The sequence below is a fragment of the Trifolium pratense genome, linkage group LG6, assembly GCF_020283565.1.
Source record: "Trifolium pratense cultivar HEN17-A07 linkage group LG6, ARS_RC_1.1, whole genome shotgun sequence".
Lineage (NCBI taxonomy): Eukaryota > Viridiplantae > Streptophyta > Magnoliopsida > Fabales > Fabaceae > Trifolium > Trifolium pratense.
In genome coordinates, this window is record NC_060064.1 from 43,866,949 (window position 1) to 43,931,702 (window position 64,754).

General features: G+C 32.5%; 4 protein-coding genes across 18 annotated transcripts; 1 reads left to right on the forward strand and 3 right to left on the reverse strand.

Moving 5' to 3' along the window:
* Nucleotides 1–1,373: 1,373 nt before the first annotated feature.
* LOC123888017 (pentatricopeptide repeat-containing protein At5g16420, mitochondrial) lies at nt 1,374–9,433 on the reverse strand. Of its 14 annotated transcripts, none has more exons than XM_045936954.1 (6): nt 7,669–9,375; nt 7,389–7,485; nt 6,426–6,499; nt 6,170–6,262; nt 3,370–3,533; nt 1,374–1,634 (listed from the first exon to the last, which is right to left on the reverse strand). In XM_045936954.1, the coding sequence occupies exon 1, from the start codon at nt 9,351–9,353 to the stop codon at nt 7,722–7,724; it is 1,632 nt and encodes a 543-aa protein (XP_045792910.1). In that variant the 5' UTR covers nt 9,354–9,375; the 3' UTR covers nt 1,374–1,634; nt 3,370–3,533; nt 6,170–6,262; nt 6,426–6,499; nt 7,389–7,485; nt 7,669–7,721. The 14 variants fall into 14 exon arrangements, with proteins under 14 accessions (XP_045792910.1, XP_045792915.1, XP_045792908.1 ...); XM_045936960.1 differs by lacking the exon at nt 1,374–1,634 and adding an exon at nt 2,556–3,322 and having other exon boundaries at nt 3,430–3,533; nt 6,426–6,479; nt 7,669–9,433; XM_045936948.1 differs by lacking the exon at nt 1,374–1,634 and adding an exon at nt 2,556–3,322 and having other exon boundaries at nt 3,430–3,533.
* Nucleotides 9,434–17,345: 7,912 nt separating this feature from the next.
* On the reverse strand, nt 17,346–18,739 carry LOC123888019 (WUSCHEL-related homeobox 3). Its single transcript, XM_045936962.1, has 2 exons — nt 18,236–18,739; nt 17,346–17,712 (listed from the first exon to the last, which is right to left on the reverse strand). Exons 1-2 carry the CDS (start codon nt 18,641–18,643, stop codon nt 17,479–17,481), a joined length of 642 nt encoding a protein of 213 aa, XP_045792918.1. The 5' UTR covers nt 18,644–18,739; the 3' UTR covers nt 17,346–17,478.
* A 6,197-nt stretch (nt 18,740–24,936) lies between these two features.
* On the forward strand, nt 24,937–30,433 carry LOC123888020 (dol-P-Glc:Glc(2)Man(9)GlcNAc(2)-PP-Dol alpha-1,2-glucosyltransferase). Of its 2 annotated transcripts, XM_045936963.1 has the most exons (10): nt 24,960–25,082; nt 25,555–25,696; nt 25,973–26,169; nt 26,279–26,367; nt 27,451–27,784; nt 28,561–28,825; nt 28,979–29,116; nt 29,205–29,409; nt 29,881–30,023; nt 30,110–30,433. In XM_045936963.1, the coding sequence occupies exons 3-10, from the start codon at nt 26,080–26,082 to the stop codon at nt 30,367–30,369; spliced, it is 1,524 nt and encodes a 507-aa protein (XP_045792919.1). In that variant the 5' UTR covers nt 24,960–25,082; nt 25,555–25,696; nt 25,973–26,079; the 3' UTR covers nt 30,370–30,433. The 2 variants fall into 2 exon arrangements, with proteins under 2 accessions (XP_045792920.1, XP_045792919.1); XM_045936964.1 differs by lacking the exon at nt 25,555–25,696 and having other exon boundaries at nt 24,937–25,082.
* Nucleotides 30,434–30,609: 176 nt separating this feature from the next.
* LOC123888022 (putative respiratory burst oxidase homolog protein H) lies at nt 30,610–36,963 on the reverse strand. Its single transcript, XM_045936965.1, has 14 exons — nt 36,377–36,963; nt 35,963–36,128; nt 35,470–35,518; nt 35,086–35,199; nt 34,031–34,840; nt 33,627–33,722; nt 33,433–33,548; nt 33,247–33,349; nt 32,796–32,896; nt 32,558–32,723; nt 32,027–32,179; nt 31,807–31,935; nt 31,629–31,707; nt 30,610–31,250 (listed from the first exon to the last, which is right to left on the reverse strand). The coding sequence occupies exons 1-14, from the start codon at nt 36,762–36,764 to the stop codon at nt 31,141–31,143; spliced, it is 2,580 nt and encodes an 859-aa protein (XP_045792921.1). The 5' UTR covers nt 36,765–36,963; the 3' UTR covers nt 30,610–31,140.
* Nucleotides 36,964–64,754: the final 27,791 nt, after the last annotated feature.

Sequence of the window (64,754 nt, forward strand, 5' to 3'; positions counted from 1 at the left end):
GAAAAGTTATAGAAGACATATAGCAGGTTAATTATATGGAACTATTGACTATGATGAATTTGGCTTCAAAATTATCATCATAGTGAAGATGTAATCAAATCCGTGTTTTGTTTTTCTAGTTTCTAGAGGCGATGGTTCGAATCTTATTTTTTATTTCTAAAAGAAGAAGGCAATACTGGATGAATATCGTTGCGGAGACAACACATACACTGAACTGAAGTATCTTCATGCTTCTAACATCATCCACAGCGACATTAAATCCAACACGGTAAGAAAGAACAAGATTGTGAAATAATCGTAAAAATTAAACTAGTGAACAAAAGTCATGCAGCTAGCAAAGAAGTATGAAGCCAATGTCCTTCTCTTCAGAGCAACACACGCATGCATGAACGCACGCACATACAATATATTTTCGATTATTTTAAGGTTTTTAAAAGTAAAAATATCACCTGGAAGGAAGACTATAAGGTCATGCTCATGCCCACTTCATCTAAGTACATTTTGCACGTTTTAGAATCCAGCAACAACATCAACCATGCATGTGGCATGGGACTCACTTGCTCTTTGAACATCGATTGTTAGTTATGTTAAGGTTTTAAATTAAAAGTACACAAATGGCATCTAGCTAGAGTATAAAGTCCACTTTTGCATTTTTAGAATGATTTGGCTGGCATTTGCATGAACCGCTGACATACATTACAAAGACTTAATTTGTCGCTCTCATTTGATTTCTGGACATGTCATCATCCAATATGACCCTGTTTGGATTAACTTATTTTTGAGCTTATAAACAAAACATCACCACTAAAGAAATCATGCAAAGTAAAGTACAAGATAGGCTGATTTTACCAAATACTTCCCAGCTACTTCCTACATACGAATCCAAAAAGTCCTCATTATGTCAGAGGCACACCAAAAGTGACAGACTGCTCACTTGTGTCACCGTATTTGCAGAATCAACATTCCTTAAGATGCAAATATGGTGACTAAATTTTGTAATAAGGAAACTTGGTGATGATGGGGCAACTACAATGGCCAGACATTAAAATTGGACCAAATATGACAAAAACTATGGTGCACAAGTCTCTCAAGTTGTGCACCATGCACAAGTAACCGAAAACACTAACGAATACTAATTTTATAAAATTCACCGTTGGATTGAAAGTTTATATAGTATAGGTCATCCATAAATTAACGGTTTGTGGATTTTTATGAATGATCTAAACGATATGAATTTTTCATCCAACGGTGAATTTTGTAAAATTCGTATCCGTTATAGTGATATGGCTAACTTGTGCACCATGCACCACTTAATTTGGCTGTGCATGTTAGACAAAGCCATCTAAAAGTCTAATATTTTTCACCACTTCTTGTATGTCATACAAAAAAATATAAACAATGTATTGATAAATTTTATTCTACTAAAAGGGTATCTATTTGTGTCGTCAAATTCCTGCCATAATTCAGAGGTACATCACCGCCACCACAAAATGCCGTTACCATCTTTAGTAATCAAAACCTTGCAGAGAAGAAATGGAGTGAAAAAATCAGGTTGGCCGAGGACGGTATATCGAAAATAAAGACATCTTTGCGTAGGTGTTGCACAATTCTAAGCTTTCCAAAAATCACTGAAACTAAAAATGCACCAAACAGAATCGTTATTTTATGCTAGTATAAAAGCTTGCAAAGGTAGAAACCAATATAACCATGGCCAACAACACTCCAAACAAAAAAAGATCTCCACTCCAAAGCTTCTTAATAGAACTTTGGTGGCAGAATTGAATTATCTACTTTGAAATAGAAAGCTACATCTCATAAAATTTGTCAAAAAAAAAATAACCTCATAAAACCTCTAATTCTATAGAGGTTAGTAACAGTGTAAGAACATATATCATACTATAGAGATCAGAAAATCTCTAATTATCTAAATGGCACATATGACATACAATGTCAGATTAGAACAGTTACTTCCAAGTTACTTCTCAGTTCTCACTAACAAGTTATATACCTATAGCAGTAACAAATAATGATGCTATGCATAGTCAAAGTTGTTTCATTCTATGATGTTAATAGTGGCGCTATAGCACGGCGTCAGACCACCTCTTCGCTATGCTATAAGGCCGCTTTCCGCTATTTAGAGAAGCGGAAATAGCGGCCGCTATTTGCAGGATAATAGCGTTGTGATAGCGGTGGCGTAGCGGATCGGTAGCGCTATTTGGCTGCTTGTTTTTGCGTTTCGAAATAAATCATAAAGTGAGGGGTATTTTGGACTTTTCTGCACATCATAAAGTAACCCTCACATCACATCAGCTTATTACTTTTATGCTTTATTTTAATGAGATGTCATTTTGAGTACTTCTAGTTCTAGAACTTCATGGAATGTTAAGTCTTTATTTAGAACCTATTTTGATGGTAAATGACAATATTTAGTATAATTATTAAGTAAGAAAGTCCTTTTAATTTTGTGTACTTTTCTATTTTTAGCATTTATGTATGTTGTTGGAATTTATGTTGAATTTGTACATGACCGCTATACCGCTATAGCATTTTTGAGGGTCGCCGCTATCTGATATTAACAACATATGTTTCATTTCACCGCAATATTCCATCAATTCCAAATCTCAAACTCCCAAAGCCAAAAATCTCTCTACTGATTTCCCTATTTTAATTCTCACCACAATCCTCTAAAACAGATTAAATCAACTGAAATTCTACAACACTTAAGCAATTAAACAAAGCAAGTATCCTAGCAAATTCAACTTCCCCTAAAATACTGTGAACAAATTCCATATTTATTTTATTTTATCCTTCATAATACTTCCCTTCATCTACGTCATCTAAATAACCCTTCACACAGTGAAAAGTAAATGATAATTCTGAAAGCAGATTTAGGACATATAGTTCTATAAATTGTAGATAGCTTTGCAATGTCAATTTTGTAGTAAGAATCAAAAACACCTTGTGAATTTTGAACTACCAGTAACATGATCTGTTAAACAGAACTCAATTCAACAGAACAAAATATTATCAGTTTGGCATCTTAATATAGATTATAAACACCTTAATACCCCTTATACAGACTTAAGCAAACAAACACAACTTATACAGACTTATGCACACAAACACAACTTATATAGACACGCAATCATTAAATCCCCCATCTTGTACTTATGATTCATATTTGGCATCTAATTTTATAACTTGGTTAACACCCAAAATAAGAAACCACATATTACTCTAATGCAATAAGCACAAGTAGTGCCCCTACTAGGAACCAGAACACAATTTCAAATAGTATACCAATACCTACATCATACCGTAGCTGCAAATACAAATTAGAAAAAATGAGAAAGACGAAAAATAGTATACCGGCAGCATACTGTAGCTTAATATCTTAATAAGGCTAGATATCAGGGGCAGTTTGCTTACACCTCAGAAATTTTAAATTTTCTATTTAAAAGCCTTGTAGCAATCATCTTGAAAGATTAGAAAACAAGCTTAAACTCCATTAGCTCCTTCAAGACCATCCAAACCTGCTATTGATCAAATAAAGTAATAAGTACAACAAGTAAAGGGTTTATAGATTCAAATGAACAAATATTCTTCTTTTCTTTCTATCTGCTTTCATGTAATACTACTTTTTTTTTTTTATCTTTCATGTAATACTACTAATAGCCAAATAAGGTACACTTGAATTTATATCTGCACAATAACAACCACATTAAAATTAAAAAAGATAAGACACATGTAACTATAATAAACCATGAATCATAAAACATACCCATCGTTGTCCAGTTCTACAACAACCATCTTGGATTGAGTTTCATTTCTCTCATAGGTTTTCTCCACACCAACAACAGTCAACATTCTCATAAGATCTAAAAAAATTAAGTCAACCAATAGTACGTCATTAATCAAAGATATCATGTAAACTATTATTGAATAACATAAGTTTAAACCCAAATAAGATAGTAAAACTCAACAACCAAATAGTCGGTGTCATATTGACCAGAAAAAATCTCAGTTTGATTACTAATCAAGTATAAGTTTGGTGGGACAAAACGATTTTCAGACATTTTAATTCTTGTTGCAAATTGGAAATTCAGCTTGTAAGGATGTCTGGTGGTTCTATATGAACCGATGTTCACCGCAACACCAGAATTAGAAATGACAAATACGCTGTCCTTCTTATCCTTTTGGCTAAAGTTAAAATCTTTCAAGGTGACTCACAGATCAACATTATGTCCTATTTTATTTTTAGTTTTTTTCTTTTCCGATTTACCTAATGTATCAATTTTAATTACGGTAAAGTAACATATACATATATCATATTGCTTTATACGTGTTATAGGTAGGGCAACTGTTCACAATACAATATACTCTACAATGGCAACAAAAAACACCGGATTGAAAAGTATTTTTGTAGAGTATATTGTATTGTGAAGAGTTGCCCTACCCATAACACATATAAAGCAATATGATATATGTTACTTTACCGTAATTAAAATTGATACATTAGGTAAATCAGAAAAGAAAAAAACTAAAAATAAAATAGGACATAATGTTGATCTGTGAGTCACTTTGAAAGATTTTAACTTTAGCCAAAAGCATAAGAAGGACAGCGTATTTGCCATTTCTAATTTTGGTGTTGCGGCGAACATCGGTTCATATAGAACCACGAGACATCCTTACAAGCTGAATTTCCAATTTGCAACAAGAATTAAAATGTCTGAAAATCGTTTTGTCCCACCGAACTTATACTTGATTAGTAATCCAAGTGAGATTTTTTCTGGTCAATATGACACTGACTATTTGGTTGTTGTGTTTTACTATCTTATTTGGGTTTAAACTTATGTTATTCAATAATAGTTTACATGATATCTTTGTTTAATGACGTACTATTGGTTGACTTAAATTTTTTAGATCTTATGAGAATGTTGACTGCTGTTGGTGTGGAGAAAACCTATGAGAGAAATGGAACTCAATCCAAGATGGTTGTTGTAGAACTGGACAACGATGAGTATGTTTTATGATTCATGGTTTATTATAGTTACATGTGTCTTATCTTTTTAAATTTTAATGTGATTGTTATTGTGCATATATAAATTCAAGTGTACCTTATTCGGTTCGTATGTCAAACTATTTCTATAATGTTGTAAATGTGAGGTGCTTTCTGACTTCTTCAAAAATCTAGTTGAGGCAAGGTTCCATTTGAAAGACGAGATGAAAAGGTAACACTAACAACTTCAACTAATAGATATGTTACTATAAAAAGAAAATAAATCAAAAGTAGACACAATCCTAAGTAAATTTAGCAATCAAATCCATTTCTTGATATCAATCAAATCAGCTGCACAATCTATGATATTCCTTAGCAATCAAAAGCAACAAAATGGACATCAACAACACACCAATGAACATATCAGCAACAGGTAAATGGTTATCTGATTCGGTACGAAAATTAAAGACATATTCACAATTCCTTTCTTCCAAATTCACAAATACTAGTAGTTGATGAATGCAGTTTATTTCCTGAGAAAAGCAACCTTAATTTCCTTGATGCTGATGAGAAGATTTTCTTTCACATGAGTTCAGAGTCCATTTCCACAACTCTCAGCAACTCATTGACTAATGAAACCCATTTTGAGTAGTCAATGCACTAGATTCAACGATTTTCAAATCCCCAATAAAACTCATGGTGTCCAAGGATTACCCATGATATAACAAGATACACGTAGTTTTGGCAACTTTCAGTTTAAAGTTTGCAAGAAATTATCATAGTAGGAAAATGGGATATGTTAGGATAGCCCTATTCATCTAGGGCTTCAAAAAAACTTACACATCAAGGAAGAAGCGTGCATCTGTGAGACACTTGATAGTTAGTGAACTTGAAAGTGTCCATCAAAAAAAGATTAATGACGTGATATGTCTTATTAATATGCATTACCTAAGTGTTTCAAAAAAATATGCATATCTAAGATTAACATGTGCAGAACAAATGGAATGCACACCAAATTGGATTATTGTTTTAATCTTCAATTTTCACAATGCAAGCGATAAAATTTAAGCAGCTACATGTTATTTTATCGATTTTAAGAAGCATTGTTATTAGTAGTAGTACACAAATATCTGCAAAAAATGATATGATGGATTGCGGTAAAAGTATAACCTGTTTCGCTTTCAACATGCCAATTGATAATAGTTCATTCATAATAGCTTCCCATATGATCTGGCCTCTGAAGAACAACCCACTTCCTTGTTGCTGTATAAAAATTTGTTTTGGGAAAAAAAAAACTCCGATCAAAATAAAACCAAATGTAACAAGTCCTTATTTGAATCTTGATATGAAACACACAGAACCACCAATGCCAAATAATAAATAAACTCCTGAAGTTTAGAAATTGCAAAGGTAAACCAATTCGAACCTCACTTTCTGGGTGACCAGCAAAGGATGAACCATCACAATAGCATCACTTCACCTTGTTCCAGTTAAAGAAATCTGAATAAGTTTGGCAGATCAAGCTAAGTAACATCACTTGTTCAACACACACAGAGTTTCCAACAGTACAAATCATTCATATATAAGGTTGAGCTTGAAGTTGAAAGCCAAAGCATACTTTGGCCAGTTTAAAGAAAATATCTCACCAGACTAATCAAAATTACAATATCAACAATCTACTATTTAGGGAATTTTGGATATACAGCTTAATCAAACACTTATCTTATAAGAGCATATATATAAGCTAAAAACAACTAATGAGAATAAGCTACCTGGAAAAGCTAATAAAAATCAGCAGAAAACAACTCAAATACTTAACATAAGTTATTTTCATATAATCATCGAAGCACTTAAGAAAAATCCAAATAAGTTCATCCAAAATGCCCCTAAACTTGTACAAAATAATGATATAGTATCACTCGGTCCCTATGTGAAAACACAATGATGTGGACATAACTAGATAGTAAATTGCTACAACATCAGATACACACTTGTTTAGATAAATAGCTTAATTAAGCCCCTATAGACAACGCACAAATCATAAAAATACTTATGTATAAGCTATTTCTATAACAAAAGAAAAAATAAAACTGTTTTCATAAGCTATCCTTGAGAGATTATTGTGGACATGTCATAATCTATTTTCATAAGCTCTCTCAAACAATCTCAAAAGTACTTATGCAAACAGTCCCAATTTTTCTTTTTTGACGAATATGCAAATAGTCCCAAATTTTTATCAGAGAACAATTAAGTATTGAGCTGTCTTCTTTTTTATGTGAAAGGAAGTACTGAAGTGCGACTAACAAGTAGATTATAAAGGCATGTATGTTATATTATTATATGTAATTTTACCAACCAGGATTTTGAGAAGGAACAGAGCTTAGTATACCTGAAAAAGGAACCAATGTATCCATATACTTGGATGATCCCAAAGCAGTCATTTTTGTATAAGAACATGACGATATTGAATTGCACAACCCTCCTCCCTACACCCAAAATCCAAACCAAATCAACAATATTATTATTATTATTGTTATCTAAACAAAACCCAATTCCACTATATATAAACAACAACAACAACAACAACAACAACAAACCCAATTGCTGAAGAATTTTGAAATTCAATAACAGCTAAAAGAATGCCTCAAAATGGATAGACATCCAATCACCTTTTGCCATCACCTTCCAAAGATCATATTCAACAGCATACCTCAGCGGATTATCACACTGCATTTTCTAATAATATCCTATCCAGTTCAGCTGCACATCCATCTACATTCCCCACAACAGGTTTTACAAAATGATTCCACAAGTCAGCATCAACTCCAGTGGACATGGCTGATGAAACTAACTTGTTGATTTCCCGTTTCATTCCACCTGAAAGCAAAAGCCCATCAATCAACATTAAGTAGGTTGATTTGTTGGGCAAACACCCATTTTCCAACATCTCCTCCAGAATTCTTATACCCTCTTTGGCATTTCCAACCTTACAAAACCCTTTAATCAACATGTTATAGGTAAATTCATTAGGAGCAACACCCTTTTCCACCATTTCATCCCACAACCTCGCAGCCTCACAAAGCTCCCCTCCCTCGCACAATCCAGCAATCAATGTGTTATATGTCAAGAGACTGGCAACCGATCCCTTCCCAAACTCATCAAACAAGTTCCTTGCCTCCAATACATTCCCCTTTTTGCAAAGCCAATGTATAAGTGTACTCACAACGACAGCACCATTGAGGGTAGAATTCTTCCTGGAAACCTTACTCCACACCTCGCAAGCTCTCTCAACATTCCCTTCCTCACACAACAAATCAACAACCATACAACACAGCACCGAACCCGGATCACAATCCTTCTCAAGCATATCCTCAAGCAAATTAACGGCTTCCCCGGATTTCTTCTCCTTGCAGTAAGCCTGAATCATAACACCATAAGTAACCTCATTGGGTTCAACCCCATTCTCCTCCATAATATCCATTACCCTAATTGCATCCACCAATTTCCCTAACCTACAAAATCCATCCACCAAAACAGTATAACTAGTCACATCAGGATTCCACCCTCTATCCAAAACCTCGCGAAAAACCCTCATAGCACCATCCATATCACCCCTCCAAACATACCCACCCAAAACAGTAGTATAACTAACAACATTAGGAACCAAACCCATCCCAGGCATCTCATCCAAAACCCTAACAGCAACTTCAACCTCATTCCCTTTACAAAGGGCCTTAAGCAAGATATTACAACTAACAACATTAGGCAAAACCCTAAACCTATCACTAGAATTCTTAAACACCAAAAACGCCAAACGATAACGCTTACTCTGAACCAAAGAGTTCAACAATGCATTCAGTGACCTAACCGAGGGTCGAATCCCATAAGATTCGATCCTCAGAAAGGTTTTGAGAGCCCGTAAAGGCTTTCCAGCAAGTCCGTAACCGCGAATCACGGTTACAAGAGGTTCTTCACCGCAGCAAATATCGAATTGCTGCGGTGAACGTCGTAGGTCGGAGAGGAGGGATTCGATTTCGGTGAATCGGCGGAATCGAGAGAGTTTGAGGAAGATTGCTTGGTAGGTTTGGGGATTGTGGGAGAAGCGAGGACGGTGGTGGTGTTGGGCGTGGTGGAAGATTTGAAGGGAGAGGATTGGGTCATGTTGGTGGGAAATGAGGGATGAGAGTAGTTTAGGGTTTAGGCGGTTGGGCCAGGGTTTGATTGGAGGTTGTATTTTGTAGGATTCTGGGAGGGAAGGTGTGGTGGTTGTGTTGGCGGCGATGGCGGCGGAGATTGCGGTGGAGAATGGGTAGTGGTGGTGTTCGGCGGGAATTATGCGTCTGGGAGAGAACATTGTTGACAAAGGGAAATCAGGATTTCACGGTTAAACTTAAATGTTTAGAGCAATGATTTAGAAAACTAATAAAATGTTAAAGGAAGGAAAAGTAGAAATAATATATTGGAATTTGTGAATTTAATTTTTTAAATATTAAATTAGTTTTTTAATATTAAATGCAAATTTTTATATTTAAAATCTTGTGTCTTTGGTGCACATATTAACCTGACTCATTCTTTAATAGAGACGACCATAAATATGATTTGTTGGACACACTCAAGAAATATAATAAAAAATAAAGAGTAATCAGTCAATTTAGTTCATAAACTATCATTCTCTCATCAATTCAGTCTCTAAACTATTAAAACTAACTAAAGGGCCCATAAACTAATTTTCATCCATCAATTTTAGAGTCCTCTGTTATCTTTTCCGTTAACTGTTCTTTAAAACCCAAAAGCTACCTTTACGTTTATCTCTCTCTCTTCTCGATCAACTCTCTCAAATCATCTCAATCTTGAACATAATTTTTTTTTAACAATAATTGAAATACATAATACATATAATTAATGTGTCAACAAAAATACATATAATTAAGAAAAACGTGGACCATAAAAAAATAAAAATAAACAACATTACATAATTGATATAATTTAAATTTCGTTACGCTAATGTCCAAAGCGTTCTCATATATTCTCCATTAAATTCATTTGAAGTTGTCGATAAACTCGTTTTTCACGGATATTTGCTCTCCTTTGTAGTCTTGTTGCAAGATTCGGATGAGGACCGTTAAATGTTTCAGTTGTTGCAATGTTATTATCCACATTATCATACGAGTAATCAAAATCACCTCCATATGTGTGTCGTTCGTCTTCAACGATCATGTTATGTAAGATGATGCATGCATATATTGTATACTTAAGGGTTTCCATATGCCAAGCACGCGCTGGGCCGCGTATAATTGTAAATCAAGACTGAAGAACTCTTAATGCTTGCTCCACATCCTTTCTTGCCGATTCTTGATGTTGGGCAAGTAGTTTTCTTTTTTCTTCTTACGGCATTTAAATTGTCTTGACAAATGTAGCTCACTCGAGATATATACCACCAGCTAGATAGTACCCCATGTTATATGGAGTACTATTAACTATATATTGCACCGTGGGAGCTTGTCCTTCCAAAATATCGTTAAATACGTTGGATTGATTTAACACGTTAATGACATTGTTTGAACCCACATAAATTTTATGAACATACATATCATTAAACTGAAATAGTTCCTATTTCAACTTAACAGCTCATCATACATGTTTTTTTTTACCGATACAAAATATTTATAGTCGTTATAAAACAACAAATAAAAAATTTGGTGAGGAATAAATGATTTCTACTGAATTTCTCTTCTCTTCATGTTTTTATCTTCGAGTTCATTTTCATAAAGCCAAGAATATGCACCATATAAGTCTCCATCATAGAATGCATCCAACTACATAATTTATTTATACTTGGGCAAGAACATTATAAAAGCTTCAATTTATAGATGGAAATTGTATTTCTTCCAAAGATGGACTTAGTACCTACTGATTCTGGGCTTCCTTTCAAGATTTCTCGCCGTCAATTTCCTATATGCTTATGTTTTGTAATGACAATTAATAAAAGCCAAGGATAATCAATGTCCAAGGGTGGATTGTACTTACTTCTGCCAGTTTTTACACATGGTCAATTGTATGTAGCCATTCAAGAGTGACAACACAAGTTAATTTTTTCTTTACCTAGGCTTACATAAGGGATATTTTCTTCTGCTTCTCTACATTCAACACAATATGGGTAATGCTCTTTTCTGCTTTGCATCAACTTGGATGGTTTCGAATCCTGGAAATACAAATGCTCGCAATTTTCCGTGCCATGAATGTTCCAAAACCTTCAATATTAAGAAGATGATCAAAGATCACGCAAAATCTCATAAAGGAAAATTCAATTGTCACAAGTGCTCTCGAACCTATGCACTGAATGATGACAGAAATTCACACATGGACAACGAAGAATTAATATGTAGCAAAAAATGATCCAGTGTTGTTTTTTTGTTTGTTTTAAATACATGTTATTGTTGTTGTTGGTTTGTCAAAAAAAATGATGTTGTTTTGGTTTTTATTTTTTTATATTAAATGTAATGTTTAAGTTTAGTTGTCTCAAAACTCTTAATATTAATGATGTTTTTTGCAGTAAAAAAAAATAGTAATGATGTTTTAATGGCGTTTCCTATCATTATTTATTTCAAAAAAAAAAAAAGTGAAGACTTTTAGAGATAATAAAATAGTTAAAAAAATTAGTAAACAAAAAATCGTTAAAGAATAATTTTAGAAGTAAATGAGAAAGAAAATTCACTTTTAATTTTAGAACAAAAAATTATTTTAGAAGTAAAAAAAATAAAATATAAAATATACCTTTAGTGTAAGAAAAAAAAAAAGCTCTTTCATAATATTATACTCCATAACAACAACAAAAAGATCAATAAAAAATTAATGTAAAAACATACATGTAAATTACAATATATGTTATAGTAAAACATTGTTTAAATATGGTTAAATTCGTAAAAATAACACATTTCTTACACATTTATCACTCTAAAAACTCTTTTTAATTTCATGTTTCTTTATCAAGAGTTCCTATTCATATATAAAGGGAAGGAGGGAGTAAGATATATCCACACGTGAAAACAAGCTTGTACGGGTAACAAGATTTAGATTTTCTTCAACAAAATCTACTCCACAGTTCATCCCATGTTTTTGGTTCACTGTCACTAGTATCTTCCATATTATCAAGTAAGTAAGTTTTTCCTCCTCATGCTTATCTCTTAGATTTTTGTTGAAAAACAGTTGTTTTTTTTTTTAAATAATGTTGAAATACAGATTTATTAAGAATAAATAATTTTCTCATGATTTTTGTAAAAAAAAAAATTACTCATAGAATTTGGTTTATGATTAGTCCGAAAAAAATTTAGTCCTAAAAATTTGGCTTTTTAAAATAATTTGGGTTTTGATTTAGTCTTAAAAATAAATAAATAAAATCCATCAAAAGAATTTGGCTAAAGTCAATTCTAATGTCTACTCTATGTAACACAAGTTAATATTTTCTTTACGTAAGCTCACATAAGGGGTATTCTGCTTCTCTACATTCAACACAATATGGGTAATGTTTTTTTCCTACTTTGCATCAACTTGTATGGTTTTGGATTATGGCAATACAAATGCCCGCAGTTTTTCGTGCCATGAATATTCCAAAACCTTCACTAAGAAGAAACTCAAAGATCATGCAAAATCTCATAAAGGACAATTCAAATGCCATAAGTGCTCTTGAACCTATGTAGTGAATGATGACATGAATGCACACATGTACAACGAAGAATGTAGCAAAAAATGATTCAATGTTGTTTTATATTTGTTTTAAATAAATATTTTCGTTGTTGTTGTTATGTCAAAAAAATAATATTGTTTTTGTTTTGTTGGTTTGTTGATTGATCCTCCATCTTTGTCCATCTTGAACAAAATTTATTTCCTTAGAGCTCACCTAGCAGGTTAAGGTGTTGGTTCTGAATTCTGATACCAATTGTAATTCTGTTCTTGGCAGGACATATGTCTTACACGATGTCTGGAGCTACTGTGTATATTGCCATATGTCTCAGACTACTGGTAGGCAGGATCAATTTAAAAGTATTGAAGTAAAATACTAAAACAATAAACGACACGAGTAATTGTTTACCCAGTTCGGTGAAAATAACACCTACTCTAGAGTGTCAATCCAGGAAAGTAAACTCACTACTTCAAATTAGTACTTAGTCTTACAACCAAGGTTGTCAGAACCGGACCGGTCATCGAACCGGCGAGCTCACCGGTTCAAGGTTCAATTGGTCGGACCGGGTTCAATCGGGGTCGAACCGTTTTTAATTAAATATATATTTTAATTAATATATAAATAAATATATATGAATAATTGCTCAATATTTCATAATTTCACACAATAAAAAGATAAAATATCACAAGTCAAAATAAAATAAAATTTATAATTCAAACCAAATGAAAAATAGATGAAAAACAAAAACTTTTCCTATTCCTACGACGTCGTTGTTTTGTTTCAGATTTTTTTTTAAAAAAAAAAATTAAAACGACGTCGTTTTGCCCTATTTTTTTAAAAAAAAAAACTGCAAAACCGCTTGAACCGCCCGGCCGGTTCGCCGGTTCGACCCGGTCCGACCCCGGTTCACGTGTTTTTTTGCCGGTCGGTTTCCTATCCGTTTTTTGCTCAAAACCGAACCGTTTTCATGACCGGTTCACGGTCCGACCGGTCCGACCGGCCGGTCCGGTCCGGTTTTGATAACCTTGCTTACAACACACACCAAAACTCATTGGTGTGTATGCCTTTTCTTAATCCTAGTGTTTTTCTACCTAAGAGCTCACTGCCCCTAGATATGAGTTATTGCCCACCTTCCTCTAATCACTATCGCAAGTGATCGAACTTCTTCTTTGTCGTTTACAAATAAAGTTGAATAATCATTCAACAACAATATACCAACCTAGCAACTAAATACTTCACTCCTTAATCTTCAGCTGCTGGTTATAATCTTTGCACAGTGGGCACAAGGTCTTTGACTCACAATCTTCAGTTATTGCTCATGCTTAAAAACGTATGCTTGAGTATCTATTTATAGGAACACTCCTCCTCTTGATTGTAGATTATTTGAGTTGCACGCTAATAGAGATTTCAGTTTAAAAACAAACTTTGTTTTAAAACTTACTTCATCAGATAAAAGATTCAAGTTAATCTTTCTGCAGCTCTTCTTGATTGTAGAGATTTTGAGATGCAAGCTCTAGGATTCAGTTTTAAAACAAACTTTGTTTTAAAACTTACCCCATAAGATAAAAGATTTAATCTTATCCTTTACCAAAGTTAGTTGTGATCCCTAATCATATCTAACACATAGGCTTGATAACAAACTTTGTTATCTTACCATTAAACAGCTGTCCATCGTGAATTCGCGCCTTGTAACAACTTTTGAGAGATTTGCGCGCTTTAGTATAAGTAACGATGTCACGCCTTCAATTCTACGGCAATATGTCCTACACAATGTTTGGGACATCTTATTTTAACATGTTGCATGTTCATATACTTTGCCCAATAATCAGATGTCCGATACATTTGTTCAACATGTTGCAGCTGCACATCCTGTTCTTGCACAAGTTGTTTTAGCTTTATAATGCAGTCAATCTTATAAGAACTACAATGAGGATCATGAACTAAATTCTATTGAAAATTATAGTCAACACAATGATTTTCTAAATGAAATGATGCAATTGCTACGTAATTAAAGTTGCTTTGCAAAGTGAAATATTATAGAACCAACAGTCCATACACCTGAATATGTAAAAATGATGAGATACGAATCAATTTTCGTGTGAATAGAAAATGTTGAAATACAAATATTAAAAGTTTTTCATTGATTGTGAAGAGAAAAATTAACCTGAAGTGAAATCAAAATATTTTTCCTACTTGATTAAGTTTATTAGCACATGAAAGATTCAACTTATTTGAAAAATGTGTTACGATATATTTATATATGGCTCACTTGTTAGTGTGGATTATATAAAACTCTTTGAATTGTTTAATTTCCACGAGACATAAAACTATTGAAGAGATGACTTAATAAAATGAATAAATCTCTTTGTGTATACATCCAAGGTGTGTATTGTATAACAATTTTAGTGAATATTTCTAAATGAGAAATATGGAAGACGTCATTTGTCAGTTTGGAAATGAATTTGTCATAATTCATTTTTATGATGATAATATAAAATTGATGAGAACTCCTGAAGAGCTCTTGAAATCTATTTATTAAAGAAAAGTTTGAAATAAAATATGTTTGATGATAAAAATTTGTTTGAAATTGCAAACTTTGTATTTTAATTAGCAAAACAATTTGATAATAACAAGAATAATTTGTTGTCACTTGATGTGAACAAAGATCATCTCATGCCTCAAGAAAATGACCAGTTACTTGAATTGATCTTGAAGTACCATATTTTAGTTCGGTTGAACACTATTGCATTTTGCTAATTATGAATGTGATGATATCAATAAACTCAAAGATATTTGAACAAAGTCAAGTATATAATTTGTATCTTAGAGATATCATCATCCAATTATGTGGAAGTTTTAGTACTACATCCAGAAAGTTGAAAATGTGGTTTTATTGAGGTTTGTGATTCTACACATACAAAAAACTTGAAGAAGATAATATCGCATCAACGACTAATTCAAAGAAGAGTATATTAAAGGAGAAGAATCTGATTTTTCTACAAAGTTATTGCCAAGTAAAGCTTTTGATCAACTATATAGAAGATTAATTGGTCTTATTCGTCTCAGATATAATTGTCTTCATAAGGGGGAGATATAATTTTGTTCAGCACTCTTTTTTCCTAAATCATGATTTTGTCCCATTAGGTTTTTAACGAGACAGTTCAAAAACAAAGGATGTTGTACTCTTTTTCCTTCACTGGAATTTTTTATCATTGAGTTTTTTCTAGTAAAAGTTTTAATGAGGCATATCCTCAATGAACATCCAAGGGGGTGTTATGAATATTATTAGTGGATGTCCATATATGTCATTTGCTAATGTAATTGGCCCATTATATTTACCTATATATATAAACATTATGTATCATTATATTGCAACCCTAATCCTAGTAGTGAATAACACACCCTATTCATTCTCTCTTCTTCATCTATATTATTGTTCTATTTAGACCGGTTTATAACAAAACATTAATTATTAATTAATGGAATAAAGACTTTGATCCTTTTGGTTATCTAATGTGTGGAGTGATTAATCAAGATAGGTCATTAATTAAAATATCACCAAGAATTAACGATCCAAGAATCATGAAAGACATTAAACAAATAAGAGTTCAAATCAAATAGTTCACAACGTTCACATCAGAAATTTAGAATCTTTGTACAAAAATTTAGAAGTTTCAATTAAAGGACTTCGATGAGAAATATGAACATCAGAATGTTCGTATATAGTTCAGAAAGTTCATCCTATAACTCATGAGAAGTATGAACATTATGTGTGTTAGGTGGATACTTATCCAAGAGATAGGTCACCTAAACATTGTAAATTAACATTCCCATCTATCTAGTGTGCAAATGCGGGGTTGAGTGAAGTGCATATTTCTATAGTGTCAAATGTGACTTATAGGAGCTTGTGAACCTGCTGAGACTTAGACAATATACAGGTTGTAAAAAGTTTCACAGTGACACATGTATTAGGTGCAGGAGTTGAGAAGTTTCTCAAACATCATAGTGAAAAATCTCACCAAGGGTGAGACTATAGCCGACATTTAAATTCTTAATAAATCTAAAAAGATGAACCATCTCTTATAAAAAATCCGAAGGAGTATATACTAATATAAAATTCTATAAAATCCATTTTTGCAAAATACACTGCCTTTTGAAACCATGCATGTACTATATGTGTATTGGCAGTATGTGAAGGTGTGATCATCCTCAAAATACACTTACCTATTCTTTCATTCACACAAAAATTTTATTTATTTTTTAAACAAAAAAGTTGATTTAATTACCACATGTCCATTTTGCATGAGAGAAAAGAAAACTCGAAATTGATGAATAAAGGACAACCAGTACACAATAAATAGACTTTAAAGATATAACAGGATGGGACCATATAGTATCAATACACACAACTTTCCTGTTTTACATATTTCCATACAAATTCAGCATTAACCTTAGTTATATCATCACTAAAACTTATGTAAATTATAACAACTTTCAATGTAAAATGAAAAGCACTTAAACTAAATAAGTGACATTTCATTATATATATGTGATCTTCTAGGACACACATTAAGTACACTTAGGAATTTTACCAAAAAATATTGCATTAATTTCTATATATGATTCTTTCGCATGGTGCAATGCAACCAAAAGTCCTACGTACAACACTAGGTACTCTTGGTATATTAGATGATAAATTTCCCTAAGAAGCACCATATAATATATATAGAGATTAATGTCCTAAAGTATTAATTAGGTTAATAATGTCATATCACATAGAGTTTTGAATTTTGAGTTACTAGTCTTCTTTGATTCTTGTTGTTGAGAGTGGGAAGAGATCAAGAGTCTTGAGAGGTTTAGTGCAACATGAAGTTTTTGGTTCATGATTAACATTATCCATAAGTGTCCAAGTACCATAGTTGCTTAATGCAATATCTTTCTTCTCCACCAAACTTTGATGATTATTATAACCATTTATCCATTTGCAATTCATTGCTCCTTGTGATGTGTTTGCAGTTGCAGCTACTGGTCCCTAAAAACATATGAAATGAAGCATAATTTAACTTTTCTATGATCACTTACATAATTAAAAAAAAACTTCAATCATGGCTTAAGGATTAATTGAATGAATATTCCAATACTTTTGTAATGGCCAAGTGGCATATTGTTTTCATAAATTGCATTCATAACAATAATATGTAGACCACAATGCAAGATGATAATTTAAGTCATGGTTTTAAATTACCTTGGACGATCGCAGTTGTGGTTAAGCTGCGAACTTTTATATTGCAAAAAAATATTATTCAAAATTGCAGTTGTGATGTCGTTACAGATACCTCAAAATTCTTTATAATGCAGCTGCAATTGCGGTTGCGTAAGGAAACTTAAAACCATGATTTTTTTTTTGTGGTGACCATATATTTTTTTAGTGATCCTTAAAACCATGATTTAATTAAATCAACAAATGCCATGCATCAAATAATTAATAATATAAAGGACAAAAAAAGTAACCATCACAAAGCCTTTCTACATGCAAGTTTGAAAAGGAAAATTACCTGAAAAAGAAAGCTAGGTGAGTTAAAAAATGAAAAGTCTTGTGCATTAGATCCAAAAGGGTAACCAAAAGTACTACCAACACAATGATTACTAATCATATTATCATGATTGAGTTGATGATAATGATGAACTTGTAGTTGTTGCTGCTGTTGTTGTTGTTGTTGCTGCTGCTGTAGCTGCAGTTGTTTGTTAAGTTTCCTTCTAAGTTTCTGCCTATCCCTAGCCTTATGATTCTGAAACCAATAGAAAACATTTTTTCCTTCTATTCTACCATAGAAAGAAAGGTGAGTAGTTATTTGCTGAATTTGAGAAGCACTAGGAGTTCTAATTCCACTTCTATACAGTTCTTCTAAAATCATAAGCTGTTCAGTTGTAGGGCTCCATCTTGATGAACCTGGTGGAGACATAATTGCTTTTTTTTTACTTCTCAGTTTTGGAATTAGATTTTTGTGATGATAAGATGAGAGAGTGAAAGGGATGTATAAATAGAGAGACAGAGAGAAAGAAACAGTAAAGTAATGTAAAGAATGAGACAAAATGGAAAGAGAGATTATACATAAGGGTAGTGTGGTGAATTAGATAGGTAAAAAAAGTACTATGTCTCATATGCTGATGTTCCTTTTAGAGGAGCATTCAAGTGAGGTTTAACAGTTTATGCACAGAGAGAGAAAGAGAAAGAGAGAGATAAATCAAGATAACTGATTGTGGTTCTATGAGTTATCATCACCTTATTATTACTATTAATTTTTGTTTTTTTGTTTTCTAAACAGAATTAATACTACACTTTTTTTATGAGCTCTCTTGTTCAGGGAATCTGATAATTCAGAGTTTCACTGCAAGGTAACTAAGTCTGATCCAGGAATATTTCTATCAAAAATCAAACTCGAATTTTTCTGAACAATTTATTTTAAGAGGAACTTATTAATTATTTGAGTTCAATATATATCTAATAGGAAACTTTACACTCTTTTCACTTTAGTTATAAGCAGCACTATCTCTTTCCACTTATCCACAATGTACATTGCAATAGTTACTTTTAAGAGCTATATATGAAAACACTCTTCAAACAAAATTTTATATATATAGTTTGTCTCCATATAAATTTTATATGATTGTGTGTGCCAAAGTTTTATATCCATATTGATGTTGTCTTATAGTACTAAATTATTTTGAATTAAAGAATGATATATAGTGTGCAGGCACATTCCTTGTCACATTGAATTTACTTGTCTCCCTAATCGGTCCACCTCTTCACTTTTCTCAAACAAAATATTTATACAGAAAGAAGTTCAATATAAAATTTGTGTCTATAAATGTGTAATGTGTTGGCTGTATATAATTTATGAAAGTATCAAATTATAGAAGATCTTTGATGTTGTCTTCTATTAATAATATATTAGGGATTATACTTAAAATGAATGTTTTGATAATTTTGATGATTATATACTTAAAAAATGTCTCACAAATTCAATGATAAAATTGAATGTTTACTCTTAGGATGCGTTTAATCTGTTAACAAATAAGGGATTGAACATGACAACTTCAGTTGTACTGCATTCGATTTTAAAACTTTTCATGATATTGGACAAACTGTGGGCCAAAAGACAGGACAAAAATTGAAATTCTTGTCTCTCACTGAACCACGGGACAACTTTTTGTCCTTGCACAAATTGTCTAAAATAACAAAATAACATTTTGTCCAACAAACATCGTACAACATAAAATTTATTCAATATCTTAAACATTTTTCCTGTGTTGTTCTGCCTTGTATTGTTCTGTCCAGAACTTATATTTTGCAAATCAAACGAACCCTTATGCAACTAAAATTAATATCTTTAATTTTCTATAGACGCCTTATATCCTCACATATCATCCACAACTAACTAGAAAATCCACCATGGACATTAGAACTTGTTATGAAATCTCAGTTGCAAGATGGTCTGAACAATTGTTTATAAAGTAGAGGTAATATATTCACTTTATAAGCCAGTTTTATAGAGTTGAGTTAAGTCCAATACTCAATTTTAAGAGACTAATCTCTGAGTCAGATTCGAGCTGCCAGTAGTAATAATATGACTTTATATATAACTTCTAAAAACCAAATCATAATCTTATACAAAGACATTTATAAATGCATATAAAATGTTATACTTTTATACCTTTATTAATAATAATTTATCTTTCTCCGATCAAAAGGCAAGCTAGCAGCCCCACTTCTGATTTTTTTTCTCATGCAAATTTGAGCTAATTCTTAGATAGACAACTCAAAAAATCAATATTCACAATTCTTTTCCTAATAAAGTAATAATGTTATCAACTCTCTTATTACTTTTTTTCATTGTAATTGCACCATCATTAATAATGAATTAATCTTTATCAAAGAATCTATAAAATATATAAAATAAGTTCTTTCATTTTAACTGAATTCTTTTCATATGCAGCAACTAACACTTAATAGCCTAAAACTCATGTTTAAATAGCCTAAAACTCATTTTCAAATAATTGATTGTTAGTAATTCTCTCAATACTAAATTGGTAGTACTATTTTGTATTATATGATATTTATTCTTTGGATAAAAGTTAAAAGAACATTAAATATGAAGAAATTTGTGATGAGTAGTAGCATTATTTGGAGTTACTAGTAGCATATAATTATATATAAAGTACGTACTGAAATATATACATATTTTGTAAGAGAACAGTGTTAGAGACAATGGTACTAAAGGGTGAGACTTGGCAAAATGGCAAGTCATTGACAGTCACAAGTGTGGGGTCTCTGGTTATATACATGCATGCTATAGCTTAGTCCTTTTTATAATGCTGACATTTTTGAAAACGCAAGCATCGAACAGTTAGTATCCATAAATGCATGTAACAGACTGTCCAATGCCTTGTCTTTTTTTAGTGGACTTGTCATACTCTGTCAACATTCTCTCATTTTCATCTCAACCGTTCATTTTCTTTAGTGCATGTGTGTGATCAATGATCAAGTGAAGTCAACCACATACATGTTTAACCCATTTGAGTCGGCGTAGTGATGTTAGCTTGAAATCTTGAAGTATGCTTATCTCAAAGTTTCAAGTTTCAATTTTTCTAGTGTCAATTTTGATGAGCTAGTGTCAATTTCGGTGAGCTAGTCTATATAGAATAAAAAACTCTAGCTTTAAATGAGATTCCCGCAAGTGAATGATCAGATTAGTGCTCTCGGACTAGTCGATCCTTAGACTGGATATGAGTTTTTAACCTATTTGGGTCGGTATAGTGATATTAGCTTGAACCTTGGAGTATGTTTCTCTTAAAGTTTCAGATTCGATTTCTCCTTGTGTCAATTTTGGTGAACTGGTCTATACAGAATAAAAAACTCTAGATTTAAATGAAATCCTCACAAGTGAGCCGTGAAATTAGTACTCTGATATTAGTCGGTCATTAGGCTGGACATCGAGTTATAAAAAAAAAAACACATATATATTTTCTCTTTCTTGAATATGTCATCTCTTATCTCATCATGTTCTTGTTTACGTATTTCGTTACTTGCTACAGTTTTTCTTGTTTTATGATGCTATGTAATGTCAATGTTTTTGTTAAAAAAAGTCATAATAAATCTTTGTGGGGCAATTTACTATAGAGATTCACTGGAGTGTTACAGTTTTATAAATATAAATAGTCTATAAAGGGGAAAAATGTACATGTTTTAGTTTTGGGGTGAATATGGACAAATCATGGTGGCTGAAGGTAACTTTAACAATAAATTGGTTGGCTGAGGGAATTATAAATTAGATTCAAAATTAGTACTAGTATATCAATTATTGATTTTGTATCTGTGTTTTATTTGGAGTAGTGTTATTTGAACACATAAAAATGTTGTCCCGGGTGGACAACAATTTTTTTCTATCTATGCACGCAAATTGATGCAGGCCAAAAATAATAAAAAATAGCAAAAAGGTGGCGGGCCCCTCGTTTGTTGTTGTTGGACAACTTTTTTTGTTGTCAAAATAACATTTCTCATTTTAAAATCCGGATCGGCCTGATTAAAAAGTGAATCAGTGAAATTCGGCCGAGTTTGCTGTCAAACCGGTGAATCGGTGCTAGCGACACTAAACTGGACTAATTAATATGATGCTTGAATGCAATTTTATAAATACCAATTGGGAATTTAACATAGGACCTATTGAGTGATGTTTCTAAAGTTTACCGGTTGGCCAGATATACGTATGTGAAAATAAGTGTAGGGTGAGTTTCCATTTCGTGCCTCAGGATTTTGAGATTTGAAATATTAGTTATATATTACTCCATCCGGTCCTATAATTAAGAAAATTTATATTTTTTAGATTCATTGTGAAATGAATGTATCTAGATTATAATGTAGTCTAGATACATCCATTTTACAATGAATCTAAAAATATAAGTTTTCTTATATATATGACCGGAGGGAGTACTTAATTAGTTATATATTATCAACAAATAATACATGTGCGACAACTTTAGCTGCATGTAGAACTTTGTCTGAAGAGTTCACTGAAATAAGGTTTCCAGCTCCTAGGATCGATACACAAATCGATACTTGTGTATTATTAATCTTTAGTGGTAGAATGTGATTTGTGTGTCCTTGAGGTTCCAAGTTCTTTGCGTAAATCGGATTGAAGGTGTGAAAATATAAGAAGGGGGTTGAATTGTGTTTTAAGACAAACTAAAACTTTTTCAAGTTATATAGCTTAGTTCTTGTTTACGACGGATTAGACAACACAATAACAAAGATAAATAGATCAAGGGAGAGAAGATGGACACAAACAATTTATACAAGTTCCCCTCACAAACCGAGAATACTCAGTCCTCTTGCACTTCCAAGAGATTTTTCACTATAATCACACAAGATTTCAAATGTTCAAGCACACAACAAGAGACTTCTAACCAATGCTCAAACACTAAGCAAGAGACTTCTCAATCTTAAAGATAAATAAAGAAAATTGTGATAATACAAAGCACTATTGAACACACTTAACTCTAAAATACAATGAGTTGATACAAACTTCAAAGTATTTTTGGTATGATTGAAAATCAAGGGTTCAGAACTTGAGTGCATGTAATATCAAAGTGAGTGTGCAATATATATGATCAATGAAAACGTATTCGTTAGTTTGGTCTTCAGAAAGGAGTCTTGTATTTATAGGCAAAAGATACGCTCCATTTGGAAGTAACCGTTGTGCAAAGATAAGATGCCAACTGAGGGAATTTGGTGGTGAAAGGAACAAGTTTCTTCAAAGTGGTAGTAATTGGTCTCTACTACTTCGTTCCTTGAAATATTGTATACACCAAACAGAGTAATATAGTACAGTTGACTCCAACGCTCCTCCATAACAAGAATAGGGGTTGATACGCTTGATTATCCTTTTATTTTCCTTATGCCAAAATAGAAAAAGATATCTTTACTTAGTTCCAACGTTCTCTGAAAAGTTCTGGCATGATAGCTACTCATCAACGCATATATGCTGATCATATTCCGATGGTTTATTGCTTCTAATGAACAGTTGCCTCTGAGTCATCAATCTTCTGAAGGTCAGGAGCCTCTGATCATCCAATCTTTTGAAGCCTTTTAGAACTTATCTTCTTTTCTTAAGATCTTGATCGATAAATGTTAGAATTTGCTTTTGAGATCCTGCACACTTAATAAAAAATATTAGTACTACAATTGCACATTTAATACTTATTGTTATAATCAAAACTTATAGCTTAAAATTTGGGGCCTTAAAGAACCAATTTTGTTCGAACATGGATATCTTCTGCATGCAACTGCAGAGATTAATCCCTCGAGCTTTGTGAAACCCAAATGGATGACAAACTCTCCCTAAGAGTTTTAACCCGCATGCCCAAACCAGAGATTGAATTCATGACCTTGATTAAGCTAAAAAACATGTGTCATCTCATCTAAGTGTTCTTATGCATACGTTCAAGTTCAATTCTCACACTTCCTTTTTTCAGTTCAAATTAAATTAGCATCAAATTTGTAACTGATGTATTTTTTATGCAAAATTAATGTATATTTATTAATCATTCATATATTGCAACCTTTTAAATTGTTCCCGAATTCATTTAGATCATTTAATTCTTTTAATATACACATAGATATTTGACATTCTACATACACCCAATTAGCCAATCCAAATAATAGCATCGGAATACATATAGAAGAAAAAAAGCGCCGCAAACCAATTAAAATATCAAAATCAAACCTATTAATTTGATTCGATTTTATTTTTGAAAAATACAAAAATCCAAACTAATAAAAAATTCATTAGTTCAAATATTGAATTCACAAACAAAAAAAACAATCCAAACAAATTCAATTACACCCCTACCCGTCTCCCACACAAAACATAACTTGTAAAAAAAAGAAAAAGTGAAAGGCTCTGCCTAAAAGATTCACAAGTTGTTTGTCTGATCTCACTTCTTCAATGGCTAAAGGTTCCTCTTATTTTTTGAGTTATTAAAAAACTGCTCCTTCAATAAGCATTCTCAATTTTTTTTTACAATGAAGTTGGGGATCAAACCGGAACCTCTAATATATTATTCAAATATTTTATCATTAAATCAAATATAGTAACTTAGCATTTCTCGATTTTAAAACACTACTACTTTGTAACAATATATTTAATTTAATTAATTAATTTACTTTGATAAAAGAAAAATAATTTACTTACAAAAAAGAAATTCTAATTTCAAGCCCAACCAAACCCACTTCCTTTTGCTTAGGTCCCTTCCATCTCAGAAACCCGTCGCACTGAACTCAACTGGCCGCCCCGGAAAACAAAAATCTGGCCGGAGTTAGTTGCCGGCCGCCTTAAATTCCAGGTTTTCCTCTTTCTCTCTTTTTCTAATGCAATCCGGCGCGATTATTCTTCATAACACTGTTAGAAATTTCAATTTTGTGGTATGGAATATCTGTATTGATGACAAATCTCAATGTGTATTATTTTAAGAAAAATGCGAACCAGTTTCTGGTTGTTATTTTCCTTTGTTTTCTTTCCCTTTGTTGTTTTTAAGTGTTGTAGGTGATAATTTTCCAGTGAAAATGGAAGACAATGTAGTGATTTTTTGCATTTTGACATATCTCAATTTTGCAGACTTTTTTATTTGGGCTGTTAAAAATTAAATCAAGTATCATCAAGTTATTTGCTTAATTCTTGATTAATAAGATCTCGAGTTTTATGAAGCACGGACCCAGACACGAACATTATACTACTAACTCGTAGAGTCGTAGGCACCGATGATAATAATTTGAGAAAGTACAAGTGATTGATCATAACTAATGTGTCAATGTTAGATACCATGGCGTGTCCGACATTGGGGAGATACATTTCAAATTAATGTATCGGTGCTCCATAGCTTGAACTTATTATTGTTGATAAGGGGAGGCCCTGTTCATGGGCATCACTATCTTTCAGCACAGGGGCCTCAATATTTTGGTTAGTTGGATATTTCTAAAATATTTGTTGGCAATGTTTAAGTATTGGTTAACTGTGGAAAATGACACGATGTATTTATTAGCCTAGTGGTTGTGTCATTTGTGTGAAGTCATTCAAGATTTTATATCACTTCATTTTCGACTTGATTTTAGGGAGACTAATCCACACATATTTGTATTCAGTTTAGTTCTGCACCTTCTTTACTATACCAAGTTATAGATTAATCGTGTTTTCCTTGTTGGTTGTTCATGGGAAGACTTTTGTTTGACAATTCAGGTTGAGAATGCCAAGTCGTAACAGTTGCACGTGACATTGATGTACAGTTTTTGACGCATAGAATTCCAATTATTCTGGTACTGTTATCACTGAAGAAAGACGGTGAAATGGGAAAACTTGCTCTTGCAGCAATAGTGAGCTCATGGGTTATTCCTATAACCATAATAGTCAATCACATAGTTCCTGAGCCATATATGGTAAGGAAAAGTTTAATAACTAGTTGAATGGAACAAACAGTTATTACTGATATTTTAAACGAAACTGAAGAATTTTAATGTTCATTCAATATATACCTATGATTTGCAGGATGAGATATTTCATATACCACAGGCTCAGCAGTACTGCAAGGGTAATTTCAGAAGTTGGGACCCTATGATTACCACCCCACCTGGCCTGTATGTTTTGTTATCTCTTTGTTCTCCCCTGTTTCCATCTTTACGTAATATTTGATCTCAATAGCTGATATTATACTGTTTTTCCGGTAATAAACAAATAATTTATATATTAAACTGCCAATGGAGGTTAGTTCAGCTGGTAACGAACAAATCACTTTGCTTGAGAGGCTTAGGTTCAATTCTCACAGCCGTTGATCTTCCTTGTTAGGCGATAGAAAATAACTACTACTATAAATCCTGTCTTAAGCATGTAGTATGCCTTGTCCGTGGAATGCGGCAGCTCTTCCCCCATACACTTAAATCAAAAAGAAAGTAAAAATGAAAAGGGAATGGTAAGAACACATGATATCATGGAGACCAGAAAATATTAAATCATTCAGAAACATCTAAATAGATAGTAGATACCAACTCGTGGCTTTTGCAGTTTGTTTTTGCAATGGTGTCCTGAATATATTTCATGTAAGCACATGGAAAGGAAGCAGCTGTATGTAGGAATATATGATCTGAAATTTTGATGTTTTCTGGACATGATAGGACTTTTATTGATCTATCAACATATAAAACTCTTAGTCTACTTTGGTAATTTAGTTGGGACTGCAGTTGGTGAAATTTGATTAATGTGTAGACATTGGTCATTCTTTTGGGTGACATTTGTAAACAAATATCATTAAGCACTCTTGAAGAATGAAAAGCAATTTATAACTGAATGGTTGTTTTGTTTGATCTAACTGTAGTGTGATTAATAAATGAAGAATCATACTAATGGAAACAACCATAGGGTTATGCCATGAATATACTGTTTAATTGATGGAGTAAATACATAATACACATCTGAGAAAGAAGATAATAGTTTACGTACTGCTCAAATCCGAATGTTTGCTAAATTCTTTCTAACTACCTAGCTCGGCTAGAAGATAATAGCTTATGTACTGCTCAAATCCGAGGATCAGGAATTTGAGTGAACTTGAAGAATTTTCCTAGATGAATATTATTATCATTGTCAACTACCGAATATAAGTTATCTAAAGTATAATGTAGTATCAAAGACCACTGTTGATCTTTACATTGTAACAACTTTTGCAGGTACTATCTTTCACTTGCCCATATTGCTTCATTGTTTCCAGGCTTTTACTGTGTAGAACCTGCTTCATCATTTTTTGATATCTGCTCTGCTTCCATTCTTCGATCAATCAATGGTGTCTTAGCAGTCATATGCAGTGTAATTCTATATGACATCATTATTCACTTGAAACCAGCACTTGGTGACAGAAAGGCAATGCTTCATGCAGTTGTCCTATCCTTGTACCCCCTTCATTGGTTCTTCACTTTTCTTTATTATACGGATGTTGCATCTGTTACTGCAGTGCTGGCTATGTATCTTGCAAGTTTGAAAAAGAATTACTGGTGTAGTGCATTGGTAAGGTATATTTAGACTTTTATGTTGCACACATGAGATATAAATTGAAATCTAGATTTTTCTGGGTGTATATATTATAGTTGTTTTAGTTCTTTAATTTTAATGTCACGTGTTTACAGATGCAGATGCCCACTGTTTATAACTTGATATTTCTTACTGAAGATACTAACTACACAAACCTCGTTTGTTTCTTATTATAATCCATTGTACTTATAACTAGGGGAAAATATATTCTTATCATTATTGGTAGACAATATTTCAAAGTATACTTAGTTAATTCCTCATGATCATCTGATTTTAGAAAAATCTTAAATGAAAATTATTTTTGTACTCTGAATTAGTTTTCTTTTCTTAGCTGTTCTTATTTCAAATGGTTTTTTTTTTTTTCTTTCTTTTTTTTCCATTTTTTTTCTGTTGTAAGCTTGATTCTAGATCATAAACTTAGTCTATTTACTTGGTTTCTTGAGTTTGGTTTGTATGACATTTGGTACTTGTAAGTTCTTACAGAGTCTACCATATGAGGAAGCTCTAAGGAGAAACCTTTCAACCCTGCACCATTAGTATTGAGATTGTAAATATATTAAAAATATTTTCTGCATTAACAACTTTATTGAGTCACGGGAGAGAGGTCTTTTAATCAATTTTCCCCCTTTTTATGTATGTTGATGAGTAGGTTTAGACACTTAATATGTGTGGACTATTTTGCCTTTAGCACTATATTATTTGTAATTGTAGTTATTAGAGTGGCAGTAACAAATTCGATATTGTTTATGTAGGTTGGAGCCTTTGGAGTGGTTGTTCGACAAACAAATATTATATGGGTCCTTTTCGTTGCATGCACCGGTATAATAGACATTTCTCTTATGTATGGAAAGGGCAATTCAAGAACAGCCAAGTCAGATGTATCAATCGAGCATGACTTCACATATGCTACAAGTGCAAAGGGTTTAAATCTGAAAAGGCGAAAGTCTGTTAAAACTGTAAATACTGCTGAGCACTCTTTGCCTCGGATAAACGCATCTTCTCCTTCCTTGTCTTCAGGTTTGCTTCTACATGTTTAGGAAAACCACAAAGTCTCTTTTATGCTCATATATAAGAAAATAAAATCTTTATAACCAAATTCATTGCAGAAAATTAATCCATCCCACTCCTTCATATTGTGCAACGCATAAACATATTAATATTATTTTACAGGTTTGGTTGATGAAATTTGGGCAGTTCTGTTAACATTATGGCATATGAAGTGGGAGCTTATAATTTCATTTAGTCCTTTTCTCATGGTGTTGATGGCCTTTCTTGTATTTGTCTATTTGAATGGGAGTATTGTTCTTGGTATAACATTCGTTTCTGGCTATCCCTTATGATCAATTTGGTCAATAAGACCCTCTTTCTAACATAACATATCTTACTGACACTGCAGGTGCAAAAGAAGCACATGCTGTTACCCCACATTTTGCTCAGATACTATATTTTAGTTTAGTTTCTGTTTTGGCTCAGGCTCCCATGCATTTCACTTTCACTCATGCTGTGGACATGTTTCAGTTGTTTTGGAGAAGTAGGCCCCTTAGTTACATTCAGATGTTCCTGGCCCTTATTGCTGGCATTTTCTCTGTACATTTTTTCAGGTTACATCAGACTCATACCACTAATTTAACTAGTAGCAAGCAGATTCTGTATTTTGATTTTTGTTATATTCTACTCCCTCCGTGACATTTTATAAGCAAATTTCACCTTTCTAGGTTCATTGCATACATTAATTATGCAATGAACCTAGAAAGGTGAAATTTGCTTATAAAATGTCACGGATGGAGTATTATTTTCATTTGATACAGTTTGAGGACCGGTTCTATCCATTGATTTCATATCAAGCAATACATTTTAATGCATGTTGCATGAATCTCCCAACACTTTACTCGCGAAGCTCGGCTCAATCTAAATCTCTATAATACATGAAAATTAATACATATGATGCATGAATCTCGCAATACTTACTCATGAAGCTCAACTCAATCTAAATCTTTAATACATGAAAGTTAACTCTTATTCATGAAGCTATACTCAATCTAAATCTAAATTAATACTTATGAATATTGCAGTGTAGCTCATCCTTACCTTCTTGCCGATAATCGGCATTACCCTTTCTATCTCTGGAGGAAAGTCATCATGGCTCACTGGTCAATTAGATATCTTCTAGTGCCGGTTTATATGTATTCATGGCTTTCAATCATCCATATGTTGGGTTAGTTCATTTCCAAACTAAGTATTTTGTTTGGTTCAATTGCTTGCGGCGTTATAACTAATTAACTGTAATCTTTTCTCAAACAGGGAAAGTTAGAAGTAAATTATGGATATTGGCACACTTCTTGGCTACAGCTGCTGTTCTTGTACCAACTCCACTCATAGAGTTCAGATATTACACCATACCATTCTATTTCTTTGTGCTTCACTGTAACATTAGGGATGATCAGCATTGGCTTCTTACAGGGATGCTATATGTTGGTGTCAATATCTTTACAATGCTGATGTTTTTGTTTCGGCCTTTTCATTGGGATCATGAACCTGGGATTCAAAGATTTATATGGTGACTTAACTGATAAATTAAGTCAAATTAGTGTGTTTGATTATGAGGTAGCATAAACTGATTTTGTAGATTTATTTTGGGTAAAAGCTAGTTCAAAGCAATGTGATTCTGTTTAGAAACTTAAGTTGTTTGGATAGTCAGATCAAAATTACTTTTATAAACTTGCTACATTTTCACTCACTCTCTTTGCCAAAATAGCTTTTATAAACTTTTTCAGCATATTTTCATAAGTTCTCCAAGATAGTTTATGTAAGCTTAACATAAGTGCTTATTATGATAAACATTTGTTCTATAAGATGTTTAACAAACATGGCTTATGTTCTGAACCAATGAGAAAATATCTTTTTTTCGGGATAAAAGAAGGGACAAAAACAAAGTGAAAGAAAAATAAATGAACAACACTATGAAGATCTAAGCAAATACAACACATATTCTACAACATCTTTCTACTTACAAAAATCTTACAAAGAATTTAATACATATTTACTGAACTATGTATCAAAAGAGGCAAATGCTACTTTACGCGAAAACCATTTCACAAAAATATCATGACGGGCATATGGTTACTGTAGCAGACCTTCATTTTACTTCCAATCCACCCATGTTTTCTGCTGAGCACAAGATGTAACGCTCAATACTCATTCATGACAGATTCGGGACAATAACTTTCGCTATAAATAGCACAGCTCATAAAAAAAATTCTACAGTCTTATGTTTGGTTGATGAAACAAGATGCAACAGATAATTCTGGATTGATGCTGTGTGGATTGTTCCTTCAAAAGTTTTCTTTGTGAAACTGAAAGCGGGTAGATGAGTTTAGGCTAAATTCCTGACAAAGGTCCTTCAATGTTTTTGTAAGAGTTGGACTTCCACAGTAAAATACACCTGAATCAAGAAAGTAGCAAATGGTTAACGAAACTTAAGTTAGGGTTGAAACGATCGAGTAGCCCCGAGTTTGAACCATGGCTAAAACTATCATTTACTAAACTTTAGTTACCTCCCGAATATGTGATCGGAGAAAACATGTTTATTTTTTATAAAAAGAACCTGCCACATTACTGTTATCGTGCTTCCTAATTTCAAATATTTGAATCGGAAACAATGAAACAAAGTTTTTTTTTTACTGTTTCCATACAAATATTTGAAAACAGAAAACGACGAAGATAGTGTGACAGTTTTGTAATCAAAAGTAAGAATATAAAACGTTTTCTCAAATCAAATAATGCTTTTGAATTTATCAACGAGAATTGCAATTATGCGTACCTATACGAGAACTTTGATGTGAGTCAGCTAATTGAGAGAAGACTTTTTTCCAGTTTGGTCTTGCAAAATGAGTTCTTATCTGGAATGTGATAACATCATCATATAATAAAACCTTAATCTTTAATTCCATGATGAAAAACTGTTATTAACACTAATTAAGAACTAAATCGATATATACCCGGCTTTCTGAAACTACATCGACTCCATTTTTAGCATGTTGTAATTTCTGAATCATAGCAATAAGTGCAGACCTTGCATCACCTTCTTCATAGACACTAGTCAAATAGTTATGCATTTCTATAATACCCTGCATCATTTAAACATGTTAAAAATTTCTATGATTTGTGTTACATGGAGGTTAAAAACAAGGAACAAAAAAGTTTAGTACTTAATCTTACATCACTATCATATTCTGCAATATCATCCATGACACCTTTGAACCATTCAAATGAAGCTTGTTCCCTTGTTACCCAATAAAAATATGCTCTTTCAGGACCTTTTCTATCTTCGTTGGAGGGATTGGTACTGAAGGAGTCCTTCCGGTAACTTGTCTGTTAAGTTAACTATGAATTAATACTTATGCATAAAATATAAATATACAACAAAAAAGTTTATGAACTTTGTTAATCTTGGTGTAATTTATGAAAGTTTATGAGAGCTTTTGTTCTTCATTTATGATATATGTTTATGCAGAAGTTAAACGAGACAGCTTCTAAGAAATCGAGAAACTAATTCCATAAGTAGTTTTGGAGAAGCTATGAAGTACCGACACATACATGGACATCAGACACAACAGTGACACATAGACATCAGTAATAATTTGAGAAAAATAATGTGATTTAATGTAACCATATATATGTTAGTGTCGTTCCAATGTCAGACAAGTCTTCAATCTAAAATGTCGGTCAAATTGGCTCGTTATCACTTACATTTGGAGGAGTTCCCATCTTCATATGGTTCAAGATATCTTTCAAAATACTTATCATTGGTGTGGCTCCAATTCCTAGACCAACGAGCAAGAGTACATCATAATGCTTATAGTTTTGTGCTGGTGCTCCATAGGGTCCTTTAATGAGGATCTTTGGATACCTAATGCTACAAAGAGTTAAACAATATTAGTACATATACATAACATCGGAAACATAAGAACCAAGAGTTTTTATTCACCTTGGTTTTGAAGCATCAAAGCTCGAATCTGCTGTATTTGCTCTAGTTTCCATCCTTATAAGGCTCCCCCTTCTTGGTACTGCACTTTCAGGCTCACAAGCCTGCATGTTCAAGTCTTAGTAAATAGTATACAACTAGATATTCATCAATTATCATAATCGTAAGGTTAAATATGTTTTTTTTTTTTTTTTTTTAACAATAGGTTAAATATGTTTTTAGTCTCCGTAAAATATTCATTTTTCTCATACCTTTTATAAAAACGGGTGCTTATAGTTTCTTTCTAAGGGACACTGGTAGGGATAAAAGGCAGGTGCGGAAAATGGTCAATTTTTTTTATAGGAACTAAGCTTGAAAGATCCGCAGTTTTATATGGACTAAAAACATATTTAACTGTCTCGTATAAACCTTGACTAATTTAACATATAGTTTTGAGTTCATACATAAACATCACCTTTGCGAATGTATTTCTAAGTTCTGTAGTCCAATCTCCTAAGGTTCTGATATGAACACTCAAGTAATCATCTCCAGGTGCAGAGGTGATGGAGAAAGGATGCCTGTACAAAATAGTAAATTTGATTATCCTAAGTAATTTTTCAGCAAAATTAACATTTGAGATCAAAATATTGATCATGATTACCATTCAAATTTCGATATATCTGGACACTTGACAAAAAGATACATTCCACTTTTATACTTGAATGCTGGTGGTTTAGTCATGTATAGTGCTAGAACATTTCCTGTGTATATTATTGCCTGAAATTTTCATATAGTAAGATCATTTTCCTGTTTCGTCGTAGATAAAATCAACGAGAATAAGTCGTTGGCACGTACCTTAATGATGCTCACGCGGTGATCTTTACCCTTATAAAATGGATGAATCCTTTCTGTAGCATAGAGTACTAATGGCACTGCGAGGTACATCCATGTCTGTTTCCACAGCAGATTATATTAACTACGTTATAAACGTGAAATCAGAATATGTATAATGGAGTGTTGTCAAATAGCTGCTATGGCGATGCTGCAGGGTTATAGCGTAGCAGAATTTCAACATATCGCTATTGTTCCGCGATACACTATTTAGTACAAGGTGTTCTCAAATAGCCGGCGAAGTGGCTCTATAGCATTGTACCATAGCAGAATTTGAACAGATTGCTATTTTCTGCAATCCTTTATTGACAACACTAGTATACTGAATTTCCATTTCGAAATAAAAAAGTTAAGAGAGCGATGCATACCGTCTTACTTTTCCAATCCTTTTTGAGAAATAGAAAGTAGCCGTGCATGACAAGGAGTATGTAAACCAGAATAAGCAAATGATGAGCATACCAAAAGGAATTGAAGCCAGCCAAATGATGTAACGGTGAAGGTAACTTGACAACACTTTTTCGGAAGTAATGTGTAGCCAAAGTGAAAGTAAAAGCCATAATCAAAACCATGAAAATTCCAGTTGAACCAGGAATACTTTCAACTAGGGTAAGATAAGTAGGCTGCTTATAATCAAAACTGTGTCCAAGTATCGGCATGAACTTTTCTTTTGGACAAGAAATTAGTCTCGGAAAATCGCAACTTACATGCATCCCTACATGGATTGAAGTCCCTATAACTACACCAACTGCAATTATCTTGTGAAAGTTTATGTTATCATCAAAAGGGATGATTTGACTAAGAAACGATCCTCTTAGTTTCGTAAGAGTTCCTCTGCACATTGTAAGGACAATTAGAGCCATGTTGAATTTGAGAGTCTCGGCAGCACCTTTTGCTAAGCAAAGACATGATCCCATTATTTCATATGCTGCTGTTTGCTTGTATTGGTTAAACTTCCAAACAAAAAGTATCAAATTTATGATTATCCAAAGTGTGATAATCCATATTTTTTTCCATTTTTCATGTACAAATTCTGTGGTTGTTGTTATAAATTTTCTAACAGGAGTTCTATATTTACATGGTATCATAGCTTTAGTTAATGTCTGTGTTTGATTACTAAGTTTTGTTGTACCATCTTCTGCACTAACCATTTCCCTTAATAGAGTTTCAAGCTGCCACATCTATACAAACAACAACAAAAGATAAATGTAGTTAAATTTTAGAGTTTAATGGACATGCACTAACCGTGTAAAATAGTTTTACACGATTATCCAATAAGAAACCATCAATTTGCCATGTCATATAGTTTAAAATATCTATGTGATTTGGCAGAATACAGATGGTCATTGGATGTCATTGTAAAACTATTTAATACTGTCGGTGCATCTTCTATTTTCTATAAATTTTATATGCTTCTAATACTAACCTCTATATATCCATTATGATCTGGATCAAGCTCTTCCATAATGAGAGCTGCATATCCATCAGCATGTTGTTTTAAATTTCCCAATCTATTTGCAGAAGCACTCAACACTATAACCTTTTAAACAAAAACAGTTAGAATTCTGTTTCACAAAATTGGAAAAAGTACACAGCACCGACACTCGACACTTTATAATAAAAGCGTGTCCGAATGTCCGACATGTATTAGTATCTGATACAGAAACAACACTGACACTTGTAACATATACAGTCACTTTAATGTTTCAAATTATAATTGATGTCTCTATTAGTGTTGTGTCCGTATCTGGGTAAGTGCTTCATAGGAGAAAATGTAGAATAAGAAAATTTCATGGTCTCAAACACTCACCTCCTTAACCTCCTCTTCTGATAACCTACCATCTCCATTCTTGTCACACCTGAAAATGACTTTAGTTCATTTATGCAAGTCCACTCAATATAATAAAATAATTCAATTAACATGCAAAAGAGGGTAACACAACTGGATTGTATTAAGGGATTCAAAGAAGTTAAAGAGTCGGGGTTTAAACTCCGATGAAGGAAAATAACTACTATCATACGGTTGATGACGGAGTTTCATTAACATTTGTCCTATGAAGCACATATACTCCACAGATTAGGGGTGCTCAGTGTCAAACATGCATCGGTGTCCGACGCTGACAAGACACCGACACTTATGAACTATGTCATTTTCTCAAACTATTACCGGTGTCGGTGTGTTAGTGTATGTGTCGTGTCCTGTCTCCGTTTCTGTGTTCGTGCTTCAAAGCATTTGTCAATCAAAAAAGTTTATCATTCAAAAGGTAGATACATAAATTAAGTTGCATGTGTAAAGTACTTACATGTCAAAGAACACTTGAAGTCTTGATTCAAGATCTTTAGAAGTCATATCCTCCCAAAAAACTTTAACTTGATTCAAAGTAATTCCATTTTCTGCATTTATATTCCTCCTCCTTGCCAATGCTTCATACAGTTCCCCTGCAAAATCCTTTGAATCTGCTCCCATACCTATATACAAAACAATCTTTTCAACATTCATAACTCTTCAACTATGAAGCACGAACACAGACACAGAAACGGACACGACATGAACATAAACACAGAAATGACATAATTCAGTGTAATCATAAGTGTCGTGTTGGTGTCCGACACCAGAACACGCCTAACCTGAGGAGTGTCCGCGCTTCATCTCAAACTTAAAACAAACAACTAAAAAACATCATAAAAAAACAAAAAAGAACAGAGAAAAATTGTACCAATGCATGTTCCAAATTTGTCTTTTGATAACATTCCATCAACTGCATGTTGAGTAAAACGTTTCTCAATTGACCTCCATGCATCAGCTTCTTTTCCTGTAACCGTTCTATCAAGAAACCGTAAACCCTTAAGCCCTCTTGCAGCACCTGATGTCATCCTCACCATTCTGCTTCCATTTTGATTATTATTATTACTATTATTTCGATTCCTCATATTGTTGTTACCATTACTATTATTTCTTTTCAAAAAAGCTTCATTATCTGAAGCTTTTATAACCATACTTTCATTATCTTCATCCTTTTTAGAAATTTCCACATTAGGAACAATCTCAATGCTTTCAAGAATCCATGTTGATGATTCATCTGTACCTTCTTTTTCTGTTGACATCAATGAAAAAGATTGTACAAGAAATTTGTGCTAATGAAGAACAAAGGGTATTAGAGGGAAAGATGAAAAAGTCAATGAAGGATTTGAGAAAGAGAAATGTAAATTTTTTTGTGTTATTGATTTGCTAATTATAGGAAAATTGGTTGATAATAAATAACACAACACTTGTGTGTGTCTGGTTTTCAACCAATTAAACTATATGATTATGAACCAACAAACACATATAAAACTAATAAATTGTTACATATAAACTATATAAACATGTTTTTTTTCTTTGCACATACTTTTATGTCACCAATACACTACTCCTATACTCTCTCTCTCTTTTTTATTTTATTTTATTTTTTTTTCAATGTATTTATAAAAATCCAGGTGTATATCATCAGTCACCACCCTTATTTTTAACTTTGCTGGCTATACAATCATCGATTCTCTGCTTCTAACCAATCGAATTTTCTTCGTATGCAAGTTTTGGAGATTGAACTCTTGGCCACTTGTTATAGATATATACGAAGTTTTCATTTTCGTTTAGCGGGCGACTAATTTCAGCTGAGGAACCTATTGAGATGAGCACATAATGAATTCACATTTCCTAGTCGAAATTTTCTATAAAAACAAGAGTTAGGATCGAACTTCTGGCCACTTATTTAAGAAGATCAAATCTCTTATTACTTAGACTAATTAATATATTGTTGGTAGTTAAATAGCACCAATTGACATTTTTCACATATACTATTAGAAAATGTTGATAGTATAATTAATGTGTAAATTTCGGATATGATCATTACTAAATTACCCTTGGCGTATAAATGCATTTACAATTAACTTTTCATGTTTCAAAGTAAAATAGTAGTATTAATTAGGGATATCATTGGAAAAAAATAATAAATGCATTTAATAATTTAAAAATGGACTTATATTTAGGGACAAATCTGTTCTCTCAAAAAATGCGTATAATTGTCCCGTAAGCTTAGCTCAATTGGTAGGGACATCGCATTATATGTGCAGGAGCGGGTTCGAACCCAGGACATTCCAGTTCTTCACCTTTAACGCGGATTTTCTAGCCACTAGGATATTTGACAAAAAAAATCTATAATTAAGGACGAATGGAGTAGTTTCTAATATCTAAAGATGTCAAAATTATATTTTTAGTCTGTTAACTTAACACTTTAGTCTTTATTTTTTTATAACATTTTAATCATTAATATGGATTTTAAATTTTAAATTTATAATTATTTTTCTAGGAAATCTCTGCACTGTGAGTCAAGTGGTGGTTATCAACAACTTTCTTGTGAATTATATCATCGTTGTTACTATTAATTATTATTTTGTTTACATGAGATGTCATGGAAGAATGTTTGATCGGGGGTGATTGACTTTGGATATTTGGACTTTTTTGCTCAAATCAATCACTTTATGTGAAATATTTTTATATTGATTTATGAAATAATCGACGTGCCAGCATTATACCAAACACATGTTTGATCCAGCTCAAAGTTGAAATTTATTAATTAATGTAAGTAAAGCTAAATCTATGGCATGGTTCATATCATGAAATCACGACTAAGTGACTAACATGTAGTGGTTGATTAATTTAATAATTGTACGTGATATATGGATATTTTTCTTTTTAATCGTACAATATTCATATGTAGTCGTGTTCCAAATGAACTTTTTTATTTTGCATAGATTAATTTTATACGTGAAATTCATCAATAAAATAAAATAGTATAAAAATAGAAAAATGTTAAATAATTTCAGACTCAGGTCGTGGCTAGAAAATATCTTGAACATTATATACTCACCAACCTGTCTATAATTTGTAAATATATTTTTATGATTTAAATATTTTAACAATTGTTGCATTTTTGATATGGAACTCCTAATAGACTTTTTACATTTCTAAAAGCTTTCTACACTATTTAATACTAAATGAATGTAGAACGCTTTTAGAAATAAAGAAATGGTGAATTGAGATCTAAATTTCAATGAAAAATTTGAAAATAAAATACATTTCAAGAAAAAGAACACAAATTTGCTCAATTGCCTTGTCCATTAGAATTGAAAACTTGCAAAGTGAAACAGTGTGTTCAGGAGATGAAAAATAAGACATTGGAAACTTGTCGTTGTCTTATTTTTCCTACAAAGACAACGTATCTGTAGTTTTTCTAACTTGAAAGACCAAGTTCGAATTCGAACATCTCACCCTCACAGGCTTCATGCTTGGTAGGTTGTGAACCATCATAAGTGTTCCGTAAGAATCATCCTTACATGCTTCATGCTTAGGGGTTGTGGAACGACAAGTTTTAGAGTGCCTAATCAATTTTGGATGAATTGGAACAATATATAAGACCAACACCGACCCTCAACCCGAATTAGAACACACTCATCAAAGAGGATACACATGCACTCTTACTCGGTCTAGGACATAGAAACACGACCATGACCTAACATCTGTTATTCAAGTAAGTTGTTCGCCACTTGGGCCACAACAAGGATAAAAGCTCATAACTTACATCTAATGCTTGTATGTGCGCGCGCACGTGTGTATTGGTCACAACACATGTCAAAATTTATACTTAGTACACGAGTGAACTATCAAATACACCCCTGAAATTTCAGAATTGTCAAATATCCGACTAAAATTTGGAAAATTGTCAAATACACTCCTGAATTTGCAAGTCGTCTATCAAATACCCCAAATTCCGTTTAAGTCGTCTATATGAGAAGCTAGTGCATTGAAAGAAATACTAGCCGTTGAACAATAAAAACCAGCTAGCCGTTAGAAATCAATTAGCCAAATCCTTATTGCCTCTTTTGCTATCATAATAATCAATTGTAGCATTATAGAGAAAAAACACGTTAAATCAAAATTAATGCTAAAAAATTATTGTATGACTCATTCATAATAGGATATGGTTTGAAAGAAATCATGTTGAAAGTCTCAAACAATTTATGCCAAATAGATATGCCTTTAAAGAAGAAAACTTGCTCCAACGTCATATGCAAAAACCTTATAATAAAATATGCAATTTCAAAATAATTGTGTTATATATTTTTATGCAAAATCACATTTAAATAAAAGTTATTATGAGTGTGTGATATATTTTCATGAGAGCTATTTTTACTACTCACATAAGGATCCTAAAAAATATATGAATATAACTCAATAAGTCCATAACTCAAGTCTTGAAAACCTTGATCATCTTTTCCGCTTTTTGCATCATTGTTATTCTCAGACTTCTTTTGTCAATCATCAAAACAACAATATTCCTGTCAAGACATATATTCACAATATAATGCTTTCTTTAGCTTATACACCTTTCCCTCTTCTTTGTTATAGTCAGCTGGTTGGTCAAGATACACATTCTCAACTAAGTCTCCACGTAAGAAAACACTTTTCACATCTAGCTGGTACACATTCCATCCTTGTGAAGCTGCTTTTGCAGGTGTTAGAAATAATATAAAACAATTGATGTGGCCCTATACTAACAGCTTAAGTTTTTGGGATAATCGATTATTTGACATGGTATCAGAGCCTCTATGACTAAGTGGTCTAGAGTTCGATCCCCGCTCCCCTCACTTTCTAATTAAAAAGTGGAATTTAAGCATATGGTAGGTGGGCCTATGCATTATCCACGCTTCAAGCCCAAGTGGGCTCTTGCGTGAGGGGGCGTGTTAGAAATAATATAAAACCATTGATGTGGCCCTATCCTAACAGCTTAAGCTTTTGAGATAATCGGTTATTTGAAAGCAGGAATAGTTCTGATAGTGTCCCATCTGGCTACTGGTGCAAATACATCATTGAAGTCACTGCCATGTTGTCGAGTTTAGCCTTTAGCTACTAATCTAGCTTTGTATTTCTCAACCTTGCCCTGCATATTGTATTTGGTTTTATACACTCATTTCACACCTATCTTCTTCATACCTTGAGGCAAATCAGTTAGTTCCTAGGTTTTATTCTTTTCAATGGGTTCAATTTCTTGATCCATTTCTTCTCTCCATACAGCCAGCTTCACTGCATCTTCAAAATAGGTTGGATCTTCATTATTGCAAAATACTGCTAGATTTTGCAATTGTTCTTGCTCTTGTAACTCTGAGTTAGTGACAAAATCTCTCATCCAACCTGGTGGCTTTCTAATTCTTTGCCCTAAAGTATTCTCAATATTGTCATCATCATCATTTTCACTAGTAGTGTCCATGTCACTTTCATTTTGAACTGCTGGTTTAATAGTGATTGACTCTTCTGCAACTAGTTCAACTGTGTCATCATCACTGTCATCTACCAGCTGAGTTTGTTGCCTCTCACCTTTCTCATTCCAATTCCAACCTTGTTTCTCATCAAACACAACATCCCTGCTTATAATTATCTTAGAGCTTGTATGCTTTTGATTCTTCACTAACTCCCAAGTGAATGCATTTGATACTTTTAGGGTCTAGTTTCTTTCTCTGAGCATCAAGTACATGTGCATATGCTATGGAACCGAATACCTTGAAATGATACCATTTTAGATATCATACATTACTAACGAGTGGTCCTTACAATGCCATGTTATATTTATGCAACTCATACATATTTTACTCCAATGATGATACCATTTTTTGAGTATCAAGGTTGTCAGAATCGGACCGGATTGGCCGGTCGGAAAGGTCGGACCGTGAACCGGCCATGTATATGGTTCGGTTTTGCCTGAAAAACGGACAGCTAACGAACCAGTAAAAAATCGGTCGAACCAGCGAAGAATCGGGTCAACCGGTGAACTGACCGGTGCGGTTTAGCGGTTCTGAATTTTTTTTCTTAAAAAAAAGAAAACCGGGCATTGAACCGCAAAACCGGACTTCATTTTATAATTTTTTTTTACTACTATACTTGCATTGGGAAACATTCATCTCATTATTAAATGAGAGAACACTTACCCCACAAGCATTTGCAAACATTTCTTTGCTGTACATTTCAACAACACCTTACACAATTTATTTATAGTGATGCTACATTTCAAAGTTTTGTGAAACTAGCAATGTGGGACACTGGGACTAATAGTGTAGTGCGCAAATGTAATTTCTCCATATTAGACAAACATCATTAATACAAACCTCGTACTTTTTTATTTTTTCTCTAGAAAAAACAAACTTTTGTCACATTAAGAAGTGAACTTTTGTTAAACTATTTTTTTTAGCCTCACTTTTTTATATTTTTATTTCCCTTTTGATATTTCTCTTCTTTCTTTTTGTTAATAGTTTTGATATTTTTTATCTAATTTTAATAGTCAATAAATATTATATTATATGTTTTGTATGATTCTAATTTTAATAGTCAATGAGTATTTTTTAGATCTAAGTTTATTATGTAATTTCTAATTTGGTTTGAATTAGAAATTTTATGTCTAATGTACTAAAGTTTTTTATTTTATATTGACGTTACGACATTTTATCTTTTTAACGTGTGAAACTAGAAAATATTGAGTAATTATTATATATTTTTATTTATACAATAGTTAAAATATATATTTAATTAAAAACAGTCTGACCCGGTTGAACCCCGATCCGACCAATTGAACCTTGAACCGGTAAGTTTACCGGTTCGATGACCGGTCCGGTTCTGACAACCTTGTTGAGTATCATACATTAATGAGAAACGATAATATTTTGACATATATGGAAGCTATTAAATTGGATTTATATACCAAAAATAAAAATAATAATAACATTAAATTGATGATGCTGTACCTTATTTAAGGTACGTGTATCATCAATTTTGATACACTCTATGTCACGTCATGAAACTCCAATGATAAAAAAGTTAACGTACCGTATCATTAGTCTATGAAACTCTCTTAGATACCTTTATTGGGGACACTCTAATAATCATGATATTTATGGTGTTGTCCCTAATGAATGAAATTAAGATATTTATGATTTTTTTTTTTAAAAAAAAATTAATGTACCAAAAAAAAATGAGATACTCTAAGAATCGTGATATTTATGGTGGTGTCCCTAATGAATGAAATTAAGGCAATTTATTACTCATAAAAAGTACAGTTAAAATAAATCAGTATGTAATGAGGAGTAGACAATGGCTGATATTGTCACAAAATGGCCAAGGGAAAAAAGAATTATGGTAATTGATGGGAAATAAATTCATTTACTACTGTATAGCATATATTGTCACAAAGGCAATTGGAATAGTATAATATATTTTATAATTTTATTTATATTTTAGACGATTTAGTCCAACATCTAGCAAAAACAAAAAATATATATACAAGGTGAAATCTTACATAATGGCTTCTCATGTCTATCAATCTCGTATATGCTGGATTTTGTACGTTGCTTTCATTTTACTTTCAGGTAATTAGAAAGAGTAGTTTTACCTCTTCAGTTTCATAATATATATATATATATATATATATATATATATATATATATATATATATATATATATATATATATATATATATATATATATATATATATATATATATATATATAAATGTTGCATGAAAATTAATTACTTATTCTAGCTTCTTGCTCTAAGAAAAATATACCTTGATATTTTAGATGTATGATTCAATTAAGAACTTAATTATATGAATTTTCAATTTTATACATTTGCAAACACATATATTTGTTATATGGCGGCTTCTATTATGCACAAGTTGATCAAGTGGTGCACGGTGTACCACTTATCAAGAAGGTGGATGAAGTGGTTAGGGATTGAAGAGAAGGAAGAGAGAGAGTTGAAGATTGAGAAATTTGGAAGATGAATGAAAATGAGAGAATGGGAATCCATAGCACGAAGAATGAAAGCAGAAATAAATTACTGTCCGCGCGTGTTGAAAGAAAAATAAAAATCTTGATTATTTTAGCCACGGCTGAAACCGTGGCAAATGACTATAATGCCCACAGTTACAATATAACCGTGGATAAATGCCGAAATTTTTTGTAGTGATAACCGTATAACGAATACGATCAAAGATCAATAATAACTTGTTGAATCTTGCTAATATATGTCGTTAAGACACTTGTTAAAATTAGGAAAATAAAGTCTTAAATTCAAGTAGTAAGTGTCTTGGTCCCTTAAGTATATGGTAATGGGTTTGATTCCTGACTCAAACATATGGAGAAAATTTGGTTTTGAGGGAAGAATCCACCTTGTGTGCCCCATATGTTTCCCCACGAAGATTAGTCATCGCTAAAGACAATGAAAACTTCGTACCAATATTATGGTAATTAATTTTTTTTTTAGAAAAATAGAATTTTTGCGTTGAAATTAAACACACAATTATTTTTTTTTAACCAAAAAGATGCTAGCAAAGAGCTAGACACCCCAAAATATATTAAAAAGGGCAACAAAAACAAATGGAGGGGACAAGAACCAAAACTCCATTAAGAGGTGCAAATACGAAAACTAGACAAACCTAGTTGATTCTTAACGAAACTATCTAAAATAAATAGAGGAGTCTCATTCCAATAAGCAATTTCAGTTAATGTTAAAGAAAATTTCTCATCCCACCCACTCACTTTCTCACCTACCTCCTGTTTTTCCATTTTTGCCCCTGGTCAAATTTGGAAAAAATTCGGAAAACACATTCCGAAGTTGTTTTTAAAGGCAAAAAAATTCGGAAAACGAGTTCCGAATTTTTTGACCATGGGCAAAAATGGAAAAACAGGGGGAAGGTGAGAAAGTGAGTGGGTGGGATGAGAAATTTTTAATGTTAAACCAAAGTTTGCAAGAGAATCTGCTGCTTGGTTTTCTCTTTGAAAATATGTGTAACAAAACAATTCATTTGCTTCAGAAGTACCATAGCATTCTTCCATCTATTTTGTAGAGACCAAGTGACATGTCTAGAAGGATTATTGACAGCCAAAACCACCAATGCAGAATTAGTTTCCAACCACAGATTATGCCAATTCATTTGATGAGCAATTTCCATAGCTCTAATGGCACCACAAAGCTAGGCTAGATAAGAAGTAGAACTTGAAAGAAATTGCGTTAATATACTTTTATTTGATTTTTTTAATTGCAGGATTATCAACTAGTGATGATGAACCTGGACCAAGCTGCATCGGGATTTGCAAAGCTGTTGACCTTTGCAACAAAGAATGCATTTACATAGGCTATAGTAGTGGTGATTGTGTTGTAGGCAACCGAGATCAGATGAGTTGTTGTTGTAGCTAGTGATGTTTTTTATAAATAATTTTAGATCATTTTATATATATATTCGTACAAATATTTTATGAAGACGATGATGAAGATAATGGAGAATGGGAGGTAAGAAGAAGATGAACAAGTGTAAAATAAAATCATGTGTTAGTGGTAAAAAAATCTAATGGTTTCTTTTTTGATAAAAGAAATGATCATGTGGTTAAAATGAAAAAGATTAGAGGTCTACCGTGGATCACCTTTAATGTTGGTGCACATTGGACACATTTGAACCAATTAACATGGTGTGACACAAGTGAAGATATTTGGGTCTCTTAGTCATTTGATCCTGAGTTCGATTCTTGGTTGGTGTGTATGGAGAAACATTTGTTGGAAGATGTCAACTCCTTAAATGAATCTCAGTTGCCTCGAGGGGATTAGTGTCTGCAGTTATACGAAGAGGATACCTTTGGTTTAACAAAAAAAGAATGGTCTAATTTGACTAATTAGTGGAAGTTAGTGATGGTAATTAATACATAGACTACTAGTATAATACTTATTTTTGTACCGACCATTTGAAAAAACACTCGTATCCATATTTGTATGGATAACAATTTTTGTACATATGTACCCATACTTTATGAGTACTTAAATGCCTCCACGGACCACATTCATTACCCACAATTATACTAAGAATAAATTGATAAATTAAAAAATATGATAGCATTATTGTAATATTTGTTTTTTAATAAAAATTGTAAAGGTTCACGTTCGAACCACTTTTGAGTGGTTCATATTTAGACATATCCCTTTTTATAATAGCAATAATTTTTTTTAAAAAGAAAAATCTTGATTTTTTTTTGTTTGATAATTTATCTTCTTTTTTTATTTTTATTTATTTAAGTGAATTTCTTATATGAATTTATATTTCTAAAATAATGTGACTTTTGTATCAACAAAACAAATATATCTTTTGAAAAGGTGGTAATAATTCTTTAAATGGGGTTTATTTTTAATTTACTTTATGTGATTTGTTGATTTTATTGTATTTGAAATATATATTTTCAAAAGATGAATTCTTAGTACACATTTTTATTTAAATAGGTACTAGTACATTGCTGATATGTACAATTTTAATAAGTTCACAAATATACAGTATTTACTAATTTTTCATTAAACGTATACTATTGTAAACCTATTTGTTCGCCTCAACGGTTATCGATATACATATCCAAATAAGATATGTACCGGAATATTCATCTTTTAAAAAATAAGTTTGTAGTAAAGTTATCTTTTGAAAATATAATTTTTCACTTTTTTTTTTTAAAATCGTCTTTAAAAAAAAATAAATTGTTGGTTTGAATCTATCTATGAAAAAGAGTGTTTTTGTTTGACAAAATGAAAAAGAGTGTTTTGAAAAGCTAATCATTTTTTTTTTATAAATTAAGAACGTCTAGATACCAAGTTATAAGTGGACATCCCAACTATGTTGGTATCCCACCTATCCCTCTCTTCTATCTATTAGCTCATATGTATTAATAAAAATAGATAAAAGAAATATATACATGGGCGGGCTAGGCCTTACCCCAAGCAAAATGAAAAGAAAAATTAAAAAGTACGATACTGAGGTATTCCAAGCATATCTTTATCATTAAATACATCATGTAATCACTAGTGGTTTTTTAGATTCATTAAATAATTGAGATTTCATTATTTGACTTTTTGCTTCAAAAAATGATAGTTTGACTTTTCATTAAAAGTTTTTACTTTACTGGGACAATGCATATCCTTTTTTTTTTTCTCTTTACTTTTTTCCATAGATATTTTGTTATTATTTTATTGGTGAAAATATTTTATTATTATAATATTATTATTGTTAGTATATAATCAACATGTTATAGTCCTACATCTTGAAGAAATAAAATATAAGGTGAAATCTAATTTCATATACAATGGCTTCTCATATCTATAAATCTCATCTTTGCTTGATTTTGTGCTTTGCTTTCATTTTGCTTTCAGGTAATAGGAACTAGTTAATTATTTTTATCTCTAGTTTAATTTTTAGCACAATTTATCATGAACAATAATATATTTTTTTCTCTATTATTTGTGTTCTTAACCTACTGATTCAAAGAAAAAACGTTCATCATGAATAATTCTACATTATAAATATTTTGAGTTTTAATGAATTTTTTAAAGCATATGTAAGATGCATAAAATATTAATAATAATTTATTTTTGGTAAAGTCATATCGATGTTCCTTTGCATAAATTTTTTGTAAAGTTATATATATTTCTTAAAATTGAATTTAGATTCTCCTAAACGATTCATTTTATGAACTTGATCGTTTAATATGTATATATTTAGTTTTAACTTAATATTTGTTTGCAGGATTTGCAACTAGTTTTACTTATGATCCTCGAATAGATTGCTCGGGAGAATGCGTAAATGTTGAAAGGTGCAAACAAAATTGTGTTGCCAAAGGTTTTAAGAATGGTTACTGTCTGGCAACCAGACCGGACTTTGTACTTTGTTGTTGTCGTAAGTGATGCTATATGTTGTACCTTCAAACATCTATATAAATAAAACGTAGACATGATGATCTACAATTCTGAGTTCTGACGAAAAAATATATCTCAATTATTTAATTTTAATAACTTGTTGACTATTTTACTTTATTAATTAAGGTCAAAAGATATAAATTTTTTTTGGTACATATCAAAAGATATAATTTTAATACTATAAATTAAGCTACTTTTTTAATCAAGTACTTTTAAAAAATATTGTTTGGTCCGACTTCTCCTTATATTAAATAGAAAGTCTAAAATAAGCTGTGTCAAACGATACCTAAGTTGGTTTTTAACGGATAACATGGCTATTTACATTGATAGCGAAATTAGTGCAAGTATTGTTCCTTATAAAAAAAGGCAAAAGCTAAAATGTGACGTAAGTGCACATGATGAATAACTTAATATAAAAATATTCTTCTCAAAAATTGTGTATTTCACTTTTCAAAGTCAAAGTATTGTATTTTTCAATACAATAATTTTACTTTTGGGTTCCTCTTTAACAACAAAAAATCCTTCCCATACTAGGTAGGGTTTGAGAGAGAGAAAGAGAGCAACAATGTAGGGTTTTCAATTAGGATTTGCCGCCGACACAAGGCTAGGGTTTTAGAGAGAAACAAGAGGGGTTGTCTCTTGGTATAACGCTAGGGTTAGGCAAAGGGGATTGATTACACCTTGAAAAACACTCACTACAAGAAAATAAGTGTTTTGCGATGGTTAAAATTGCAGTTTGCGACAGTTGAAACTGTTGCAATTGTACATTTGCGACGGTTGTCAAACCGTTGCTGATTTGTGTGTCGCAAGTGAACTTTGCAACGGTTCTAAAAACCGTCGTAACAATTGTCGCAATTGATGTTGCAACGGTTTCAAACCGTCCCTATGTTTTCCCCCACAAAACACTGGATTTAATAGCAGAGGTTGCAACGGTTATAAAACCGTCGCAAATTTTTATTTATTTTAAAATATTAATTTAAAACATATTTTATTCTTTTTTTTACTAAAATATTTTATTCTTTTTAATGGCTTAAATAAAAGTTACAAACAAATATCAATAACTTAATCTCATTTATATAATTCATTCAATAGAGACAACATCCATACATCAAGTACTTGAAACTCCAAAAGAATAAAAAAGTTATGTCGTTCAAACATTTAAAAACTAACGCATAAACATTAGTAAAATGGCTAAACATACAAAACATTACGTCAAAATAAGTTCACAAAACAACTAAATATTCTCTGGTACGTGATGTTGCTTCATGATCCTTAATTAGTGCTAGCCAGACTCGAAACGTCTACCATCTCTTGACTCTTCTAATTCAGTTACCTGAAAAAAAAAAGTATATATTAAGATACTTAAAAAGAAAAACAAAAACAAATGGAATTGCACTGATTGACTTAGTCTTAGTCCATGACATAATTTCACAAGATAATAGTTCCTTCAAACATAACATAATAGCATCTCTTTTTTAAGCTCGTCAAATAAATGAACTCATAACAGAATAGCGGTGCACCCATACATTATCTCCATTTAGCATATAAATCAATTATAGAAATACCAAAGCATTCCCTATAATGCATTCAGTACCTACATCATGCTAGTAAGTCCCTTAATGCATTTAATACTTCATTAAAATTTATCTACTAATCTTACTACCATACACACCTCACATGTAACACAACTCAATGACGCTTCACAAACTAAATAAGATGACAAACATAAAGCTTGTTAAAGATAAACTAGCATCTATGATCTAACTAATAATCATTCTTGAACTCAACCAAACCAACAAATAGAACTAACAAATAGAAAAACTATGTGCTAACTAAGGCTTAATTCTATTGGGTTCTATCAGGTTCAAAACACGTTGTTGTGTTGATTTTTCTGGTGTGGTTTTATCTCTACATGCTATGTCATGTTTAGAGGATGAGGTTTTTTTTTAAAAAAAAATTTGTTCTTGTAGTGGCTGCAGTGCATTGCTCTTGGTTCTGGTTTGTGCAGTGGTTGCGTTCTACTTATGGCTTAGAGGATAGCATCATGTATGATGTTAGGTTTTTTCTAACTTTGGCTTAGCTTTTTAAATAGCTATAGATCATGAATTAGATGCTACACCCAAAGTCCATCAGCACACTCACATCACACCTCCTAGTATAATCATTGTCTGATGAAAATCAAAGGGTGATCCTCCAACATTGTTTTCCTCCAAAACTCCTAAAAGGCTCTACTATATGAAGACCTTTGCACTCGCGAGAATGAACAAAAATAAGCATTGTGACTCGCAACTTCATAAGAATCATATTGATGACGAATCGTCACACTCTCTAATCCGTGCCTATTTTAGCAACATTAGATGCATTTTAGTAGGTTTTTAGCAATAAATATATGAGAAATCTAACCATAAGCTTGATTACTTGTTTTGCAAGAAAACAGGAAAAATTGCAGGAAATGGAGGATTTTCACTACGCTGGGGGCGTAGCCCATCACGCGCCGCGTGATGGAGTTCACAGGGAGCCAAGATTTTCACTCGGATCACGCGCGGCGTGATGCCGTACCACGCGCGGCGTGAAGCTTTGTTGAAGATGAAGATTGCTCTCTGACTTGATCACGCACCGCGTGATTCTGTTACCACGCGCGGCGTAGTTGATGGATTTGCAACCACGCGCGGCGTGATAGATCTGGCGCGCGGCGTGGTTGCCTTCTGTATATATAGTTTCTGCATAATTCTGTTTTCTGGTTGGAAAATTCTGCAAATTTGATCTACATTCTGGTTTGGACTTCAAGATTGGGATTCAAGACTCCAGAGGATAGCTCCAAGCACATCGATAGCATGGATTCACAAGCCATGACATTGAAGCTCGGACGCGAACAAAGGGAGATGAGGAGCTAAGTTCTTCGGAGGTAGGATCTAGGATAGTCTAGAATGTAGATAGATCATCTGTAATCTGCTATATGTGTAAGAATCTACTCTTTTCATAGTGTTGATTTAATGCAATTCAATGCGTAATGCTTTATAATCCTTCATTAGTGTTGTAATGATTTTGAGTTAAGTCACGTGCGAGAGTATTGAGTTAATTTCTGAACTGAATTGCATTGAGCGCTCGAGTGTCTCCGGTCGAGAGATTGAGGCATAGAGTGTAGCGAACGATTGACGCGCGTTAATATCATTCGTTGTAGGTAGCTCCCGCCCGAGAGATCGGGGGAGTATCGACAACGAATAGAATGGATTTTGACAAGAGATTGCGATTCACTAATTTGTCGATCTAGTTGTTAACACTTGAGTAGATTCCTATGATATAGTAGATTGTATGTGGTTTAGCTATAGACTAGGCGATTCTGATGATTCTACCTCGCTTTTCCATTATATCAAAGCACGTTTTCTAACAATTCATCACTTAACATACCCCCAATTTATGTGTATTTCTTGCATAATGTCTATGAGCACTATTCGACTAGTTTAATCACACAATCCCTGTGGATCGATATTTTTATTACTACGTGGTAATTCGTTCACTTGCGAAAATTATCCATCAAGTTTTTGGCGCCGTTGCCGGGGATTGTGATAGATTCGACGAGGCAATAGTCTCTATTTTTCTGTGTTTTCTTTAATTTTTCTGTTTTTATATTTTTCTGTCGAGAGCGTTCTACTTGGTTGTTTCCTTGTGCATGCGGAGAACAGGTCCAATTGAGCTGGAATTCGATTCTGAGATTGAGAAAACAGCACGAGCAAATCGTTAAGCGGAAGGAAGACATGTTTGAATCATACAATCAAGAGGCACTTTTAACTAGTTGCAAGTTCAATAATGTCTTTCTACAAATCATTACCAAACAACTAGAAGCTCAATGTATGGTGCAAGCAACCTTTCAAAATAATCCTCATTTCAACACCTTCAATCTTGGAGTGAAGAATCACATGAATTGTTCTTATGGAGCTAATCTGAATCAAGCATTTCCTCAAGATCAACATTTTGAAGATCACCTTGAATCTTTTGAAGATACTCTTATCTTAGCCATGAAGATGACTCAAGGAAATTTTGAGGAGATGAAGGCAAACCAAGAAGTGTCAAGCGAACGTCATGAAGCCTCCATCAAAAATCTCGAAAACCAAATGGGTCAATTAGCAAGGCAAGTCTCTTCTCTACAAACTCAAAGTGGTTTTTGTGAAAACACCACGGATCCTCGTAATGAAAGTTGTAGTTCCATTAATTTGAGGAGTAGAGAAGTTTCATCACAAAAAGTAGTGGAAAATCCTAAGAAGGATGAGAGTAAAAATGGTGTAGTTGAAAAGATGAGGGATGGTGTAGTTGAAAATAGAAGAGAAAATAAGAAAGAAGAAAAGAATAAGGAAGAAAAAGCTTATGAGGGTGAAGTTGAAAAGAGAGTGGAGAATGAGTATAGTGCCAAGAAAGGCAAGAAACCTCTTGTGAAGGACCCCAAGTTTCAAGTTCCTTCACCATATGCTAGAATGCCTTATCCTAGGATGAAGAGGGTCAAGAACCAAGACCTTGAATTTTGTGGAGTGGTATCCGAATGTTTCAAAGTGGAAGTGCTAGAGGAAGTGGTAAAAGATGACAAAGACGAAGAGTGGGATCATGAGATTGAAATTTTTCTTCAAAACTTGGATAACCCCCTAGAAGAGGAGAAAGAGCCAAAGGCGATAAAAAAGCCACCGGAATTGAAAGAACTTCCTCCTAAATGGAAGTATGTGTTTTTGGGTGGCGACTCTAGGAAACCCGTGATCATAAGTGATTTGCTCACTCCACTAGAAGAGAATGACTTGTTAAAAGAAGCGGAGAAAGTGAATGACGACCTAGGATGGGACTTGGATGGTGTGGTTCCTATCTATTGTTTATACAAGGTGGCCAAAGATGAAGAGCCCAATCCGGTTGTTAATCCTCAAAAGTCTTCCACTTCATCATTGAAAGCTTCGGTGAAGAAAGACTCTAAGAAATCTCCATCACGGTCTAGTAAGAAGGAAAGAACCAATTTGAAGACCAAAGGGGAAGATCTCAAGAGTGATTCGGGAAGTGTGAAATCATTACTTATTGATATTAATATTGCTCCTTTGAATGAAGAGAACAAGAGGAGCCGGGTTGAATCAAAGTTGAAGTATCCTCCCTAACTTGTGATGCTGAAGCGTCAAGCTAATGACGAGAAAGAAGCGCTTCATGGGAGGCAACCCATGAGTTTACAGTCCCTTCTTCCCTTTCACTCTTATGCTACTTTATGAATAATTGTTTGATGTTCTCTTTGAATTTGCTGGATGAAGATACTTTTAACTTTGAATTTGAATCTTCCTTTGTATAATTATGGAATGGTTTTTACTTTTAGAGTTTGTTTCAATACTTTGGCATGTTCCTTCTAGTTACTTGAGTATCAATTACTTGATTTTCTCCGTGTGTGATTTGTGAAACTTGCAGTGCAATAGCTTGTTGCACTCATGTGATCAAGAGGCAAAGGACGGGAACGCACACTTTTTGATCGGTTCTTTGATTCGACCCAACCGAGAGGTATCGAGCCAAACACTCCCTTTCCTTCTATGTGTGATATCCACTCATGTATTGTCTCTCGATTTTGCTTGTCGTCTTTTTATTTGATTGGTACTTTTGTAGCACACACGAGGCATGTTCCTTGGTACCTTTGAGCCTTTCTATCCACCCTTACTTATAATTATCCTTTGCTTAACCAATTTGAGCTGAAAAAGAAAATGTTATTTTGCACAACCTTAAGAAGATTTTGATGAAAAAAGGAATGACTTTCTTGGAGGTTAGGCACCTAATTAGTGGTTGATGCGCATTGCTCACCACTAAGTTTGGGGTTGCTCTTTGGAATTAGCAACAAATAAAGTTTGGGGTGAGGGTACTAGAGAACTTATAAAAGTTTTGTTTGAAAAATTTCAAAAATTGCAAGGCAAAGAAAATGAGAAAATAAGAGATGAATGTATGAGAAAAATCAAAAAAAAAAAAAAAAAAAATTAATATAGAAAAGAAGTGATAGCCTTGAAGTCAAAAGAATTGCAAAACTTTGTTTGATGATGTGAAAAAAAAAGTTCTCTAGTCCACTATAGTTCAAAAGAAAAGGGTTTGGTTTATGAATTTTGAACCTTAGGGGGATCTAAGTCCAAGTTTTTCTACCACTTATCCAAAAATGTCACCATCCACCCTAGCCAAGCCACGTTATAACCCTAAAAGACCTCTAATGTGTGTGCACAAAGTGAACCGAATGAATTCTTAGACTACTTGCAAAATTATTGTTGACTTGCATTGATGTGTTGATTTGAGTGAATTACCCAAATTGAAGAGTGCATGTGAGTAGTGTGATGGAATCATAGAGCCGTGGTCGAAAAGTGTGAACTACTCGAAAATGTCTTGCGAGAACGGTGGTGCAATTGAGCATTGTTTGCAGGTGGATCATTGTTCATCAGGTGAGTCTCACGTATGTATGATTCGAGTGAATTTAAGGAAAATGCCAAGGTCTTGACACAAAAGCTTGAGGTAAAAGTTGTTTCCTTGAGGACAAGGAAAGGTTTAAGTTTGGGGTTGTGATGACGAATCGTCACACTCTCTAATCCGTGCCTATTTTAGCAACATTAGATGCATTTTAGTAGGTTTTTAGCAATAAATATAAGAGAAATCTAACCATAAGCTTGATTACTTGTTTTGCAAGAAAACAGGAAAAATTGCAGGAAATGGAGGATTTTCACTACGCTGGGGGCGTAGCCCATCACGCGCCGCGTGATGGAGTTCACAGGGAGCCAAGATTTTCACTCTGATCACGCGCGGCGTGATGCCGTACCACGCGCGGCGTGAAGCTTTGTTGAAGATGAAGATTGCTCTCTGACTTGATCACGCGCCGCGTGATTCTGTTACCACGCGCGGCGTAGTTGATGGATTTGCAACCACGCGCGGCGTGATAGATCTGGCGCGCGACGTGGTTGCCTTCTGTATATATAGTTTCTGCATAATTCTGTTTTCTGGTTGGAAAATTCTGCAAATTTGATCTACATTCTGGTTTGGACTTCAAGATTGGGATTCAAGACTCCAGAGGATAGCTCCAAGCACATCGATAGCATGGATTCACAAGCCATGACATTGAAGCTCGGACGCGAACAAAGAGAGATGAGGAGCTAAGTTCTTCGGAGGTAGGATCTAGGATAGTCTAGAATGTAGATAGATCATCTGTAATCTGCTATATGTGTAAGAATCTACTCTTTTCATAGTGTTGATTTAATGCAATTCAATGCGTAATGCTTTATAATCCTTCATTAGTGTTGTAATGATTTTGAGTTAAGTCACGTGCGAGAGTATTGAGTTAATTTCTGAACTGAATTGCATTGAGCGCTCGAGTGTCTCCGGTCGAGAGATTGAGGCATAGAGTGTAGCGAACGATTGACGCGCGTTAATATCATTCGTTGTAGGTAGCTCCCGCCCGAGAGATCGGGGGAGTATCGACAACGAATAGAGTGGATTTTGACAAGAGATTGCGATTCACTAATTTGTCGATCTAGTTGTTAACACTTGAGTAGATTCCTATGATATAGTAGATTGTATGTGGTTTAGCTATAGACTAGGCGATTCTGATGATTCTACCTCGCTTTTCCATTATATCAAAGCACGTTTTCTAACAATTCATCACTTAACATACCCCCAATTTATGTGTATTTCTTGCATAATGTCTATGAGCACTATTCGACTAGTTTAATCACACAATCCCTGTGGATCGATATTTTTATTACTACGTGGTAATTCGTTCACTTGCGAAAATTATCCATCACATATGCAGCATGGTTTACACAAGCTGAAGTTGATACATTGGCATTACTTGTATGAATTGGCAAAGTATGAATTCACAATACCTCATTACTTGTAAACAGTTTCTCTTGATCTACTGCTACAATTAGATATCCAAATTATATATCTCCTAAACAGTGATACCTAAAACAAGCAAATTTTATAAAAGAAAATTAGTAATATGCAATAAATTTTATGTGAACGTCTAATCATATTTCAGTATCTTGTCATACTACGATATGTTTTTGGGATTGAACGAATTGAAGATGAATCTAAAAGGGATTAAGGATTGAACGAACCTGAAGCTCGAAAGAAGTTATTCCATGATATAATTACAATTGTGCAATGGACTAATTGCCAACAATTAGTCCTCGACATTAGACATTAGACATTATTCCATTCAAAATTTAGTCATACTGAAATTAAATCTATGATCCTAAAATTAACACTTTGCGACGGTTATGACCAAAATGTCGTAATGGAAGTGTCGCAAAGTGACTTTTTTTTTGTAGTGACTTATCAAATTGAGTCTCGTAGCCATGAGAAGAGATTCAGGTTTTTGGGTAGAATTAGGATTAATTCTTGTAACTCAATTGAGAATTTCTTTGTAAAGTTACTCTTTGAGATAGTGGAACGGATGATTTGCTCTCCCCCCCCATACTAGGTCATTGTTGGACCGAACTGGGTAAACAAATATTGTGTTCTTTCTTCTCGCTTATCTTGTTTATCGTTGTTATATATTATTATTGTTTATTCCGCTTATTATTGGTTGTCGTTCTATTGCTCCACACATCAAGTATTCATTGGTGTGATTTATAGACGAATTCACAACATATGTTTTATATCCCTCTTTTCGTTTTTTTTGGGTACAAATGTTTTATATCCCTCTTTAATATTTCTGTTTGTTATTCTTTGACCGAAGTTAATATAAATATATGAATTTTGTTATTCTTTGACCGAAATTTATATAAAAATATGAAGTTTTTTTTTTATTTTTTTTATCAAGTTCACATTAATATTTTCATTTAATTTGTATAATAAAAGAAAATTTGCATTTTTTTTTTCTTTTTCGAAAATTCATTTTCGCTTTGATGAAAAACTGAAGGTAGAGTCTATATAAAACTTATTAAACAAAAAAGAAAAAACTGAAGGTAGCCTTTAATGACATTTGCCATTTATATATACATTAATATTTTAGATGTGTTACTTACTCCTACATCTAGCAAAAAACAAAGTGAAATTCTACACAATGGCTTCTCATATTTTTCAATCTCGTATTTGTTGGATTTTGTGTTTTGCTTTCATTTTGCTTTCAGGTTATTTGAGAGAGTTATAAGTTTAATCTCTTGAGTTTCATTAATCTATATAGATGTGGCATAAAAATTGATTCCCTATTAGCCTTATAATAACTCAAAGAAAAAACCCCCGAGTTTTTAGATGAGTATGATTCAATTCACAAATTCGAAAACGTATTCTCTCCAGTCTAACTTATATGTTAATTATATGAACATCAAAAAACCTGACAAAAATACAAAAACGTATTCTCTCCAGTCATAGCATGGTTATCGAGACGTAAAAAAAAATGAAAATACATTAAAAGTGTAGTTTTGTTGTATTTTTATTAGAAAAAAAAAATTAAAATAAGTTAAAAGTGTAGTTTTGTGATATTTCAAGCAGTGTGAAATAAAATTCCACTTGAAATGTTAATTCAGCGATAAAAATTCTCCTTCTCCAATTTTATTTTAGTTTATTATGAAAAAGTGACCTAAAACAACAAGTCAAATTGATAGTGTTTGTGAATATGTGTTTTATACTAATCTACTTTTAATTTTTTGTTGATTGCAGGATTATCAACTAGTGTTCATCTAGATTCTCCTGGACCAAACTGCCAGGGGTTATGCATAAATGTTCAACAATGCAAGCAAGATTGCATTAACAAGGGCTTTAAAGGTGGTGAATGTGTTGGAGCCACTCCCAGAGATTATACTTGTTGTTGTCATTAATCATGTTATTGTACTCTTTAATAATACGCTCAAAAAGTAAAACACAATGGATGTTGTTTATCCATTTCTTTTATTTGTTTTTGAATCAAACAAACTTAATGCATTTCATTAATCAACAAAAGTTCAAGAAATAGCCGCCCTCACTAAAGAGTGAGCAACCATGTTTACTTGTCGTCTTACAAACTTAACCTCAAAGTTGAACGAAGAGAGTAAACTATGCTTAATACAAAAAATAAGAGAGCTAAACTCAGACTCTCCTACCTTATCCGGAATTAATTGCATGAACTAAGGATTGTGCATCAGTCTCAAATATTACACAGTCGGATCTATGCTTGTAGCAGCTCGCCGTGGCTGTTCCGAACACAAAGAGCCACTGTTGTGTTGCCTTGACCGTGAAAGAAACCAGCATCGACATTACATTTGATCCATTATTGAATCAACAAATTGCAACAAAAATAAACTGACCAATTTTTGGTTTATTTTGTTTTTATATTTAGATTTTTAACTTTATTTCTGTCGGTTAAGTAGATCTCTTCCCATAGATTATGACCCCAAAAATTTAAGGTTGATTAACATTGTAGGTTCACCACACACCTCAATAATTTCTTTAATTTTAACCCATTGACTCTTTTGTCAACAAAAAAAGATATTGGATCTAATAGGTCATTTTTTTTTAAAACCAAAAGAGGTATAGGAAAGAACTAACACCCCAAAAATATATATAATCAAAAAGATAAGAGAGGTCAAGGTTTTAAATTGCGGACCGCATCACCTGATGCGGCCGCAATATTGCGGATGCGGTAGGTACTATAACCGCATCGGACCGCAATTGCGGTGTGAACTAAAATCACACGTGATGCCGCAACGCAACCGCAACGCAACCGCAACGCAACAGCATTTCACCGCAACACAACGGAGTTTTGACTGCAACGGCCGCAACGGTTCAATCCAATATTCCTTTTCGTAAAAATTCAGAGAATCTCACCTTTATTTTTTCCTTTATGTCCTTTCATTTTAGAGTTTTTGTCTTCTTATGTCTCGATGACTTAAAAATGAATTAAAATTTATATAGAATTATAAGTAAAAGATATATAAGGAATTACAATAATTATAGTATTTTTTATGTGTTTGTGCGGATAAAAAATTATTTCACGTCGCAACGGCCGCAATTGCATCGCAGTGTCCGCATTAGCCGCAATCGCAATACCTGCAACCGCAACCGCATCCACGACCGCAACCGCAATTTAAAACCTTGAGAGAGGTATAAAAAAAGAGGGGGATTAGACCAAAACTTCTCTAAATATTCACTGAAAGTCTAAAGTTTGGTTTACCTAGCTTGTTAGAGATAAAATTATCCCTAATTTTATGAATAATTTCATACCGTAAGGTAAACCTGTCAATATGGAGGCTTATATTTGCCAAACCATAAGCACAAAAGTTCTCCTCTACAAATATGGCACACTATATAAAATTCATACTACAAGTGAGGGCAATACAATTCAATTACACCAATTGTTAAGTTTTCATGGTATCAACCTAGGATTTTTAAAAGCTTGAACAACCAAAATAGAATTTGTCTCGAGCCAAAGATTCATCCAATGTATGCTATTAGCAATTTCAATAGCATTCATAACACCAATCAATTCTGCATCGAAGGCTGAACCAATACCCAAGTTGTCAGCATAAGCACAAATGAAAGTTAGTTTCGCTATTAGGTCTATTGTCTGACAAATCGGGAGATAAAAGACTGAATTTTTATCCCTCACTGAAAAACATGACAATATTTTTTATCCTAAATACAATTTGTTTAAAATACCAAAACAGTTTTTTTACCCTCAAGTGCGCCACATCATGTTTCGAGGTTTAATCATACTAATATATATATGTGAATACTGAATTCTCACACCTTCTATATGCATATTAAATTAGTTTAAGCATTAACATACACATTTGTTCTTCAGTTTTTTTTTTCTTCACTCTCTTCGATTAGAAAACAAGAGGAGAATGTGCCAACGAAGAACAAATAAATTGAAGAGAAAGGTAAAAAACAATTCGGGTAAGTTTTGGAGGGAGCTATGATAAATTAGGAAAAATTATATATAGAAAGATTTTTGAATCACATGATATTTTAAGTTAGTGTGCGGATTTTAATCTGATACGTCGATTAAATCATATAGTTATTATTAATAGTTCTCATTTCTCACAATAATTATCAGTTCTCACTGAATACACGCCCTATATATATATATATATATATATATATATATATATATATATATATGATTTAATTAGTTCGGGTCGGAACGGTTTTAAAAAAAAAAATCTGAAATCCAATCAAATATATTGCTACCAAGTCACTTAATTCATCCTTATCAATTTTAATAATTTTAAAAATAGATTGTCTAATCCTAAATATAATTCCACCTTGAAAAATGTGCAATTCCAACCACTAATTTACTTGACAAAAAAAACTTTAAAAATATAAACGGGACAAAAGCCAGTCAACTCATTCATTAATAAAAACAAATATAAAGTATCAGTTTCGGTCAAGGATATTTTATCATTTTCCTTATAAGTTTTATTATAAATGTGTGTGTGTGTGTATATAATGAACATGTTAGTTACATCTTGTAAGAAAAAAAACATAAAGGTGAAATTCTACAAAATGACTCTTCACACCTATCAATCTCGTCTTTGTTTGGTTTTGTGTTTTGCTTTGGTTTTGTTTTCAGGTAATATGAAAATGTTAGTTTTATCTTAATTAACTAGTTTCATTTTTATTAAATTTTTTTGTGAAAATTTATACTCTCCATCTTAGATTGAATGTCATATATATTTTTTGTGAAAGGGATTATTTTTTGTTCTATTGCATTCTTAGACTTATGGTTCCTAAGGAAAAACCTTGATTTGTAAGTGTATGAAATAATGAATTTAAAGGCATATGCATTAAGTTCATTTATCAAGAAAAAATATCCAAGATCAATATATAATATTTATTTTGGTAAACCCATTATTATTAATTAGTGATATATTGCATAATTTTTTTGTGAATCATTCATAGCCCTCTAATTTATTCAACTTTATGTTTGTTGTAGGAATGGCAATTGGTTCTATTGGTGATCCTCCAGGACTAAACTGCAGTGGAATATGCACAAATGCTCAAGCATGTGGACAAGATTGTGTTAAAAAGGGTTATAAGAAAGGTGGTGTGTGTCTTGGATTCAATCCAAAATATATACTTTGTTGTTGTCATACATCATGATTTATGAATTATAAATCATCTAAATAAATAAATAAATTTTGATATATGAGGATTTTACTCTATCACCTCTTACGTTTTTTGGTTTGATCATTCTCCAGTTTGTCATAAGTTATTCAACATTTTTAATTAACTACGGAGTATTTTAATTCACTAGACTTTTTATCTGTGCATGCGCATCTATATTGATGATGTGTTGACTAAATATATAATATTAAAATAATTAAAATAACATTCAATAATAATCCATTTATATAACAATACTTTTGAAGCATTATTTGATATTATTCGCTATACATATACATATTTATTATCAAGTGATTTCGAACCACTTAAACAATAGTGATATCAAAATATGAAAGATTGATTGAGAAGACCATCAAATTCTCACACGCCTATATGAATTGGTGACTTTTACGCCCCAATATGTATTTCCAAGTGACTTCGAGTCACTCCAACATTAATGACATTGAAATATGAAAGATTGATTGAGAAGACCATCAGATTCTGACACGCCTATTTGAATTAATTAGTGACTCTTACACACCCCAATATGTATTTTAATTTCAAGTGACTTCGAGCCAGTCAAACATTAATAATGACATCAAAATATGAAAGATTAATTGAGAAGACCATCATATTATATTATGACATGCCTATATGAATTAGTGACTCTTACACACCCCCAATATGTATTTCCAAGTGATTTCAAGTCAGGCGAACATTAGTGACATTCAATATGAAAGATTACTTGGTCTTAGAAAGACAGTGCAATTATGAGCATGTAGATGCATACATTTAATATGGACCGCTTGTATTTTAAAGAAGACCGGTTTCTAAAACTTTTTAGGGAAATTAAAAGAACAAGATAAATGAAATACTTCCTCTGGTCCATTTTAAAGACGGTTTTTCCAACCAACCTTTCATATCCTGGTTTCTAAAACTTTTTAGGGAAATTAGTAACATTGCTGGTGCGTGAAACCTCATCACACATGACACTGAGATATGAAAGGTTGGTTGGAAAGACCCTCTTTATAGAAAATACACAAAAAAGAAGAAAAACGCGCATATATCGCAGCACGATGGAGTTAGTTTTAAAATCGATATATCATTTTCTTTTTGTAGTTATCTTATATTTTTTCTATATAAATTATTTTTTTTAGAAAAATTACAATAAATGATATAAAACTTGCAATGTGGTTAAAAGTAATAAGGATAAATGAGTAAAATTATTTAAACGGGACAATAGCTTAGTAAAAAAAACTCATTTATTAATAGAAACAAATATAAAGTAATAAAAAACACAACCCGGCCAATATTTTTTTTGACCAATATTGAAAATAATAAATGACATATATGCAACGATCAAGGATATTTTATCATTTTCCTTATAAGTTTTATTTTATTTTGGCTAAACGTTATAAGTTTTATTATAAATGTGTGTGTATATAATGAACATGTTAGTTACATCTTGCAAAGTTGCAAGAAATAAAATATAAGGTGAAATTCTACAAAATGACTCTACACACCTATCAATCTCGTCTTTGTTTCGTTTTGTGTATTGTTTTAGTTTTGTTTTCAGGTAATACCAACACTTTAGTTTTATCCCTTGATTAGTTTCATTTTTTTTTTTTAAAATTTATACTCTTCGTCTTGGATTAATAAAGGTCATATTTTTTGTGCAAGGGATTATTTTTTGTTCTATTGCATTCTTAGACTTATGGTTCTTATGAAATAATGAATTTAAAGGTAGAGTGTAGTATATTTAGGGGTGCTCAAATCAAAACCAATCCAAATAAAAACCGCAAATCGATCCAAAAAAACTAAAAACCGCAAAAAATTGAATATTTTTGGATGTGTTTGGATGTCCTTTTGTGAAAATCGCTGGATCGGATTTCGGATTTCGGATTAATTTTTCAAAACCGATCCAAACCGAAGGAAACCACATACATCTATTTTAATACTTATCTATCTTTTTATTAGTATATATATGTATTGCGTTGATATATTTTTTATTCATTTAAATTTTGTTAATACTATTTGTCAGTTTAATTTAATCTATTTTTTACTTTTTGATATGCTTCAAATATAATTGATAATTTTCGTTGTAAAATATTAATTTTTAATATGTTATATGTTATATTTTACATCAAACTTAATATTTATTTCCTCAAAAAAAGTCAAACTATTGTTTTATAGTAATGTTTTTATAATATTAATATTTAATAAAAAAAATTACAATTTATAATTTGGATATCCAAAAACCGATCCAAATTAAACCACATAAAATTGGATCGGATTGGATCAGATATTTTTTATTTGTCATCCAAAATCAAACCAAACCGCAAATAAATTTATTTTTGGATCGAATGACTTTTTGCCTCAAAATCGATCCAAACCGAACCGCGAGCATCCCTAAGTATATTGTAGAGTTCATTTATTAAGGAAAAATATTGAAGATCAATATAAATTATTTATTTTGGTTAAGCCATTATTATTAATTGGAAAATGCTAAACAGTGCCCCCGGGGCACTAGTTAAGAATACAAATATAGAAGTTTTATCTCGTAAATTGTGCATTCAATGTTTTAATGATGTGAAAAATTATTCTCTCACATCATTAACTTTATCATTTGTTTCCTTTTTTAGTATGCTTAACTAGTGCCCCAGGGGCACTGTTTAGCATGACCCTTATTAATTAGTGATATATTGCATAAATATCTTGTGAAGTATTGATAGCCCTCCAATTTTATTAAACTTTATGGAAAATGCTAAACAGTGCCCCCGGGGCACTGGTTAAGGATGCAAAAATAGTAATTTGGCATTGGAGTTTGTGCAATCAACTCCTCGAAAGTTTAAAAAGTATTCTTTTCTTTTTAAAACTTTCTGTTTTTGGTTTCCTTAACCAGTGCCCCGGGGGCATCGGTTAGCATGACCCAAACTTTATATATGTTTGTTTGTAGGAATGGCTATTGGTTCAGTTGGTGATATCAGTGTCGGTCCTCCAGCAGGAGGACTAAAGTGCATTGGAAAATGCACAACTTCTCAAGCATGTGGACTAGATTGTGTTAAAAAGGGTTATAACAAAGGTGGTCTGTGTGCAGGACTTGAACTTCCAGAATATACACTTTGTTGTTGTCGTAGATAATGATTTATCAATTATAAATCATCTAAATAAATAAGTAAATAAATTTGGATTTGGTGTAGCTTAATTTTGATATATTATTTTTTTTTTATACGCAAACTAGCTTTGGAACTTGGAGTTTGCAAGATTAAATAATATTGCGTAAATTAACAATCATGCTACAATATTTTATTCCCTTCGGTCTATATATAAGGAACACATTGAGAAAAACACACATACGAAGGAAACTTATTTTTTTATTAAAATTTCTAAAATGTTATGTGTTATTCCAAAGTTAACCTTGAGAATGTGTTTGTGTAATTAATGCATAACATTGGAATATGTTGCATTTTACACAATTTAATAAGGGTATATAAGGGATTGTCTATTTAATAAAGAATAAATTTAAAGACTGTTTCTTATAAAAAGGACAAAAAAAAATTTCCAAAGTGTTTCTTATATATAGGACCAGAGAGAGTATTTTAAAAGGTGTTCGCTATGCATTCTTTTTTATACATAAGCAAGATATTCGTTTAAGAAAAAGGGAAAACAAAATATTAGAGGACATAAATCTAATAAAAAAGGTAAACGGAGAAGAAAAATATAAGTTCCTTCAAACAATAAACCAACAGTATTGTTAAGAGTCCCACGTCGGTTGAGAGATGGTGTGACTAAGTGTTTATATACTAGAGACAATCCTCACCTTACAAGCCGATTTTGTAAAGTTGAGTTAGACCCAATACTTATTTCTAATATGGTATCAGAGCCTCTTCACGATCCGTTGGGCCACCTGTTATCAGGTTTCCGTTATCGGGCCACCTACCGTTTATATCTACGCACCAAGCCCAATAGTGCTGGGCATGAGGGGGTGTGTTAAGAGTCCCACATCGGTTGAGAGATGTTATGACTAAGTGTTTATATACTAAAGACAATCCTTACCTTACAAGCCGGTTTTGTAAAGTTGAGTTAGGCCCAATAATCATTTCTAAGAAGTACTACTCTTGAAGAGTAATGATACATTGATAATTAGCAACAAACAGTAGAACAAATGAACAAAAGGACCTTCAAAAAAAGGAACTCTTTTCAATTTGCATGTTTAAGTTCTT

Coding starts and splice junctions, on each gene's coding strand:
- LOC123888019 (XM_045936962.1), bottom strand. CDS start 18,643: ATGTCTCCACCAGGTTCATCAAGATGGAGCCCTACAACTGAACAGCTT. Junction 17,713..18,235: donor CACCTAGCTTTCTTTTTCAG/GTAATTTTCCTT, acceptor ATATGTTTTTAG/GGACCAGTAGCTGCAACTGC.
- LOC123888017 (XM_045936954.1), bottom strand. CDS start 9,353: ATGTTCTCTCCCAGACGCATAATTCCCGCCGAACACCACCACTACCCA.
- LOC123888020 (XM_045936964.1), top strand. CDS start 26,080: ATGGGAAAACTTGCTCTTGCAGCAATAGTGAGCTCATGGGTTATTCCT. Junction 27,785..28,560: donor ATTACTGGTGTAGTGCATTG/GTAAGGTATATT, acceptor TTGTTTATGTAG/GTTGGAGCCTTTGGAGTGGT. Junction 30,024..30,109: donor TTCAATCATCCATATGTTGG/GTTAGTTCATTT, acceptor TTTCTCAAACAG/GGAAAGTTAGAAGTAAATTA.
- LOC123888022 (XM_045936965.1), bottom strand. CDS start 36,764: ATGTCAACAGAAAAAGAAGGTACAGATGAATCATCAACATGGATTCTT. Junction 35,519..35,962: donor CTTCAAGTGTTCTTTGACAT/GTAAGTACTTTA, acceptor AGTCATTTTCAG/GTGTGACAAGAATGGAGATG. Junction 35,200..35,469: donor CAGAAGAGGAGGTTAAGGAG/GTGAGTGTTTGA, acceptor TTTGTTTAAAAG/GTTATAGTGTTGAGTGCTTC.